This window comes from Ahaetulla prasina, chromosome 1, assembly GCF_028640845.1.
Source record: "Ahaetulla prasina isolate Xishuangbanna chromosome 1, ASM2864084v1, whole genome shotgun sequence".
In the NCBI taxonomy this organism is placed as follows: Eukaryota; Metazoa; Chordata; class Lepidosauria; order Squamata; family Colubridae; genus Ahaetulla; species Ahaetulla prasina.
The window spans coordinates 193,918,304-193,990,392 of NC_080539.1; positions in this window are offsets into that span (position 1 = coordinate 193,918,304).

The window sequence follows — 72,089 nt, forward strand, 5'->3', positions numbered from 1 at the left end:
ACTATTTACTGAATCTGCACTACTATTAATCGTTTCATAGTTCCCATCGCCAATCTCTTTCCACTTATGACTGTATGACTATAACTTGTTGCTGGCAATCCTTATGATTTATATTGATATATTGATCATCAATTGTGTTGTAAATGTTGTACCTTGATGAACGTATCTTTTCTTTTATGTACACTGAGAGCATATGCACCAAGACAAATTCCTTGTGTGTCCAATCACACTTGGCCAATAAAAATTCTATTCTATTCTATCTTCAATGACTTTTTAAAGGCTATAAAAAACCCAACTTTCAAAATAGGCTTTTCTGTGCTGGTTTGTTTTTGGGATTTACATTTTTATTTCATGTATTTTGTATTGGGGGACCTCAGTAGTCAGTGACACAGTAAGTGTACCAAAATAAATAAATTCTAAGCAATCATTTAATAAATATATTTCTAAAATAGTTTTTAATGCAAGTTTTTTTGACAATTACTTTTCTTTTTATTGTATCATACTTATATGTTTGGGTTTTTTTGTAGTTGTAGAGAGGAAATACATTTAAATTTTCAAATCTGTCAATACTTTGTGAAATTCTAGTTTCTGAATTACTGAAGCTACTACTTTCAACAGATTGTACATAAACCAATATTAACTAAAGCATGTTTAACTAGTCTGCCAAATGCCATATAATTTTCATCCCTCCCTAGCCTCAAATGTCACTATTTTACAGATCACTAGATACCTTTAAAGGCTGCAAAGATTGATATTTAGTGATGCAAAGAAAAGGTTGGAGTTTATTAATCCCAGTCCTTTATTTTTAATTTTGCCCCTTATCAAGAGCACCACAACATAAATGCTGATTCATCTTTCAACTAATTGAACAGATATAATCTTTTTTCCTCTTTTTATTAAGAGATACATATTATGTTTCTTAGCACAAAGCTGATATAACTGGTACAAGAACTGAGAAAATAATACTTTTTACAGAGTAGTAATACCTTATATTCATTATTTAAGCATGTTGTAAAAGTAGCTCAGTGAGGATTATTTGTACAGGGCTATTCAGAGATCAAACCAAGACCTGTGAAGGTATTCCTTAAGTTTCTAAAATAAACCTTTTAGATAATAAAAAAAGCTGAATAAAGCCAAAAATTAAATAGAAGAATTAAAGAATTTACTAATTATTTTGGCTAGTGATTACACTAGCCATATAATTTTCTCTGATTAACCTTTTCTGACATTAATTCAGTTTAAGAATGAGTTCTTAAGAATAATTTCACTAAATATGATTGTCTCTCAAATGATGAGCATTGGGGTTTTAATGATTCTAGACTGGAAAAACCATTCACTTTACTATACTGTGTCCTAGTCTTTCAAATTTAGCAGTTGCAGTACAATGTTTTGCAAGCTACTTTCAACAAGTGAATGACTTAACAAGTCTTTTCTGGTATGGAAAAGGCCAGTGAATTAATCTTTTAGATCTCCTCCTGATCTCAGTCCCACAGCATCGACTGTACCATATTTAAGAAGGTGCATTATTACATCTTGTTCCTATTCCCCCGTTTGCTCCAAACCAGAGGTGAAATGCTCCCGGTTCGGTCTGGATCACTCAATCCAGTAGTGATGGTGGTGGCTGGTTCGGAGAACAAGTAGCAAAAATCCCTGCCCTCCCCATGCCCAGCTGAGCTGCGCGATCATCAGAGGTGGTTTTTTTTAACTTTTAAAAGCATTTAGACAAAGTTGTGTGAGTGTATTTGCAAGTGGGTGAGATGGAGGGTTGGTTTGGTTTAGTATATGCTGTCCTTTAAAAATGTATAGCACCTCAGTAGCTCAGTGTTTAATTGCACCTGCTTTGTTATACTAATCATCTGCTGTTTCTTAATGATATGAATAATTAAAAGCTGCAAAATATTCATAATTAGAGGAGGTAGGGAAACAGCGCCTTTTTGCTTCCCTGTTGGTGGAAGGTATGACAGCAAACCTGATGAGAATAAATTCTACGGGAAGTAAAAGGGACCTCCTTTTAGAGAAGAACCGAGGGAGTCAGACTCAGGACCAGGGACAGCTCCTATGTTTCTTTAGCGATTTAGCTGGGCTACTATGACGATAGTTAATACAATTGAATGAAAAGGGTTTTGGTGGGACCACTTTAAATTTCAGCCTCTGGATTTTACTGTATGGCATATTCAGGAAAATCAAATGAGTATATTACTTTCCAGCAAATAAAAAAATACATCAGTGGAATGGCCTTCTGTTGAACTTTCTCTAAACACAATCCATTTCAAACTGAATTATTCTTATGGCATTTGAGCTCAAAATGTTGAGCTAAAATTAAGCACAAAAACCTTCATTCCTATAGATCAATTACTCTCTTTCAGCCCAACCTACTCAAATGGTTGTTGTGAGGAAAATAGGAGGAGGAAAAAGTATTAAGTTTGCCAACTTGAGTTATTTATAAAGTTATAAAGGTGGGATACAAATTTAATGAATAAATAACATATTTTTCGGAGTATAAGACGCACCTTTCCCCCCCCAAAAAAAGGGTGAAAATCTGGGTGTGTCTCATACTCCAAATGTAACCCCACCCAGGTTCTCAAAAGGAGGTTTCAGAGACTGAAAAAAGCATCAGAAACTAAGCTTCAGAAAAAAAGCCTCCAAACAGAGCTTCAGAGGCTTTTTCCTGAAGCTGTTTCGGAGGCTTTCAGAGGCTGAAAAAAGTTTTTTCTGAAACAGAGTTTCAGAAGTTTCAGAGGCAGAAAAAAAAGCAAAAAGGAGCAAGGCACAGAGCTCACAACCAAGGAACCTGTTGCTAAAATCCACCTCTGGGAAGAGCTGATTGGGGGTATTCCGGGAGGCCAATCCACCTGTCAATCAGCTTTTTTCTTATTTTTCTCCCCAAAAACTAAGGCGCATCTTATACTCTGGTGCGTCTTATATTCCGAAAAATACGGTAAGTATAATGAATAGAAAACCAAATTGCAATTATATGCTCATTTGCTCCAAATTTGTCTCATTAGTTTATGTGTGGCTTACTTCTGAATAGATATGCATAGTAATATGCACTATTACTATGGTAAAATATTGTACGATGTACTAAATTTTAAGATGATTACTTTGTCAAAATTTAGTTGAAACAATTGAAAAGTCTATTAAAAAGGATTGGTATTTGTGTATAAATAATTTTTCATTCCACAGAATGGCCAAAGATCCTGTATGGCGACTATTCTTGACATTAATTTTTAGTCAAGAGCATTGCCATGTTTTATGATACATAGAAATTCCTTAATTCTTGTGTAGTTACACATAATTCCTATCAGAGCCAACTCACCGAAATTTGTGTTTGGAAATGAATGTCTGTTTTGTGCATCTCCACAGCTTTCAGATCTTCCTCAGTGACAATTGGAGCGTATGTCCTTTGGGTATTACAGCGACCTCTAAACTAAAAATTGGGAACAAAATGGAAATAATTATTGCTCTCAATTGCCTGAAGGCAGCTCTGAAATCTGTGCTCAACTTCATATGTATGGACCTTCACTAGGTTTTAGGACCTAAAAGATTCAACCAAACCTAGTTAAAGCCTAGTTAAAGTTTAGGATGTCTTTCACTCTCAAGCTGTTATCATGGTCATCACATGGTCATCACATTACAAAAAAGATGTTGAGATTTTGGAAAAAGTGCAAAAAAGAACAATTAAGATGATTAAGGGCCTGGAGACAAAAACATATGAAGAATGGCTGCAAGAATTAGATCTGGCCAGTCTAGAGAAAAGAAGGACTAGGGGTGACCTGATAGCAGTATTCCAATATTTAAGGGGCTGCCACAAAGAGGAGGGGGTCAACTTATTTTTCAAAGCACCAGAAGGCAAGACAAGAAACAATGGATGGAACTACTCAAGGGGAGAAACAACCTGGAATTAAGGAGAAACTTCCTAATGAGAACAATTAACCAGTGGAACAGTTTCCCTTCAGAACTTGTGGGTGTTTCATCAGTGGAGGCTTTTAAGAAGAGACTGGACAGTCACTTGTCTCAAATAGTGTAGAGTTTCCTGCAGGGAATTGGACTAGAAGACCTCCAAGGTCCCTTCCAGCTCTATTCTGATAGATTGATTTCATGTACAACAGCAAAAGGTCAGATGATAGAGATCGAAAGAAGAAAAAGTGCAGAAGCCCTCTTTCTTTGTCTTCATCAACAAAATATTACTTTTCTTCTCAACAAGCCATCATAGCTTTGTACGGATTAATTTATGGCAGATGTTGGGTTCCAGAATTTTAGCAGTTGCCTACTTCTATTATAAGGCTCTATTCCTTTCACCTGTCAAATTGAAAACATTTCTCAAAGCACAGACGCAGAGATAAATGTTAGTTGCTTGCAACAATCCAGATCAAAGGAGAACAAAATTTCAAACTCACCAGCTTAATCAACCTTAAATCACTTTTCCCACCCCACCACCCAAAGTTCTCATATTAGTTCCCAGAGCCCTCTCCCTGTTTTTGGCAAGAAGAATTGACTTTTGATATCCTCTTTACATTTTGTAGCTCTGGTACACTGATTAAAAGCAAACTTCATTGTAAAAAAATGGTAGAAACTCAGATCTTGTCTTTGTTAATCTGTAGTGAGTTTGGGAGATTGCAGCAATCTCTAGGTACAATCAGATATCTGATGGAGTCATGCAGTACCAAGCTTTGGGAGGTTAAGGGATACGGCAGATGGCAAAACTATAGTCACGAAGCACCAAAATGAAAGTTTTCCATAACATAATGTCATTCGAACAAATATGGCCTTTTGATAAAGCTGAAACCAATTAAAGTTGCAGTTTCTCATCATTCTTCCCAGGGATATATGTGGTATGATACATGGAAAGCAATTGTTTTGCCATGGTATGTTTTTTGTTAAAAATTCATAATCCTCTCCTCTCCTCTCCTCTCCTCTCCTCTCCTCTCCTCTCCTCTCCTCTCCTCTCCTTCTTTTCCCTAAGGATTTAAGCTACCTGTATAGTTTTATATAACTGTGAATATCTTGCTATGAAGTTGTAAATCTAACTTTATTTACTTATTTGAGACACTTAGTTGAATGCCAACAATTGTAACAGTCTACATCAATCAGATTAATAGAGACGCATAGTCAATAAAACATCTCAGCTACAAACCAACAGTACATTATGGGAGGAAAAAACCTCAGATTTAATCTGCTGATAAATTATTCAGTGTAAGCAAGAGCCACATACTCTTAGATGTTTTTCTGGAGGTCAAATTAGTACGAGTAATTTTCTCTTGCATTATCGCACTGCTAATACATTAGAAACTTTTATTTCAATAGTAACCTCTGTTAACTCATTTTGTTGTATTAGCCAATAATACAAGTGTTATCGAGAGGCTCCAGTGACGTCACCCTCCTGCTGGGTGCTCTAACAGAGCACTCTGTGTTAGAAGATTGTAAAAGTCAGTGAAACAGAAAAAAAAATCACTGTTCACTGAGCTTAGCATACCCTCTGGGCGAAAGAGGTTATCAGAGTTGTGGAAGAGTGGCAGGTCTGACAGGGGGTTTGCTCTCAAGAGCGAATTTTCCTGGATTTATGACCCCATCGAATTCCACTCCCTCCAACTTCAACACGCTCCTGTTTTTATCAGGAAAAGGAGAGGAATGTCGCTTCTGCTCAAAGGACTTATTAAATTGTTTGATTTTCTAAGCAGACGGGAATTTCACAAGCGTCCGATCTTTGATGTGGAATCAGCACGGCAAGTACCGACTCCCTTTTTGAAACTTGAAACCTTTCTTTGTCTTTGATTAATTGACTTTTAAAATGGCGCCTGAAAGTGAAAGTAAAATTTTTAGTACGATGAAGTAGCGTTATTTGTGGATTGTTACAAACGGAGTTTTTTTATACTGAAAGGAGGGAAGGAAAGTTATTAAGTTTGAATTCCTGATTCTTTTGAAGACAGAATGGCAGCTAAACCTTTAAAGCCTTCTGGGAGAAGGGGATCTGAACCAAGTCTTGAGGAAATATTGAAAGAACAATTAAAACTTTCTGAAGATAGGCAAAAAGAGATGATGGAGAATTTTAATGCAAAAATAAGAGAAGATATTCTCATGGCAGTTCAAGGACTGAGTAAAAAAATTGAGGGATTGGAAGTGGAAATGCAACAGATCTCTCAGTCAAATATGACTTGTTATTTATTTTATGAAAAAAAAGTGGATAGGGCTTTTAAGAATCATGTGTTGAGAAGTGCTCTTTTGCGGGTCTGGAAAAAATATTCCTATAAATTAGAATACAAGATTCCTATATGGGCGAGCCCTAGACATGCAATAGAGAATATAAATATAGAACAGAAACAGGAAATGATTACTTATAAAGAACTTTTGTATGCTGAAGGAGGTAGATTGCAATTAAAATCATTACAGGTATTAAATGAAGAAGGGAGGAATTATACTTGGTTTCAATATGGGCAAATAAGTGCTAGATGGAAAGAAGATCAAAAAATTGGTATAATGCAAAGGGAGGAAAATTTAATAAAGCAAATTAGAAATCAGACCCAGGAGCATATAAAGAGATTGTATAATGTGTTGCTTGAAATAGATTCGGAAAAGGATTTGGTAAAGGATTGTATGATAAAATGGGCACAGAATATTCAGGAACCAATAATGTTGGAAACATGGGAGAAAATTTGGGTTAGAAATGTTAAGTTTACACAAGCACAGAATTTAAGGAAAATTTTATAAGATGTTTTATAGATGGCACTTAGATCCCAAAAAATTATCATGTATGTATCCTAATATCCAAGCGAAATGTTGGAGGTGTGATTGTGATGACGCTACATATTTTCATATTTGGTGGACTTGCAAGAAAATTAAGGTCTTTTGGATAAGAATTTGGTGGATTATTCAAAATGTACTGAAGAAGAAGATAAAGTTCCTGCCACAATTTTTCCTTTTGGGAATTATAACGGATTGTACAGGGATTGAGACTAAATTGATTCTGAATTTAATAACAGCAGCAAGACTGTTGATTGGACAATACTGGAAGAAAGAAGAGATACCTACAATAGAAGAATGGATACTGAAAGTTATTAATTTGGCTGAGATGGCTAAAATCTCAGCTTTTTTAAAAGACAATACGCAGGAAAGATATTTAATTGAATGGAAAAATGGATTGATTATCTACAAAACAGATATCAGATTAAGAAATATCAGATTGCCTTTGAATAATTAGAAAGTTATTTTATGTAATGGGAGGGGTTGGGAGATGAAAAGCTTTGGATGTGGTTATTTGGATTGGAAGGAAAATTTTATTCTATGTTTGGTTTATGTATAACAATACCTTGTGATTGACCCAGGAAGCCGGGGAGGAGGGGAAGGGTTTTTGGGAGGAGGGGAAAAAGGGGGAAAATGTTTTTGTTTTTTAAAACTCTTTCAATAAAATAATAATAATAATAATAATAATAATACAAGTGTTATCCTATACAAGGCCCATAAGCCAATCCATTCAGCAACCTTTCACTCATTTGAATATTGAATGATGACATTTTTCAATATGCTTAGGAAAAAAATTACTAAAATCTAATTAGAAATATATAATTAGAAAAAAAGGAAAAAGAGTTTGGTATAGTGGTTAAGACTAGAAACTGGAAGACTGTAGGTTTTAATTTCACTTTAGGCACAAAGCTGGCTGGGTAACCTTAGGTTAGTCACTTTCTGTCAGCCCTAGGAAGGAAGCAATGGCAAACCATTTCTGAAAATCTTGCCAAGACAACTTCAGGGCCTAGTCCAGGCAGCCATCAGGAACTGACATGGATCTAAAGGCACAAAAAAAAAAAAAAGTAAAAGGGGGGGGGCAGCATACAGTGCAAAAGAATGACATTATAAATTTGGGTTGCTAAGGGGAAAGACTAAGATGATTGACAGTGATATATATGCCCTCCTATATGATTTCTATCTTCTGTCATTCTACTAATGGAAATTTTTCATGATTTTCAAAAATTCTCTTGAGAATCCTACGTTGAAAAGAAGTGTGTCTATATTCTTTGCCACTCATCAAAACTGATAACTCTGAAGTTCTTGAAGTTATCCATGCTACTTATTGTCTTCTGGCTTCTGCAGGCCCTGAAAACTGACCCAAGAGGTGGACTTCTGAGTAGAAGGTGGAATATATCTGTGCCTTCCCTTTTATTCATAAAGTATAATCTTTGGGTTTTGATAAAAGCAATAAAAATCAGATAAATATTTTTCCTCAAGTTTCTGAATATATTCATTCAAGAGATACAAGTGCAAGAAGATAGATTCCTTCAAGTGAGACCTGATTGCATGGAAATATTCATATAGATTTTTTGACACCAATGCAAAAACTGATTTTCTTTTAAGATGTTGAATTTCTCTGCCTAGCCTAAATAATTGTGATTTCACTGCTGAATGCTAAACACATCCCATTAGCTTAGCTTTTCAGGGATCACCAAGGTCAGTTAAGTGCTACCACCATTGTAAATTTGAAAGCAATATTCAGAATAAATAGCTATCGTTGTAGTTGGGAGATTTTAATTATTCCTGAAACTGTAATATGATTTAGATGATGATCAGTGAGCGAAGAGTTGAAAGAGGGGGCAGCCAGTTAACCCAATTATTACTTCATATTATCCATTTGAATATTCATCATTCAGAAAAAGAAAGTTTGGTAAGTTATTAAGTATAAATAGCTACGTACAATAATGGTCTGGTCCAGTAGTGGGTTTCAAATTATTTTACTACAGGTTCTGTGGGCGTGGCTTGGTGGACGTGGCATGGCTTGGTGGGCGTGGCTTGGTGGGCGTGGCAGGGGAAGGATACTGTAAAATTTCCATTCCCTCCCCACTCCAGGGGAAGGATGCTGTAAAATCTCCATTCCCTCCAAATCAGCTGGGACTCAGGAGGCAGAGAATAGATGGGGCATGGCCAGACAGAGGTGGTATTTACCGGTTCTCTGAACTACTCAAAATTTCTGCTACCGGTTCTCCAGAACTGGTCAGAACCTGCTGAATACCACCTCTGGTCTGGTCTTATCCATTAGACTAGTTCTTTTCTGGCTATAATATATAGGATCAGACAAAGAGTCAAAGAGAATAAAAGGAGGCAGGGAAGAAACTAGAGGCACAAAGGAAATTCCCAATTTTCTATCCACACCCCTTTGTGATTAGGAGGTAATCACTGCAGCTGAAGTCACCTATGAGCATCAGACAAGTTTTGTGTTTCTGAAAACTTATTTTAAGAACTTTAAATATTGATCAGCATCCCTCAAAGCAGACCGAGCCTTATGTATTTATAAGTAGATGCAAATTGTTAAAATATGACTTAGCCCTCTACCCTTTTGACTATACATATTTCTTCATAGATAGCAGTTTCTTTGCAAGGTTACCAAAAATAAAATAACTTCAAGGCTCCAATATTCATTTTCTTTTCCATTTTTTAGCAGTGTTCAAACACCATTTAAAGAAAGGGAAAGAAAATCCCTTTGTTAAGACTGCGGAAATTTCCAGTAAGATGAAAACAAATTGCTCTAAGTAAACCATTTGTCACAGTCTGATTACTTTGCTGCCACACTGGGGATGCCAATTTGTCATGTTAGAGCAGGGTAGCACCAGCTAACTGTAAAAATGGCAGGCCACCTTCTGGCTCTTCGCATTAAACCAGGAAAAAGAGTCTTTGTTTCCTACACCTACACAGTCTATGGCTTGTTGGCTGTTTGCATGATAACTGCGATGGACGGACTGGCTCATGTAGCAAGGTAGAGCACGGTATTTTATTTTATTTTTTTTTACTTTGGTGAAGATACAATGGCACCTGGCAGACTGAATGTTCTGCTAACTCCTGGGCTTACCTCAAGAATGAGATCTCTTTCTCACTTGCATGAAAAGTCTCACTTGAGAGGACACCTCACGATTTTTCTCGCTGAACATGCTTGTCTTCTATGTGCTGGAACATAACGGATTCTCTGAAGGGAGAAATTGAGCCTACAAGCTTGTCCATTCTCTTCTGTTTGAATCCTTTCTATCTTCACTGTTATAGCCCAATTCATAGCCATCTGAACATTTCTTTTCTGTGTAATATGGCTAACTGTAGATATATTTATGATTTCAAAAGTTCATTTAGTTCATTTTTATCTCATGTTCCTGTGTCATGCTGATTATTATGTTTGATTAGGACCAGAGTGACCTACGCTTGCATCAACCGGAGAAGACGCCTAGAGAGCTCTTGGAGGTCTAGCCGTTCAGAGGCTGATCGGACACTAGTTAGGTCCTATACTAGAACCTACCTAGTGGCACTGAGGGATGCGAGGCGTTGCTACGCCTCTTCCCTCATTGCGTTGGCAGATAACCGCCCGGCCGCCCTGTTTCGGGTGGCCCGCTCCCTCCTTCACCAGGGGGAGCAGGATGACCCGTTGCAGGGACGTGCCGAGGAGTTTAACGGTTATCTATACGATAAAATCGTTCAGCTTCGAGACGGCCTGGACCAAAATTGCGGTGATTCAGACGGGGCGTCTGAGGGTGGTCTTGGTGATATTGTCTGGGATGAGTTTGACCCTGTGGCTCCCGAGGACATGGACAGGTTGTTGGGCAGGTTGAATGCCACCACGTGTTTACTGGACCCGTGCCCCTCCTGGTTGGTGCTGGCCACTCGGGAGGTGACACGAGGCTGGCTCCAGGCGATTACGAGTGCCTCTTTGTTGGAGGGAGTCTTTCCGGCCGCCTTGAAAGAGGCGGTGGTGAGGCCCCTCCTCAAGAAGCCCTCCCTGGACCCGGCTGTTTTAGGTAATTATCGTCCGGTCTCCAACCTTCGCTTTGTGGCGAAGGTTGTAGAGAGTATGGTGGCATATCAGTTTCCCCTGCACCTGGATGAAACTGTCTATCTAGACCCGTTCCAGTCCGGTTTCCGGCCCGGTTACAGCACTGAGACGGCTTTGGTCGCATTGGTGGATGATCTCTGGAGGGCCAGGGATAGGGGTTGTTCCTCTGCCCTGGTCCTATTAGACCTCTCAGCGGCTTTCGATACCATCGACCATGGTATCCTGCTGCGCCGGTTGGAGGGATTGGGAGTGGGAGGCACCGTTTATCGGTGGTTCTCCTCCTATCTCTCCGACCGGTCGCAGACGGTGTTGACAGGGGGGCAGAGGTCGGCTCCGAGGCGCCTCACGTGTGGGGTGCCGCAGGGGTCGATTCTCTCACCCCTTCTATTCAACATCTATATGAAGCCGCTGGGTGAGATCATCAGTGGTTTCGGTGTGAGGTACCAGCTGTACGCTGATGACACCCAGCTGTACTTTTCCACACCGGACCACCCCAATGAAGCTATCGAAGTGCTGTCCCGGTGTTTGGAAGCCGTACGGGTCTGGATGGGGAGAAACAGGCTCAAGCTCAATCCCTCCAAGACTGAGTGGCTGTGGATGCCGGCGTCCCGGTACAGTCAGCTGAGTCCACGGCTGACTGTTGGGGGCGAGTCATTGGCCCCGATGGAGAGGGTGCGCAACTTGGGCATTCTCCTGGATGAACGGCTGTCTCTTGAAGATCACTTGACGGCCGTCTCCAGGAGAGTTTCCACCAGGTTCGCCTGGTGCGCCAGTTGCGCCCCTTTCTAGACCGGGATGCCTTATGCACGGTCACTCACGCCCTCGTGACGTCTCGTCTGGACTACTGCAATGCTCTCTACATGGGGCTCCCATTGAGGGGCATCTGGAGGCTCCAGTTAGTCCAGAATGCGGCTGCGCGGGTGATAGAGGGAGCCCCTCGTGGCTCCCGCGTGACACCTATCCTGCGCAGACTGCACTGGCTACCTGTGGCCTTCCGGGTGCGCTTCAAGGTTTTGGTGACAATCTTTAAAGCGCTCCATGGCATAGGGCCGGGTTACTTACGGGACCGCCTGCTGCTACCGAATACCTCTCACCGACCCGTCCGCTCCCACAGAGAGGGACTCCTCAGGGTGCCGTCGGCTAGGCAGTGCCGTCTGGCGACGCCCAGGGGAAGGGCCTTCTCTGTGGGGGCTCCCACCCTCTGGAACGAACTCCCTCCAGGACTTCGTCAACTTCCGGACCTCCGAACCTTTCGTCGCGAGCTCAAAACACACCTATTTATTTGCGCGGGGCTGGGTTAGTTTTTTAAATTTATTGGTTTTAATGGGGTTTTTAGTATTTATATTGTTTTAATAATTTGGCTATTTAATAAGTTTTTTATGTGTTATTTTAAATTGTATTTATATGTTTGTTTTTAATTGCCTGTGAACCGCCCTGAGTCCTTAGGGAGATAGGGCGGTATATAAATTTAAATAATAAATAAATAAAATAAATAAATAAAACTAATTATCAATTATTTAGTTTATTTTAAGTTGCATATACAGCATGGATGTATGCTGGCACTGCAAGAGGATTGAGTGGATTCATCTGGAATCCAATGGGAAGGAGGTCTGTAGTGTTGGTGAATAGTGCCATTTTCTGCATTGCCTCAAGCTGGCCATTCTCAGCAGGATTCTGAACATTTTGATTGGATGTATTGTAGGCAAATGTATAATAAATGAAGTTCTTAACATCAATTCTCTAGCTGTATCAACAAATTTGAAACTTAAATTCATTTAAGCCCTAATACAGTATATTTATTTCTGAGTAGTTGTGATACCTGAAAAACTCCTATCTGGCAGCTTCCTTTTCACAGCAGAGTTATAAGACTGCATCCAGCTTACAAAATTATATATTCTTTTCATTAAAATAAATGTCTTTAAAATCATAATTAACACGTTCCGTTTACTTCAATGGAACCAAACTTAAGCTGCTTTTTCTTAATGAGACAAAGAATGTACTTTTGTCCTTCTCCATCCATCAGCTAGGAGCCATAACCTTGTCTAGATTTGTCAATTCAAGTTATTTATTCTGTTTTACCAGGCGATTGGCTGGTGTTGCAAAAGAAATGCAAAATGAAGAAGCCGATGGATGAACAGTTTCATGGTGTTCTTTCTTTCTGGAAGGGGAAGAACTAGTATTTTTCTATCTTTAATACAAAAAAGTGTTTCAGGGCTAGTAGGTTACGAGTCAATGCTTTTTTATTAGCTAAAAAAATTAATTAACTTTCCTATAACAGTAAACAAAATAAAACTTTGCACAGGGCTCAACAACACGGGGCTCCACCAGAGTCAACAACATACAAATAATAAGAATCTACCAGATTGATTTAAGTCTTTCAAACATCAGCAATAAGCTTCAAAGAAAAGGATGGAGAATAACAATTTAAGCTTTTAACTAAACAATGCAACCAAGGATCTGAACTCTACATTTAGCTTTTTTAAAAAAGTACCCTTCACTTTCAAACTTTGCAGAGACACTTAACAAATCACAGAATCATAGTGAAAAATGCCAAGAAACGGGTAGGTATTTCACCCTCTTTCCCTCTCTAATGAATCTATTCCAGGCCAATATCATCCATCAGGAGGGAGAAGGAGGCAAAACAAGAAGGAAAACAGAAGGTGAAACTTCCAATACATTTAAAATGTGCTGAATTATGGCCTTGGCTTTGTTATGTTGCAAAGCCAGCAATCTAGTGACACCATAGAGCAAAACGTTGATGGAATGTGAACTAAACTTTTACCCTCATATTTTTTAGAATTGCTTCAGCTATACAACAAACATCATAAAAACAAGCCATTTTGGATGTAGTCCAAGACTGAATTTAAGACTCAATGATGATCTATTTAAATATATGATGAAGATTTAATTTTCATTCTGTTTCCAGGCACTTCAAAAATATCTTATTAGTATTAGGTGGAAGACCAAAACTCTGCCTGAAGAGTTAATACTATCTATTGTTTAAAACTACTGTCCAGACCAAGCACCTGGAAAATATGGATATTTTTTTTAAAAAAAAGCTCTCTTACCACATGTTTTTGGGGATTCTTAGTCATCCAGGTCATAGTTGTGTCAAAGGTCCTTTTTCAAAAGGAAATGACTGTTTTTTTAGGAACAAGAAGAAGTTTTGCTTCTCATCCAAGAAGTTTCATCAATTGTGCCTGGATCCATGCACAACTGATGAAGCTTCTTGGATGAGAAGTGAAATGTCTTCTTCCTCCAAAAACCCAGTCCAGTTGTCTTTTTCCATGTTTTTTTAAATTAAAATTGAGATGAAAACTTATTTAATATAAATATTTATCATAAAAATTCTTTTTTCTTTATACACTGGGACCTCCCTTGAATGTCTGAATTTCAGTCTAAACTTGTATGAAAGTTGTAGTTAGAGCTCAGGTCCAGCCGAGGCCACCTGTTACCAGGTCATTCCTCTGCTTTGGAGCCACATTGCAGGGAATTCTTCAACTTGACTGATCAACTTGAGGAAAGCTCTCTACCTGCTTGGAGTAGGACAAGGTAGGAATTTGTCCTTAATCAGATAGGGTGATGAAGGGTCCCTAGAATATATATGTCTCTGTTTTAGTTCACTACATTTCATGAACTGATTGAAAAAAGTTACATCATTCTTATTGTCCAATTGTCAATCTTTGAAGAATTAGTATCCATAGCTTTTATGACTCAGCTATTTCTGTTCATGAAAGCCTCCTGCATAGAACATAACCTGAACCTCTTTTAGACAGGATTCTGTAGAAAGTAAAGGAGATGATAAAATGATTGGATATGTCATGCACAGGCCACACCCCTCCAGCTCTGCAAAGGCAAAAAATGTCATGATACGTCACGATCCAGCCTGTGACGTGATTGAGTTTGACACCTGTGATCTATAATATGGCTGCTGGTTGAGATCATATGAAAGGACAAGTATTGAGTAATTAAAAAGGTAAAGGTTCCCTCGCACATACGTGCTAATCATTGCCGACTCTAGGGGGCGGTGCTCATCTCCGTTTCAAAGCCAAAGAGCCAGCACTGTCCGAAGACGTCTCCGTGGTCATGTGGCCGGCATGACTCAACGCCAAAGGCGCACGGAACGCTGTTACCTTCCCACCAAAGGTGGTCCCTATTTTTTCTACTTGCATTTTTACGTGCTTTTGAAACTGCTAGGTTGGCAGAAGCTGGGACAAGTAACGGGAGCTCACCCCATTACACAGCAGCACTAGGGATTCGAACCGCTGAGCTGCCGACCTTTCGATCGACAAGCTCAACATCCTAGCCCCTGAGCCACCGCGTCCCTTTTAATTAATTTTAATTAATTGAGTAATTAGCACTATGTAAAAGGCAAAAGTCTTTCCCTGTCCAGTCATGTCCAATTTGAGGGGACAATGCTCATCTCCAATTCTTAGCCAAAGGAGCTAGCATTGTCTGAAGACATTTATGTGGTCATGTGGTCAGCATGACTATAAATTGACGTGCATGGAACACTTTACCTTTACAGCAAAGTGGCACCTATTTATCTAATTGCATTTACATACTTCCAAGCTGCTAGGGGTAGGAGCTGGGGCAAGTAATGGGAGCTTATTTCATCATGGAACACTCAAGTTTTGAACCCAGGCTGCCAGCTTTCCAGTTGACAAGCTCAGTGTCTTTAACTACTGAGCTATCGTGCCTTCTTCCAGCTCTATGTTAATGATATCTAATTATATATATGTACTCTGTGACAACTAAGAGATGTTATTAATATATTTTTACAGCATCTGGATATTACAGGGGCCTTGATTGGGGAGAAAAGACTAAGACTCAACAATAGCAAGACTGAGTTATTCTGGGGACTTTATATATTTGGTTTTAGATAGTTTAGCACTACTTCAGATAGGACTGGTATACATCTTGGGGATCCTCCTAGACTATCGGCTTCTGTTTGAGCAGCTAGCAGCTATAATTAGGAGAGTTCTTGCATAGATCCTTCTGATGTACAGATAACTCCTCCTCCAGGGGTGAAATGCTACCAATTCAGGGAGGGTCGCCTGAAGTGGTAGTGAAAATGCTACTGGTTCGCCGAAAAAAAGTTCTGACAAACGTGCGTCACAGCTGATCTTCAGAACTTTTTTTTAAAAAAAATGTAAAGCATTTTTTTACTACCAGTTCAGGCAATAGGTTGTAAAAAAATGCTTTAAAAAAGTAAAAAAAAGGTTCTGACAATCAGCTGTGCAGCGCAATCATCAGAACATTTATTTTTTTACTTTTTAAAGCATATTTTTACTACTTATTGCCCAAATCGGTATTTTTGTGTAAAGTGTGATAGTTGGTTTTTGAGCTCTCTGACTCTGTGAGGTTCCTGCTTGTTGCAGGGGCACATTTTGTGTGAAGTCCAGCTGCTTGTGTGTGTGTGAGTCAGTTGTGTAGCTTTTGTGTTATTTTTGTGTAAAGTGTGAGAGTTGGTTTTCCCAGTCACATGACCACCAAGCCACGCCCATAGAACCAGTATGGGAAATTTTTGAATTTAACCACTGCCGTCTTCCTAGACTGTGAAGTCCTACCCACTGTCACTCATGCATTGATCAAGTCCCATTTGAATTATTATAATGTACTTTACATGAGGCTGTCGTTGAAGACTATTCAGAATCTATAGCTGGCCAAATGGAACAGGTACTTTTTAGTAGTATGCTGGGCTGGGCATGAGCACATAGGCTCTTCAACAGCATATGTGAAAAAGTTTATTGTAGGCTTGCTGATTTAGAGAAAGTATTGATAAAATAAAGACTTCAGTTATGGATTTTTTTTGGTAGAAATATACTGTTGAAGTGTTGATTACTGAATGCAACAAGACTTGTATAAGATAGAAGTAAAATGTGTTATGAGAATAAATGGAATGCTTAGTAAAAGGTTCAGTATTGGGCAAGACAACACATAATGGTCCTTTTATTGTTTAATGTATTTATAGATAAATAAAGATGTTTGGGTACATGAATGTGTATAAAAACTCATTTGCAGTAAATATTAGGTAGATTGTATGGGCCTAAAAAGACTGTATAAATGATCAAACATGTGTTTGACAGGTGAAATGAAGTGAATGATTGAGATTTGAAGTTAATGACAACAATATAGAGCAAATAGATGAATTTGTGAAAAGCAGCAGAATATTTATTAAAGCTGAGGAAACATGGGAAAAATAAGACATGCAAATGCTGGTAGAAAAGTAGTAGGTAATGTAAAGTTCATTGTGAGGACTGTTTTGAAGGAAACAAAAATGGCTGTATGTAAGACTGTTCTTTCCCTTTCTCCAGACTCTAATAATATTATTAAATTTTATAAAGCATACACATAAAAACATAAACTAACAATCTAGGGAAGAGATAAAGTGTAAAATGAAAATAAGAAGAGAAGTGCAAAAAGCTATGAAGAAAAAGGAAAAGAATAACACAAAGAATTAATTCCAATTTCAGGGATATAAGAAACACATTGATTCTTAATTTAGGACTGTACTATAATGTCTATTTTCCTCCAAAAAAGGGGAAATTATTATTATTTTTCTTTTTAAATTTTTAATAATGCTCAAATCCATATGTCAAAATTTTATTTTTCTCCATCTCTTGAAAAAAGTCCACAAAAGGGCTTCCAATTATAGATGAATTTCTTCAGTGATTACTGTATTTTTCAGATTATAAAATGCACTTTTTCCCCTCTAAAAGAGGGTGGAAATGTTGGTGCATCTTATACACCGAATACAGTCATTTTTAGCCTCCCAAAAAACCCCTCTGCATGTCCCGTTTTTTGCAAAAACGGGGCACGCAGAGGCTTTGGGAGGCCTGCAGAGTGCTCCTGTGAGGTGGGGAAGGAAACACCCGTTTTTGCAAAAACTGGTGAAAAATGGGGTGCACAGAGGGTTTGGGAGTCCTGAAGAGTGCTCAAAGGGGCCAGGGAGGGGAAAAACTTTTTTTTCTTGCTTACCTCTTTGAAATCTTAGTGCATCTTATACACTAGTGCATCTTATAGTCTGAAAAATACGGTAATCATTTGTTAAATTTATATGCTGCCTCACTATCAATAACTCTGAGTGGCTTATAACAATCAAAGAAATGACAACCAAATTAATAAAAGATCAAAAATAAAGATAAAAGATGTCAAGCACAATGAAGCGAATGATCTTGTTCTCCCACATTGAAGTCCTGGATGAACAGCCAAGTCTTCATAGTTCATGGCCCTTCACAGCAGAATGAAGTACAGATACTCAGCTGTACATTTCCACCCCAAACCATCCCAACGATACCGCTGAAGTGATATCCTGGTGTCTGGAGGCTGTGGGGGTCTGGATGGGGAGAAATAGGCTCCAACTCAACCCTTCCAAGACTGAGTGGCTATGGATGCCGGCGTCCCGATATAGCCAGCTGACGCCATCGCTGGCTGTTGGGGGCGAGTCATTGGCACCCACAGAGAGGGCTCGCAATCTAGGCGTCCTCCTGGATGCATGACTGTCTTTAGAAGAGCATATGACAGCCGTTGCCAGGGGGGGGTTTTATCAGGTTCGCCTGATACGCCAGTTGCGTCCCTTTCTGGACCGGGATTCTTTATGCATGGTCACTCACGCTCTCGTCACTTCCCGCCTGGACTACTGTAACACTCTCTACATGGGGCTCCCCTTGAACAGCACCTGGAGGCTCCAACTGGTTCAGAATGCGGCCGTGCGGGTAATAATGGGAACAACCCGAGGCTCCCATGTAACACCTGTCCTGTGCAAGCTGCACTGGCTTCTGGTGGTCTTCTGGGTGCAATTCAAGGTGTTGGTTATCACCTTTAAAGCGCTCCATGGCATAGGACCGGGTTATCTATGAGACCCCATAGAGAGGGTCTCCTCAGGGTGCCGTCGGTCAAACAATGTAGACTGGCAACCCCCAGGGGGAGAGACTTCTCTGTGGGGGCTCCTGCCCTCTGGAATGAGCTGCCTCCGAGGATACGTCAACTTCCTGACCTCCGGACCTTCCGCCGCGAGCTAAAGACCTTTCTATTTCATCGTGCAGGGCTGGCTTAATGAAGTTTTTATTGGGGTTTTATTATAGTTTTATATTTCTTTAGCCTTTAATTTAAGTAGTTTTTAAATTTTTTTTTTTAACTTTTCTGAGTTGTGCTTTTACCCTGGCTGTAAACTGCCCTGAGTCCTTCGGGAGAAGGGCGGTATATAAATTAAATAAATAAATAAATAAATAAATCTGGATTTCAGGGAGAACCTTGTTCATGAGGGCAAAAGTTCATGTTTGAAAATCAATCTTTGATTAAGGGAACAATGACTATATTAATCCATGTTTCACTATGCCAGAAGAAAAGCTGTATTCACATGTATAGCTCAGAGCCAAATATATACAGTATATAGAGAGAACTGAATCAGTACAACAGAAAAGTTTTAAACAATAATGGACAAAAGCTGGTTACCACTGCTGGTATGTGACAACTCATCCCAAACAAGTACAAAGAAGACGTCTATAGCAAATAAACCACTCTGTTGGATTTAAAAGGTACTGTAAGTCCCAAGTGATTGAATAATTAATCCATTAGCAGTTTTTAATATACTCACAACCTTATGCCTCATGGATCTAAGTTTCATTAATAAACATAATAGCTATACTATTGAGATGGGACATTTTAGAGATATTATGCTACTTAATTTGATGCAGAACATCCCAAGGGGCTATATCTGTTTAGATAGTCTGTCCTTATCTTCTGCTCTCTCTCTTTCCTTTAACTGGAACACTGGAGTTCAAACTTTTGCCAACTTTTCTCGGCATAAACAAAAGCTTTGGGCATTAGGTCAAGTGTGAGAATTCCATAATACAAAATACAATTATTATTTTTTTGCTAGCACCAAGGCCATGCTCTTCCTTCTCTTATTTTTCCCTTGTCCTGAAAAACTGTTTAAAAACAAAGTTCAGAACACTGAGTAATTGGATGGCTTTCTTACAGATGAACAGACAAGAATGACAATATGTCTCCTTTTATCTTGGCTGTACACCGCCCTGAGTCCTTCGGGAGAAGGGCGGTATAAAAATTTAATAAAATAAATAAATAAATAAATAAATTAGAGGCAAATAAACTTCCACAGAAGGACTGTGTCAACTCGAGAGCAGATAGGAACCCTGACAGACTACAGGTTCTCCTACCAAATAACCCAATCCAGTCTATGGCTTTCCGTGACAGTTTGAAGACCAGGGAAGGAGCTGAGCAGATGATCAATGAAGTATAAAATTGTATAAAGATTTTATACAAAATGCATTCTGAAGCACATATGCCCTACCACAATATCCAGACTTCACAAAAACATTTGGAATCCCAATTTCCTTCTGGAATAGGAACTCTGGAAAGGGGAGGCAAACAGTAAGGTGGGGGGGAATCCATCTGGTCCAACTGGTCCATCAAACTAAAAGTAGGTGGTGAGACAGAGATTGATGAAGTCCATAATTCTGAGTATTTCAATCTTAGTACATTTGGCTAGGTTACGCATGTTGTATAGTACAGCGGCCATATAGAAATTATTTTGCTCAAGCACAATGTTGTTTGTGAAAGACAGACCTGATCCTAGGAAGACCATAGAGGTAAAGAAAATCAGTAACTAACAGAGTGTTTGAAACTGAAGTTCAAATGTTTAGGCTTATTACAGGACAATTCTCACATTTCTAGTTAAACAATGGTTTCATTGCACTCCTGAAATTATACATCCTGTCTATACATCCTAGATTAATATCTACTTTTCATTCATAAAGATATAAAAATACATTTTGAAGTCTGTCCTTTGATACAGAACATTTTGGAAATGTATATTTTATATAGTTTTTCTTACAAACCCCAGATAGACAGACATTACTGTGACAAAGGTGTCACAGACTAAATTATTCATGCATTTCTATTTTAAAATCATATGTAGTCTGGGTGCCTATTAATATATACTTATCACATGTCTCCTTTTAATAAGACTTCAAATGTCATATATACTAGAAAGTAATGAGAAAATAATGTTGATGAAATTTGAATTCACCTGTCACCTGTCTAGAGATAAGGAGCAAAGCTCATGAGTGCTCTGCTGGATCAGAGGATGTGGGCATAAGAATTTATTTACTGAACAGCCATTGGCTAACCTAGAATGCTAGAAAATGCCCAGTATATCCATAAAGGTAGTCAGAAATAAGAAGTGCTTTGTAATCATCTATCCTTGGGTGGTTGGGCATTTACGCCTAATAGGCACTTAGAATAGAGTAGAATAATAGAGTTGAAAGGGACCTTGCAGGTCTTCTAGTCCAGGGGTCTCCAACCTTGGTCCCTTTAAGACTTGTGGGCTTCACAAGGGACCAAGGTTGGAGATCCCTGTTCTAGTCCAAACCACCACTACCCCCCTGCTCAGGCAGGAGACCCTATATCATTTCAGGCAAATGGTTGTCCAATATCTTCTTAAAAACTTTCAGTGTTGAAGTATTCACAACTTCTGGAGGCAAGTTGTTTCACTGAATAGTTCTGTCAGGAAATTTTTTCTTAGTTCTGAGTTTCCATCCATTGCTTCTTGTCCTGCCCTCAGGTGCTTTGGAGAATAGCTTGACTCCCTCTTTGTGGCAACCCCTGAGATATTGGAACACTGCTATCATGTCACCTCTGGTTCTTATTTTCATTAAACTAGACATACCCAATTCCAGCAACTGGTCTTTATATGTTTTAGCCTCCAGGCTCTTAATCATCTTTGCTGCTCTTCTCTGCACTCTTTCGCTTCTATGCTCACTACTCACATGTGGTACAGGTGTTACCATGATCCAGTTTTCAGATTTTACAGGACTTATCCCACGAGCACTTTCTGAAAAGTTAGAAAAAAAGCGTACCATTAACTGTCACAGCTTCATTTTAGCAAATCTATCATGCAAAACCGAAAGAAATTATTCACATGCCCTGCTTCAAGAGAATGGGCAATGAAAATGACAACAAATGAATAGTGGATCTGAAGGCTCACATGAGCAAGTGCTTTTCTCTCTGAAAAAGAGGAGATGGGAGCTGCAGAAGGATGGCATTTCTAGAGACTGTCCTTATAACAACATTAAAAGATGGATCAGAATATTCTGATTGGAGGCAAATGGTTTATTTAAAAACCAGTTGAGGCAAAATGGTTTATTTAAAACTACATACAGTATTTAAACAGTACTGATATGCAAAGCAAGGATTTTTGATTTATTTCATTCTCTTAACCACAACACTACATTAACTAAGCAATTTCTCTATATAAAAGGGAAAAAGTAAATTCAACCCAGTCTATAAACAGTAATATATACAATGGTTAAAAGTATAAAACAATTATCTTGATTCTCCATATGAGTATTCTTAAATGGTTCTCATTACAAAGAACCTGCTTCTGTCACTTTGGCTACAATTCTAGAGACATTTACCTGGGAGAAAACCACACTTAATTCAATGGAACTTGGTTCCAGAGAGTCCTGTTGCCTTTATTTTAAGAAGCACAGTGGTGGTGGGAAAGAAGAAGAGTTGCTCTATAGAGTAAAATTGCTGAAAATATATTGGAAACTTCTAGAAGGTTGTGAAGGAGGATGAATAATTATAAACATGAAAATGAAAGCAATACTGAAATTGAGGACAATTGAAAGTAAATGGTTATTGACTACTGCAGAAATCAGCTGCTCTCTCTATAGTATCTCTGGGAATAGACTAGAGAATTAGAGAAAATAGAATAGAATAGAATAGAATAGAATAGAATGAGTTGGAAGGGATCTTGGAGGTCTTCTAGTTCAACCCACTGCTCAGACAGGAAACCCTATACCATTTCAGACAAATGGCTGCCAATCTCTCTTTAAAAACTTCCAGTCAGGAAATTTCTTCTTAGTTCTAAGTTGCTTCTCTCCTTGATTAGTTTCCATCCATTGCTTCTTGTCCTAACCTCAGATACTTTTGAGAATAGCTTGACTCCTGCTTCTTTTTGGCAACACATGAGATATTGGAACACTGCTATCATCTCACCTCTAGTCCTTCTTTTCATTAAACTAGACATATCCAGTTCCTGCAACCATTCTTTATATATTTTAGTCTCTAGGCCTTTAATCTTAGTTGGGGAAAAAAACAAAACACCAAGGTGCGCCTCTTTGCTTTATATCAGTCTCTTAAACGTTTTCTCTCCTTCTCACTTTTAAAAATTATGAGGGAACCCCAAAACATTTTTTATGGTTATAGTTATCAATGTTTACTGTATTAAAAATTAAAAATGATGCATGTACGGTCATTATTGCTTCTCATTATTGTTTGATAGCTTTTTAATATTTTTTAAATAGGCTGCAAATAATTTTGATTTGCCCTAAGGATATGTGTTATGTTATGTCATGTCATGTTACATCACATCACACTACGTTACGCTACATGGCATGCTCTTGCAGGAACATTAGAAAGAAGAAAATTCTTCAGCTAATCAGTCTAAGGTTAGAATTTTATTTCTGTTCCAAGTAATCATTGTATTAGAGATGTTATATGATGCTTTCATATTATATGCCAGGTCTAATATCAATGCAGTTTATGGCAAATGCCACACCAAATTTCTGTAGCTGCCAAACCTGCTGCAGTACTCAGTTCCTCTGAGCCGGTGAGGAAAAAGGAGGAATGAAAGATGATCTGTTGTAACATTTAAATATTTCTAATATGCTAACCAACAGAACAAATAACTAGACAGAATTTAGAAATATAAGAATTGTTTCCAATAAGGTTCCAAGCAATTTAGAACAATTTAGAAACTGCAAAGAGGCAATGCAAAATAACTACAGGTAATTTGCTAGCTTCCAGTATATTCAGAATCAGACTTGACATTGCCTAGCAGGAATGATTTATGGCTAATTAAATTACTTCTGGCATGGGAATGGACTGCCTGAGTCAATACAAGAACTAGCCCTTTGTCTCAAATAATGCTTCTAGAATTATAACCTGACATGTGTTCTTTTACAAGGATGGTGTCTTTTCCTCCTCTCTCAGCAGGATGCCATTCATTTTTTAATCCAGGAGGAACAACATTCTGCAAACATCAAGAGTTGGTCTTGGTGCAGATCAAGAATAAATAGTAGTAGTGATACGTCTATATTTGTTGTATAAATCAAAGTAATTTGGCACAGATCACATTAATGAATTTTGGAATGAAGAAACTGATTTCCCAAGGTATATTGTGGTATGGACATTTGGCAGTTACTGCACACACGAAGAAGTATAGTTGGATTTCTAATGGGGGAAAGTCCATTGGAGCAATCAATGAAAGGATAGGGAAGATTTGAAGAGAATGAGTATTCTGCTTTTACTACTCTAATAGATTTAACCCCATGAGAACAAAGGGATTGTTCTTTAGCATTCACCAAAGCAGTGGTAAAAATGCAGGACTGGTCTAGGGATGAAAGGATACTGTTAGTACTTGAGTTACAACCAGTGGCTGTTTGAAATTATGACAGTGCTGAATGACTGGTACTGTTGTTTGATCCTCAAAATTATAGCTGTTGCAGCATCCTCCTGTCTACCTGATCAAAAATCAAGTAGTTGGCAGTCTTGTTCCAGCTTGACCTTCACCATCTGCTTGCTCCTGCTGCTGAGCAACCATGCTTGGCCTGGCTCTTCAAGAGGCAGCTTCTGAGCTGAGGCATCTGGGGCTCCTGGGGGCAGTGAGGGATTTGTGGCACAGTGATGGGCTGAAGCTGCTATGGCTTTGTACGGTGGCTCAGGTGCTTCTGCAGCCCCAGAACTGTGGAATGCCAAAAAGCCCCTGACCTACAGCACACCAACAGCCTGAGCATCATATACCATATTTCCCTGAAAATAAGACCCAATCTTATATTTTTTGGGGTCCAAAATAAGCACTTGGGTTTATTTTCAGGAAAACATGATTTCAGGGTGATCAGCCTGGCTGAGCCCCCCGCCCCCCTGGTGTGTGCACAAGAGGCAGCAAGAGCACAGGGACCAATGGTATTTGGCAGCAGCTGCAGCCCACCGGTCCCTTGGTTGGTGCACTCTGGGGCTGCATAGCCTGCACAGTGCAAATAAGTTGATTCCTTGTCCAAGCAGCAGATTGAGGCAGAGGAATGGGGGAGGGCAGTCAATTCATATGCACTACATGGGACATGGGAAAGCTGAGAGTTGGTGGGCCAGAATGAGTGGGCTGCAGTCAGAGGCTCAGCTTCATGAGGTAGCAGACAGAGGCAGAGGCATGGGGTGGAAGGCAGGTGATCCCAACGTGCAGCACAGGCTGCAGGTAAGCTGAGAGACATGAAGATGAGCCTCCCTTGGCCACCAGCCCACTCCGACCCACCAACTCTCAGCTTTCCCATGGCCCAGATGGTGCGTCCGGATTGCTTGCCTCCTTCCTGCACCTCTGATTCCATCTGCTGCTTGGATAGGTAATTAACTCACCTATGCTGTGCAGGCTGCGGCTGTTGTAGGACACTGTAGGCCTGCATGTACTTACTGCATCCTGTGCTGACCACACCCAATCTCACTAGGACTTATTTTTGGGGTAGGGATTATATTAGATGCAAACTTTAAAAATCAGACTAGGATTTATTCTCGTCTTATTTTGGATGGTTCGGGGGCTGCTTTCTTCTCTGAAAAGCGGGGTGCAGGGCAACCAAAAAGATGGAGAAAGGGGAAGAACAGGCAATTGGGGGGAGTTGAAGGGGAGGCAGTCTATTATCTTGGAAGAACTGAGACTCAGGGCTGGGAGTGACCAAGCTGGGGGATGGCTTGGATCAGAGTGGGTCCTTGGCTAATGACCAATGGAATTTGGTTACTGATGGTGATGGAGAGTGCCAGAATTGCCATTACTAAGCAATTCAGTCACACGATGTCACCCTTTACAGCCACATTGCTTAGTCATGGAAAGTCTGGTCCCAATTGCTGCAGCAACTTGAGGACTATGTATACTTAGAAAGATTCAGCTTTGACTTTTGGACCAACCACCTTTTTAGCTTAGGAAAGTAATTAGTTGTTTCAAATCAAAATACTATCGTGACCAATTCATATTCAGAAGATGGAGTTATAGGAAAGTAATCGGCCTGAGGGGATTCAGCTGGAACAGTGGCAGGCAGGGAAAGCAGTTTTGCCTCCAATTTAAGCTGATTGAGTTTTTGTGGGTTGGGTATTTTGAATGTGAGGGACTACAGTTACTAGCTCAATCCTTTTTGCCATTAGAGTTCTGTTTGTAAACCTCTTTAGTAAACATATTAACATTCACCTATATGAGATTTCCATGGGCCAAAATAGGACAAATAGTTAATTTATCAAAGCAGGACACAAAGCTGACTAACACTAAGGTTGTTTTAGCCTTTGAATGAGATTAGGCTAATACACTATTCTAAAACTCACAGTCTCCAGCCAAGTATAGCTATAGTTGTTGGTTCACTTAGGAACAACAATTTACTCTGCAAAGTCACATGCTTAGTTCTGTTTTCTGGTTCTCAGCTTGGAGACAGAGATGGCAGTGTGGGATCTAAGTCAAAGGATCCATGCCTGCCAAGACTTCAAAGCTAGCTTTGGCTCCTTAAAAAGGGGTCTCATCAAACTTCATTCTTACAGAAGTATAATCCTCTTTGAGAGGGAATATATCTAAAGGGCTATACATCAGTGGTGAAATCCTATTTTTTTACTACTGGTTCTGTGGGCGTGGCTTGGTGGGTGTGGTGTGGCTTTGTGGATGTAGCTTGGTGGGCATGGCAGGGGAAGGATACTGCAAAATCTCCATTCCCACCCCACTCTGGGGCCAGCCAGAGGTGGCATTTGCTGGTTCTCTGAACTATTCAAAATTTCCGCTACTGGTTCTCCAGAACCTGCTGGAATTCACCCCTGCTATACATGGCTAAGCTAGAATATTTCCCCACTCTATTTTATCTACAAATATGCAAGTTTTCTACGGAGGAGCATTCAATATGTGAGGTTCAGTTGTATGAAGTAGGACTATTCACAATTTGAAAATTATTGGAAGAAGTGCTTTGATCTTGTAAAAGCACATCAGCCCCTTTTCAGGCTTCACAAGAAGCTGGGAAAGGATGCAACTACTTTAAAAGTCCCGTTATAATGTGCTGTCTGAGTAAAGTCATTAAAATAACAGTATTTTTTTTTTTCAGTTTAGACATTCATGTTCTATTAAGAGAAGAGAGCTGCTGTCCTTCTGTGAGATCCAAAACTTGGGTTCTGAATCATTTTTAAATTATGCACTGTAACATTATAATAGTGTTAAATGCAGACCAGATACAGACTTGCTATATAACAATGAAAACTAATTTTATTTTGCCTATTATAATTTCTAGGGTATGCTTCAATCAGATAACCTATATCCTTGAAGGGACAAACAGGGCACAAAGTAAGAAAGTTTCAAGCACTATTATGACATTTAGATGAGCAAAGGAAATGTTCCTCATCACAGCAGCAATATTCAGCAATATATTACCCATCATTATGATTTTTTTACATACTAGGTCTTCGACGAACTGGCTTTGGTTTTCTGAAAGGTATTGCCTGAAAATGAAAGCAAACACTTATATAACAGTCAATCTTTTCTTTGGTGTACTGCTTAAAAATGAAATTATCTTGTTTAAAACAATTTCTAGCATACAACTGGATACAACTGATATTAATTTTTGTGAATACTAACAAAAGGAGTATTTAATTATTAAAGATGTACTGCTTATCAGAACTTAGTAATGAATGAAATATTTCAGAAAGACTTCAGTAATCCTGAAGTTAACAGGCAGAGATATAAGCTCTGAGTACTTTTCCTATGAAGTTATCATTAAGAACCTACCAATTATTTTTACATTCCCAGCAGACTTTCATATCAATTTGTTGTGGCTTTTTCCCAGGCAGTCAATATGAATTGTGAGGAAATGGAAATAATATGGAAACCCACTTTCAGGACGTCATGGGAGTCTAACTAATCGGTGGTCATTTCTTCTCCTGCCCTGTATTTATTCCTTCCTATTTCTCAAAATGTAACAGATGAGCAGTAACACAGTTTTTATAGCCAACAATGTTGCCTTCCTGCATTGCTGCTTGCATCTTTGTCCTACAGAACATTGCTACCCTTAGATGTAGCAACGTTCTAAGGAGCCTCATTTCGCAGATCTGCAGGTTTTTAGATGCAGAGTTGGTTGGTTGGTTGGTTACAGGCACCACCAGACCTTTCATTATACAAAAATGATGTTGATGTTCTTAATTCAGAACAGCTGTCCTCTGAGAGCTGCTATGCTTATAGAAGCAGCATCAACCAATAGAAGGAGTTCATCATGAGCAGTGAGATGGTGAGAAGTAGACCTTTAATTCTCTTTTAAATATCACTTATAACTTCCACCTGTTGAAGTGACTAATAATCTTATGCCAACTAATCCTCATTGAAAAGCAAGCTACTATTATTCTTTAGGGGTTTGTCAACAATGTTCCATTTCCTCAAACTTGACATCAGTTTGATGTTGAAAACGACTGTGGGAACAATTCAAGATATGCTTCACAAAACAAAACAAAAGCAAACAACTTCAGCTCAAGATAGTTTCCTTGGGAGATTTCCATATGGTGAGTTTCCTATGTGCAACCTGTGGACCTGAAAGGAAAGAATGGCATTGGGCAACTCTTAACTTCCTTTCCTTGCCTGATGTAACGTTGGAATAGAACTGAGACTTATTTCTGGTGTGCTATGGAATTACTGAATCATGACTTTCAAACACAGCAGAGATTACTATGAATTCTCACAATTCCCCATTTTCCCGCTTGTAGTACCAAGTAAGGAACTGTGGTGGAAAAAACATGTGTTATCTTTTTATTTTCTATTTCCTTTACTCATTTAGCTTCTTCAGTTATGAAGCTGTTTGTTGATAATCTAGACAGATGAAAAATGAACCACAGGTGGATTTAAATAATTGCAGAAATGCGTAGAAAGTCTCTGACACTGAATGCCCATTGCAGTTGCTTGATAATACAACTGCCAGTTGCTGAAAAACAATAATAAGTGCTTGTGCAATATTACACAACATTTGTGAGACAAGAGGATTTGTATTATGAGTTAATCTTCCAATGCAACAATGCTTTCATATTCATTGAAAGGAACATGTGTTAAAGCATGACAGCCATGGGGTAGAGAGGAATTGTAGTATAATTGCTGATTTTCTCTTAAATATTCTAAGATATCTTTTATATTCTTTTCTTCTCACTTTGGTTTTCCATATAGAAATAGCTTCTCTTCCTGCCCTTAAATCCACTTTTATCAAAGTCTCACAAGGGACAATGGATATTCATTTGAAGCGCTGTCTCATTTTATTTATGCATATGCAGTTATGGATTAATTGTGGTAGTTAACAAGGTAGCTGAACACAAAAAGAATTTTCATTTGTTCCATTTCTGTCTGTGCGGAGAATGTCTTCTGAAACTCAACATTGAAATTAGCACTTCCAGTATTCGCATGTGTGATATGGTTATCTAGAGCATATTCCACTGATCTTACATTTGGGATAACTGAATGCAGGTTTGGATAGGAGAATTCATGTATGTTCTGGTTTGTAGCTGACTGGCATACAGTCCATCTTTCACCTGCCCACTCCCTCTTCCCATTTCCTCTTCTTAATATTAAACATGCTTATAAATGAGTCCCAATTCTGAATACCAAATGATTCATTATTCATGTGGTGTTGGCTGAAATATGGATTATAAATTTGGAACAATGTGTTTAGACAGTTCTTGGTATAAATGAAAGGCTGGAAAGTTATCACAAGATCAGTTCAGTCATCCGGATGTTAAGTTTAAAGTCATGCCAAAACAATTTGATCAGTGCTCTGTCTAGGGATGAGTTTAATGGTAATCTTGCAAATTGACTTGTGATGAATATTGATTTCTTCCCATTCTTCCAGACTTCTTTCTACTATCACCCCTCCCCCTGCCCTTTTTGTTACTGTGCGTTTTTTCTAGCTGAAAGCTGGGGACAGCAGCATAATAACCAGTTAGCTTGGTCCTGTTCTCTCTCTCTCTCTCCCTCTCCCTGATCCTTCCCAATCTTGCTAACTTCTTCTGAATCATCTTCCAGTTTCTCCACATTCTTTTAAAGTGTAGTACTCAGAACTGAACACGGTTATTCTAAATGCAATCTAAACAAGAGAGGATACAATAGAATTATTGTCTCCAGGAACATGGATTTAATACTTCAATACACAGTCTAAAACTGCCCTGGCCTTTTTAAGTGCTATATCATACAGCTTGCTCATATTAAACTGGTGGTCTACTAGTGCTCCTAGATCTTCTCACATGCAGTATCAACAAACTAGCTTTCCCCAATTCTAAATTTTTCCTTTACTTAATTTCTGTATTTTATTTTTCATACCCTGATACAGGACCTTATGCTTGTCACATCTGAAAACATCTTGCTTCAACTGGCCCAGTATTCAAGCTGTCAAAGTCATTTGCAGTAACACCCTCTACTATGGCATCCCAAAGATTCCAATGGACTCCATATAATTATGGATTTATAATATAACTCCATAATTATGTGTTATGTCCTGGCCTAACATTGTATACATTTGTGCCATGGCAATCACAAATATACACCGGATGAACACTTATGGGTTTCCATTTCAGTGCAAATTGTAGAAATTTTAGTTAATGTCCAATCATTTCTGGTTATTATTGAAAAGGAATAATAGGGAAAGCAAAGAGAAGAAAGCCTAATAAAGAATAAAAGAGAAAATATTAGTAAAGGAGAGATGAAAAAAGGGGTTTACACTGTGAGCCAAAAATGGTTTTAAAGTTTTTTTTAAAAAAAGACAGGTCACAACTCTTCAAAAATAGATTGTGCCAAGTTGTCTTGTGCATATGGAAGTCGTGGAAGCTTCATCACTGGAAGCTTTCAAGAAGAGACTGGACTGCCATCTGTCAGAAATAGTGTAGGGTCTCCTGCTTGGGCAGGGGGTTGGACTAGATGACCTACAAGGATCCTTCCAACTCCGTTAATCTGTTAATACATTGAATTGCCTTTGTTCACAACATCAAATTGACAAAATATTTGCTATAATCCTCAACATTATGCCATACCTCTGTGCAAAGTTTGCACGTGTTCTTATGCTTATATATTAAGATTTTCTGCCCTACATAATATATGCTTATGCTGGTTGGTTATTTTTATTCAATTACCTTGATAATCATTATTCAGCTTGTTCCTTATTCTAATGTGTATGCTTGCAGGAAATAATGAAGTGCACATTTAATAAGCAAACAAAGAAATCAAAAGTATACGCTTAAATCAATACGGTAAATAAATTGTAGGGTTCTTATGGAAAATATAATTGAATATCTTATGATTTGAGCTACTATTTTAGGTATAGCATAAAATAGTGTATCTCTTAACTAGATAACTTCTAAAAAGAGTAATATTGGTAATAAGATCTGTGGAAAGATTTTCAGAATGATAACTATGCTCAGCTGTTAAGAAGTCTTGAGGGCTGAAATTTGATGCCACTAGCTTAGCGTATCAATGATTTCTAATGACAGTTGCTAGGAATTTCACATAGTGTAATAGTCATAATTTGGGAAATTTAACATTCAGAAATATGGAGTGGAAAATTCAGCCATTCTCCCAGAAGCCCAGTGAACTACTGAATGCAGGTTCCAGAATTTGACCTCCAGGAATAACAGGACAACTATATCAGACACTGGAGAGGTTGAAGCAAAATCAAGTCTGAATGCAAAACCCAAATATTTATAAATTTAAAACAATGGCAGTTTGGCTCTTGTGGCTGAAAAAAGTGCTCCAGAATGGTGGCAGTTCCTGAAGAAGGAGATCCTAAAAGCAGAATTGCAAACAGTTTCAAGGAAAAGAAAAATAGAGGGCAACAGAGGAAGCCAATATCATTATAGAAAACAGTTATTAAAGATCTCAAAACAAAAAAGGACCCATAAAAGAAATGGAAAGAGGACTAGCTCAACAAGAAGTAGCAGTCCTGAAGTATACAGCTAGTTTCAGGAAAACAAAACCCAAAATAAGCTATGCTTATTGAAGTATATTAGTATGTAAAGTTTTCTTTAGATATGTTCAAAATGAATAACAGAAAAAAAATAAGTATACCTGAATAAAGCAAATTAAATGACAGAGCTATTTAACTGCTACTTGATTTTTTTCTATTAAAAAAAGATTCTTCATAGGTAAATTTTGAAGGGTAGGGTGAAGGAGCAGGATCAATTTTTGAGACTTTTATAACATGATCAGGGAACTCTCTCTTATACTGATTACATCTCAAAAAATCCAGACAGATTAATTGCCTCCTATGATACCAAAGTAATTAGATAATGGCCTGGTGGAACAAGAATATGTGAAGTACCAAATAACTGAAGCTACTCTGCCCCACTCTTCTCCATCTCCCTCTCTCCCCATATCTCTCTCCCTCCCTCTCTAAAAAGTGTTTTTAAAGAATTTACAGATCACTGTGGTAAGTACTGAAAGTCAACATGGATTTGTAATGGACTAAGAGTCATCATGGATAAAAGCCAGATTAATCTTATTTCGCAAGCTTAAATGGACTCCAGAGGATGGTAGAGGATAGGAAGGCCTCGAAGAACTTTGTCTATGGGGTCGCGATGGGTCGGACACGACTTTGTAACTAACAACAACAACAATCTTACCTCATTCTTTTATCTATAGCAGATTGTGGGAGTGCTACAGACATAATATATCTTAAATTCAGCAAACATTTGGCAAGGACCTTCATGACATGCTAATTAACAAGATAGTTAATGGTTGGCTGCATAATTGATAAGTACGTTTACATACTGTATATAGTTGAGTAAAAATTGTACTGAAAATGTAATCATCTATAATTTATTTTCAGAATTGAGAGATATCGAATAAAATGCCAGAAAGATCAGTCAAAGGCTGCTCTTATTCTTCAATATTTTTGTTATTCAGATGAAGAGACAGAGTGAATGCTCATCAAATTTGCAAATTAAAAATATATTGGGTGGATAATTGATACCCTAGAAAATTATTCTAAACTATCTTAAAAATTAGAGAAATGGTGTGAAACTAATAGAATAATTAACAGAAACAAATGCAATGTTCTTCATTTAGGGAAAAATATAGTCACGGGTATAAAATGGGCTACACCTGGCTTTGTAATAATACTGGGGAGGGGGGAAGAATAGCAGCGGACTCTAAATTAAATCTGATCCAGCAGTGTGATGTGGCTGGGGAAAAAAGTTTTAAGCTGCACCAAACAGAGTATAATTGCTAAGTCACAGGAAGCAATCAAATCATTCCATTTTGCATTGATTGGACGTAGCAATGTGTCCAGTCGTGGTACTGCACTCTAAAGAGGATTCAGAGAAATTCTGAGAAGGGCAACAAACATGATTAGGGAAGAGATACTGAAAAAGCTGTGCTTGCTTAGCCTAAAGAAAAGGTGATTGTGTGGAGTTTGATGCATCTTCAAATAACTAGAAGGATGTTACACAGAAGGAAAAGATCTGCTTTCTCTATTTACAGAGCGAAAGTCTTGCAATAGTAGATTTAAGTGATGATGCTATACTGATATTAAGGAAAAAAACTTCCAAGCAATAAAGCAGTGCAATACCATAAAGATTCCCTTTCCTTGTCTGGGATGTTTTAATTTGTATTTCTGAATGGACCAAGCGGCTTGAACTCCATGACCCCTTCTAACTTTATTATTCTATAGTTGTTCTCTCTCTTAATGTCTCTAGTGCTATGAATGTTAACTTACCATACCTCCTAGCTAAAGGATCCTCCATTATTGCTGGCAATGCTCATAGAGCGTTTCTGTTCTCTCAATGTGAAGAAATAAGCCAGGTTTTTCTTCTTTTGAATAAACCTTGAATTTTCTTTGCCATTTCCCCAAGAAAGCAATGCAAAGGCAAGCCAATTATGAAGTGGGTTACTTATCACCAATTACAGTAGAAGTCAGAGGCTTTGCAGTTTTATCTCTGATTATGATTTTGTAATGTATTCATGTTGCTTCACAGCTGGAATATCTGAATATCTCACAATTCCACATTATCAGTAGCATGTACTTCAGTTTGTGAGATGGGGAAAATCTAGAACTTACTATAGAAGCCATAAGACTTGCTCGCACATTGTCTGATAGTATGTATGCATATACAGTATGTAGACATAAGCAATGGTGAAAATTAAAAATATTTGAAATGTCCGTTAAAAGATCTATTTATCTTATGTAAATGCTGTAGACTAATAAAATATTGTTACATAACCTACATGTTGTCAAACTGCTACATGACATTCATTGATAGTTATCATTAAAATACTGAAAAATATGCCATCCATCAAATTCTCTTAATACTATGAAACATCAGTTATAAAAAATAAAATCCAGTTGCTGCAATTAACTGCAATTATTAATGACACAGTAGCAAAAACAAATTTGTTAATCAATTAACTTTATTTGCATGAAAACATTTAAAAATATTCAGGGTCAGAATTCATAATGAAAATAGAATAATTTTGAAGCACATTTTTTTCTCTTTTTATCAGCATACCTTCCTATTTAGCACTAATGCTTTTCTTTCCAACTAAAAATGTTGAGTATTAATATCACCCTCCCTCATTATTATAATGACCATTTTTGTTGTTGTTAGTTGCGAAGTTGCGACCCCCTGGACAACGTTCCTCTAGGCCTTCCTGTCCTCTACCTTGCCCTGGAATCCATTTAAGCTCATGCCTACTGCTTCAGTGATTCCATCCAGCCACCTCATTCTAAGCTGTCCCCTTGCCCTCAATCATTCCCAGCATTGGACTCTTCTCCAGTGAGTCCTTCCTTCTCATTAAGTGGCCAAAGTATTTCAGTTTCATCTTCATGATCTAGCCTTCTACAGAGCAGTCAGGGTTGATCTCCTCTAGGACTGACTGGTTTGATTACCTTGCAGTCCAAGGGACTTGCAAGAGTCTTCTCCAGCACCAGAGTTCAAAGGCCTCAATTTTTTGATGCTCAGCTTTCCTTATGGTCCAACTTTCACAACCATACATTGCAACTGGGAAACCATAGCCTTGAGTAGACACACTTTTGTTGGCAGGGTAATGTCTCTGCTTTTTAGTATGCTGTCTAACTTTGCCATAGCTTTCCTCCCCAGGAGCAAGTGTCTCCTAATTTCTTGGCTGTAGTCCCCATGTGCAGTGATCCTGTAGCCCAGGAAAATAAAATCTTTCACTACCCCCATTTCTTCCCCATCTATTTGGCAGGAATTGAAAGGGCCGGGAGCCATGATCTTAGTTTTCTTAATGTTGAGTTTCAAGCCAAGTTTTGCACTCTCCTCCTTCACCTGCATCAGAAGGCTGTCTAGTTCCTCTTCACTTTCTGCCATTAGAGTTGTATCATCTGCATATCTGAGGTTGTTGATATTTCTCCTGGCAATCTTAATTCCAATTTGTGATTAATCTTTCTCATGATGTGCTCTGCATATAAGTTAAATAGGCAGAGTGACAGTATACAGCCTTGCAGAATTCCTTTCTCAATTTTGAACCAGTCAATGGTTCCATGTCCAGTTCTCACTGCTGGTTCTTATAGGTTTCTCAAGAGACAAATAAGATGGTCTGGTACTCCCAACTCTTTGAGAACTTGCCACAATTTGTTGTGATCCACACAATCAAAGGCTTTAGCATAGTCAATGAAGCAGAAGTAGATGTTTTTCTGGAACTCCCTAGCTTTCTCCATGATCCTGCGTATGTTGGCAATTTGACCTCTAGTTCCTCTGCCTCTTCAAAATCCTGCCTACACTTCTGGTAGTTCTCGGTCCACATACTGCTGGAGCCTAGTTTGTAGAACTTTGAGCATAACTTTGCTAGCATGTGAAATGAGTGTAATGGTGTGGTAGTTTGAGCATTCTTTGGCATTGCCTTTCTTTGAAATTGGAATGTAAACTGACCTTTTCCAATCCTGTGGCCACTGTTGAGTTTTCCAAATTTGCTGGCATATTGAGTGTAGCACTTTTACTGCATCGTCTTTTAAGATTTTGAATAGCTCAGCTGGAATACAATCACCTCCACTACCTTTGTTATTGCTCAGAATTTCTAAGGCCCATTTGACTTTGGATTCCAGGTTGTCTGGTCCAAGGTCAGTGGGCATCCCATCATGGTTATCAGGGATGTTAAGCTCCTTCTTGTATAGTTTTGCATAATTTTGCCACCCCTTCTTATTCTCTTCTGCCTCTGTTAGGTCCCTGCCATTTTGGTCCTTTATTATGCCCATCTTTGCATGAAACGTTCCCTTCATATCTCCAATTTTCTTGAGATCTCTGGTCCTCCCTGTTCTATTGTTTCCTTCTATTTCTTTGCACTATTCATTTAAGAAGGCATTCTTATCTCTTCTAGCTATTCTCTGGAATTATACATTTAATTGGGTGTATCTTTCTTTTTCTCCCTTATCTTTCACTTCCCTTTGTTCCTCAGATATTTGTAAGGCTTCCTCAGACAGCCATTTTGCTTTCTTGCCTTTCTTTTTCTTTGGGATGGTTTTAGTTGCTACCTTTTCTAAACTGTTGCGAACCTCCATCCATAGTTCTTCAGGCACTCTATCAGATCTAATTCCTTAAATTGATTTGTCACCTCTACTGTATATTCAACAGGGATGCCTGTTATTCTGGTTATCTTTTGACTTCCTACTTTAGCATTCCAGTCCCCCATAATGATAAGGTCATCATTTTTTGGTGTTAATTCTAAAAGGTGTTATAGGTCTTCATAGAACCCATCAACTTCAAGCCTTTTCAGCATCAGTGGTTGGGGCATAGACTTGGACTACTGTGATGTTAAATGGTTTGCCTTGGATTCGAACTGAGATCATTCTGTCATTTTGGGGATTGTATCCCAGTACTGCTTTTCCTATTATTTTATTTACTATGACAGCTACTCCAATTCTTCTGAGAGATTCTTGCCCGCAGTAGTATACCTGATGGTCATCTGAATTAAATTCACCCATTCCTGTCTATTTTAGTTCGCTGATTCTTAAGATGTTGATGTTCAGTCTTGTCAACTATTGTTTGACCATGTCCAGCTTGCCTTGATTCATGGATCTTACATTCCAGGTTCCTATGGAGTATAAATCTTTAAAGCATCAGATTTTCCTTTCACTACCAGATGCATCCACAGCTGAGCATCCTTTTGGCTTTGGCCCAGTCGCTTCACCCTTTCTGGCGCTACTAGTACTAGCCCTCTGCTCTTCCCCAGTAGTATATTGAACACCTTCTGACCTGAGGGGCTCATCTTCTGGTGTCATATCTTTTTTTCTTTTTGGTACTGTCCATGTGGTTTTCATGGCAAAGATACTGGAGTGGGTTGCCATTTCCTTCTCCAGCGGATCACATTTTGTCAGAGCTCTCTGCTATGACTTGTCCATCTTGGGTAGCCTTGCATGGCATAGCTCATAGCTTCAATGAGCTACGCAAGCCCCTTTGCCATGACAAGGCAGCAATCCATGAAAGGGATAATGACCATACATCCTTTATTATAAAGGACAACCCTTTATTTCAATTCAATTCAATTTTTATTATAGTCACAAGCCAGCAATACAAATAAAAACATTAAAAACAACAATAATAAAAATAATAATACAAAAACTAATATATTACGATTAGTGGTGGATTGTCAGTGGGTAGTTGGAGTCTGCCTAATTTTGCATACAGTATAACAAAATTTGGCCACATTCAAAGAAACTACTTCATACTGATGTGATAATAGCAGTTGTACATAAAAGAGATCAATTTCTCCCATATATTTTAATAGGTAAGGCATTATAAAATGAGTCAGTGAGTCCTTATAGAACAGGGATCCTCAAACCTGGGTCTGTGGAGAACTACTGGACCACAGCCCATTGGCAACTGAGCTACCCAAGTGGCGGGTGAGGGCAGGAAGCTTCATTTGCACAAACAGCATGCCTGCATGCGAAACCATCCCTTCCCCCTCCCCATTGCCATTGCCACTGCTGCCAGTCCACAGAGCCGGACACCATTATTGACACCATTTTTGCTTTTTTATTATTCTTTTGTGTTATTTCTCTTCTGCTGTTTCTAGGTATTGCCATGTCCACTATCCAGACATTTTTGTCTTTCTTATCAGCAGTTGTTAAGCCGGGGATGTTATGTTGCAGGTGCTTGCTCTGTTTGAATTCTAAAGTCCTAAAGCACTTTAGCTTCTTCATTTTCGATTACATTGTCTATTTTGTGCTCACATCAGTTCTTGCCTGCAGTAAAGTGGTATTTCCTGGTTTTGGCCCTTTTGTTACGTCTGTCTTTATCAGGTAGGTTTTACCAGATGTTAACCAATCTTCAATTTCACCTCCTTGCAGTATGTTATTAAACTAGTTGGCAACAAGTAAACAAGTAAAACAAGTAAATGTAGACCCGTCAGGTGTTTCAACCAAAAATCAAATAGTTCATCTTCACCTGGTGCTAATTTATGAATCTCCCTTTCTCCACCATTTCTGCTGTTATTACATGCCTCTCATTTCTGCTTATCTTTTTTCTCCTTTGCCACCTCTTTTCTCCAGACCGCCTTCTTCTGGTATTTTTTTAGATTGTCCAATAGCCAGACCCAAAACTGCATGCTTGTTCTTTGTCAAGTGTTGACTGGTTCATTGCAGCCTCTCCATTGGTGGATTGGTAGGAACAATTCTGATTTGATTATTATTTATTAATGTTTGTTGATCATTATTACTTTTTGTTAATTAGTATTAATTGATGATTATGAGGATGCTGATTGATGCTGATGATGTTGATGCTGATGATTTCTTGCCTCTAAAGAAAATCACAGATCATGGTTTAAAGATGAGTTATGAATAATCCTGGTAGTGAAGATAAATCTTTTATAGATAAATCTTATTAGACAGCTTGCTGAAAAACCTTTCAATAATAGGATGTGTAGTAATATAATGGGAGACCTAAAAGGCTTCACTTTTATTTTAAGGAATCGAAATAGAGGTTAATTAGCATTGTTTGATTTCTTAATGAAACATGAAAACTTAATGAGGATTTGCTGGTGCCAAAGAACTTAAACCCAAACTGAAGGTTGCCTTAATCCTCAAGAAGGAATACAATCAAGAACCAAAGTATTTTAAAAACCCCACTTTTTTGTGTTCTCTTCTTCCCTTTACCATTCCTGTGAGCTTATTTTATAGTACTTACTCTGACAAAAACAGAGTAAAACCTTTTGTAAATAATAAATTTAAGGAAATACTGCTAATGGATTCTTTTTTAAAGTGGGAAATCATGAGGCATTTAAGGATTTTTTAAAAAGCAGCATCAGGACCAGGTATGAGTTGTCACAGTGCAGAAACATAATGTGTGTTATTTCATTGTAGAAGTCCAAAGAGTGCACTGAAAAGGCGTGTTTGTGACAGCAGTAGAGAGGTATGCACAAAATAGTGCAAATTTCAAACACTACTTTGATCCCACAATGTATTGTCAGGACATCAAAACAGCATTTCAAGTCAGAGCATTTTTCTGACCAGTCAGGTCAGAAAAACATTTCCAATGAGTTCTGAACAGTTTGTTTTGAGAATAAATAAGGGGTAATTTGTCTTAAATTGGCTAAATTGAAAGTTTTGCACAGTTACAAGGAAACAGATGATTTATTTCCCTCCACATTAAAGCATTTTAATCAACCTAAAGAAGCTATTACCGTAGATGCTTAATAACTTGTTCCATTTTTAAAAACCCAGTTCCATATTGAGATGTTGTACTAATAATAATGTATACTGTAGTTTTGCTGCTCTGTAAAATATGATGCTGCTGATAATGTTCTGCAGGAATACCAAAGCAATTATATGCCAGTTATAAGCTCAATACTATAAACTTGAAGGTGTTGAAGCTATAGGAATCTTGGGGGCAAGTGATCATGCAATATTGGAATTCAACATTATGCAAACACAAGTAGTAGAACACAAGTCAAACTAGAGTCTTGGACTTCAAGAGAGCTAATTACAATAAACTCAGAGAGAGCTTGAGAAGGATTCCATGGATGAGAATCTTCAAGGGGAAAACAACTCAAGAAGCTTGGGAAATTTTGAAAAGTGAGATTATAAAAGTCCAGTCTAGCACAATATCAATGAGGAAGAAAAATAATAGATCTCAAAAGAAACCAGCATGGATGCATAAAGAACTATCTGACAAATTGAAAGACAAAAAGGACACATATAAAAAGTGGAAAGAGGGGCAAATAACTAAGGCAGAATATCAGCAAATAGCCCAAGCCTGTAAAGATGAAGTGAGGAAAGTTAAGGCTCACAATGAACAAAGGCTAGCAACAAATGTAAAAAATAACAAAAAAAGCTTCTTTCAACATGTTAAAAACAAGAAAAAAGTCAAGGAAACAATTGGCCCATTGCTGGGAGAAAGTGGCAAGAAGGTGACAAGCAACAGGAAGAAAGTAGATCTACTTAACTCATATTTTGCATCTGTCTTTACACAAAAGGAAAAAACAATCCAACCTATCAAAAACAGCACTACAAAAAACAGATTAGAAACACAAGTTAAAATAGGGAAGAAAATGGTAAGTGAACACCTGTCTACCCTAGACGAGTTCAAATCACCAGGACCGGATGGATTACACCCCAAGGTTCTGAAGGAACTGGCAGACGCGATCTCAGAACCACTGAACTATATCTTTCAAAGATCCTGGAGCACAGGGGAGCTGCCAGAGGACTGGAAAAGAGCTGATGTAGTTCCCATCTTCAAAAAAGGAAAAAAAAACAGATCCAGGAAACTACAGACCTATCAGTCTGACCTCAATACCGGGGAAGATTCTGGAAAAGATAATCAAGAAATGAATCACTGAACACCTAGAAGCAACCAAAATAATAACCAAAAGCCAACATGGGTTTGTCAAAAACAGATCATGTCAGACTAATCTTATTGCATTCTTTGACAAAGTGACAAAATTAGTGGACCAGAGGAATGCTGTCGATATAATTAACTTGGACTTCAGTAAAGCATTTGATAAAGTAGACCATAACCTACTACTAGATAAAGTAGAAAAATGTGGGTTAGACAGCACCACCACCAGATGGATTCGTAACTGGCTGACCAACCGCACTCAACGTGTAGTCCTCAATGGAACTACATCCACATGGAGGGAAGTATGCAGTGGAGTACCCCAAGGCTCTGTTTTAGGCCCAGTACTCTTCAACATCTTCATCAATGACTTGGATGAGGGGATAGATGGGGAACTCATCAAATTTGCAGATGACACCAAGCTGGCAGGAATAACCAACACTCCAGAAGATAGGCTCAAGATACAGAAAGATCTTGACAGACTTGATCATTGGGCACTATCTAACAAAATGAAATTCAACAGTGAAAAAAGTAAGGTTCTACATTTAGGCCAAAAAAACAAAATGCACAGGTACCGTATATGTGGTACCTTGCTCAATAGTAGTACCTGTGAGAGGGATCTTGGAGTCCTAGTGGACAACCATTTAGATATGAGCCAGCAGTGTGCAGCAGCTGCCAAAAAAGCCAACACAGTTCTGGGCTGCATAAACAGAGGGATAGAATCAAGATCACGTGAAGTGTTAGTGCCACTTTATAATGCCTTGGTAAGGCCACACTTGGAATATTGCATTCAGTTTTGGTCGCCACGATGTAAAAAGGATGTTGAGACTCTGGAAAGAGTGCAGAGAAGAGCAACAAAGATGATTAGGGGACTGGAGGCTAAAGCATATGAAGAACGGTTGCAGGAACTCGGTATGCCTAGTTTGATGAAAAGAAGGACTAGGGGAGACATGATAGCAGTGTTCTCCAAGGCACCTGAGGGTAGAACAAGAAGCAATGGGTGGAAACTAATCAAGGAGAGAAGCAACCTAGAACTAAGGAGAAATTTCCTGACAGTTAGAACAATTAATCAGTGGAACAACTTGTCTGCAGAAGTTGTAAATGCTCCAAGACTGGAAATTTTTAAGAAAATGTTGGATAGCCATTTGTCTGAAATGGTGTAGGGTTTCCTGCCTGGACAGGGGGTTGGACGAGAAGACCTCCAAGGTCCCTTCCATCTCTGATATTATTATTATTATAACTTTAAACTTGAATGGTATAGATCAGGGGTGTCAAACTCACATCATCATCACGTGATGTATCGGGACTAAATGGGTGTGGACGTGGCCACCACGTGACACATTTGGCCAAGGGTGTCTTCTAATTTTTTTACTACCGGTTCTGTGGGTGTGGCTTATTTTGTGGGCATGGCTTGATGGTCATGTGACTGGGTGGGCATGGCCAACTCAATGTCACTCATGCCAAGCGATGCGTCTGGCCCCTTCCCTCCCAGCCATTCCTTTTCATACCCAGCCTCAACATATATATAGTTCTCTAAAAATGTTGTTCACAAGATTTTTCAACTTTATTATCTACATACTATAGATGTACTTTCATGGAACACTGAAAGGAGGAAATGGCTCACATGCTTTGCCCAAGAGTGTGATAGGCAACAGGCTTTTAAGGGGCTGCCAGAAAGAAAGGGGGCAATGTATTTTCCAAAGTACCAGAAGGCAAAACAAGAAGCAATGGATGGAAACTGAACAAAGAGAGAAGCAACCTAAATTGGATATCACCGTTCCTGTCAAACAGACAACAAGTGGTCAAAATAGGCAGTGCCCTATCAAATCCTATTCCTGTCAATAGCGGCATTCCCCAAGGCAGTGTTCTTGGACCAACACTCTTCATATTATACATTAATGATCTCTGTGACCATATTAAAAGTAATTGTGTTCTTTTTGCTGACGATGTCAAACTATTTAACACTACCAACAATACTTCTACCCTTCAAAAAGACCTTGACTTTGTGTCAGAATGGTCAAAAGCTTGGCAACTCCAAATCTCAACCAGCAAATGCTCTGTCTTACACATTGGAAAAAAGAATTTAAACACTAAATACAAACTCAATGGACATTACCTTACAGATGACCCCCACCCTGTTAAAGACCTTGGAGTTTTCATATCCAGTGATCTAAGTGCCAAAGCCCACTGCAACTACATCGCAAAAAAGGCTTTAAGAGTTGTAAACCTAATCTTACATAGCTTCTTCTCCAGAAACACTACACTACACTACCAACCAGAGCTTATAAAACATTTGCTAGACCAATTCTTGAATACAGCTCGCCTGTCTGGAACCCATACCACATTTCAGACATCAGTGCAATTGAACGTGTCCAGAAATATTTTACAAGAAGAGTTCTCCACTCCTCTGAATACAACAAAATAACTTATGCCACCAGACTTGAAATCCTAGGTTTAGAAAATTTAGAACTCTGTCGACTTCGACAGGATCTGAGTTTAACTCATAGAATCATCTATTGCAATATCCTTCCTGTTGAAGACTATTTCAGCTTCAATCACAACAGTACAAGAGCAAACAATAGATTTAAACTTAATGTTAACCGTTTCAATCTTGATTGCAGAAAATATGACTTCTGTAACAGAGTTATTAATACTTGGAACACACTACCTGACTCTGTGGTCTCTTCTCAAAATCCCCAAAGCTTCAACCAAAAACTCCATTCCTAAGAGATCTGTAAGGGGCGTGCATAAGAGCACAAATGTGCCTACCGTTCCTGTCCTATTGTTTTCTTTCATTATATCCAATTAATATAGTTATTACATACTTATGCTTATATATATGCTTATATATTATATAGTTATTTTCATGCTTATGCTTATATATACTGTTGTGACAAAATAAATAAATAAATAAATAAAAATAAATAAATAAATAAATAAATAAATAAATAAATAAATAAATAAATCTAAGGAGAAACTTCCTGACAGTGAGAACCAATATAAATGCAGAAATATTTAAGTCATAATTTCACATATAAAATAGCCATTCGTGTAATACAACCTGCATAGTGTTCAAAACAGGCATTAGTATTATGGTTGATGTTTGACAGCAAGCCTAAAAGTCAAAGATCACAAGAGTGCTTCTTTCTCTGTATGTATACAAAACATCACAAAGCAGGAACTGCATATTAAGATGGACTTATACAACCTGATGTACAAAATAAACACACACATATTTATGCTCTGGACTATAGACATTGAATGCATATAAATCCCTAAAAAATATGTGGTAGCCCTGGGCAAAAGAAAGGCAGTAAAATCACTCTAGGTGTACGGACAGTGTAAAATATTAACACATGATAAATAATGGAACAATTTAAAATAATAGCATAGAGTTTTCTTTCTCTCTCTCCCTTCCTTCCTTCCTTCCTTCCTTCCTTCCTTCCTTCCTTCCTTCCTTCCTTCCTTCCTTCCTTTCTTTTTCTTTTTCTTTCTCTGTCTCTTTCTTGTCTCTCTATCTCCCTTCCTCTTTCTTTCTTTCTTGTCTCTTTTTCCCTTCCTCTCTTTCTTTGTCTCCCTCTCTCTTCTCTCTCTCATGCACACACACTTCCTCTTTCTTTCTTTTTTCTTTTTCTTTGTCTCTTTCTTTCTTCTCTCTCTCTCTCTCACACACACACACAGTTCCTCTTTCTTTGTCTCTTTTTCTTTCTCTTCTCTTCTCTTCTCTCTGTCTCTGTCTCTGTCTCTCTCTGTCTCTCTCTCTCACACACACACACACACACACACACACATCCCTGGTCTCGTTCTTGCCCCCTTTCCCCACCCACTCACTTCCTTTTGCTTGAAACTCCTTTCAGGGTAGGAGGGAAAACCAAATAAAAACGGGAAGGAGGCAAGGACAGAAAATGGTTCTCTCCCTGCCCACTCTTCTCTCTCCCAGGAAGAAGGGAACTAACCTAAAAAAAAAAAAGCTCTGCTGCTGAGCAGAGAGAGTAGTAGCTGGGAAGGATGTTACTACGGAGTTTAAACAATGAAAAAATTGCCCTTGCCCTCTTCCTACCTCCCTCTTTTTCTCCCTGCCAGTTTCTTTTAGCTTTGGCTCCGATGCCAAAAGAGAGAATTCTCTTTTGTTTGTGAAGTCCCTCTCCTCCCCCCCTGCCCCCCGCCAGCTGAAGAAAGACAGGAGAGGGCTGCTGCTGCTCCTATCAGTCCCAACGCAGTGACTGCATGCAACGCTGGCAGCTTCTGGAGGTGCTGACCAGCAGGGAGAGGGGAGCCGGGCCGGCAACCTTTCTAATCATGCAGCTGCAAAGCTTGCCAAGCTCCCCCTCATCCCCTGCCCCACCTGCCACCCCAAATTGTGCCCTACTGTGAGATGTGCATTTTACTGGAGGGTGGCATCTCCGGGTCGTCTCTCAGCCGTTGTGTGTAAGAAAAACCTTGCAAAGTAAAGAAAAACTTCTCATGAGTGCGAGACAATTAACTTCTCGCACTCAGGAGTTTTTCTTTACTTTGCAACGTTTTTCCCTGCACACAACGGCTGAGAGATGACCCGGAGCTGCCAGTCTGCGCTCTGCTAGGCAAGCAAGTAAACCTGTTGTGCCTCGTCCTCCCACCTCTCCTCAGCCGGGCCCCTCCCATCTCCTGCCAGGCCTGCCTTGCCCTCCCTCCTCTCCTCAGCCGGGCCCCTCCCATCTCCTGCTGGGCCTGCTATCCGATTCAGAGTCTGATAATGAAGAGGAACGGCCTGGCATGCCTCCAGCCCCCAGCCCTGGCACCATGCCCGGACAGAATGTCAGGAATGAACAAACAAACCTCACTCCTACAGCGTGTGAGCACGAAGCCAGCCACGTGCTAGAATTAATTAATAAATAAATAAATAATAGAAATAATTAATTAACTAAGGGGCGTGCATAAGAGCACAAAAGTGCCTACCGTTCCTGTCCTATTGTTCCCTTTATTATATCAAGTTAATATAGCTAATGCATATTCTTTACTTATATATATATATATTTTCTTCATGATATGTTTTTTTACTTATGACAATGTTTATGTATACTGTTATGACAAAATTAAATTAAAAAAAAAAATTGCCGGCAGCAGATCAGGAGGAAGGGAATTCACAGTGGACGGATCCCCGCTTCCAGAGATCTGAGAGGCGACGTCACCAAAAGGAAGGGAGGGGCAGGTCTGGATAAGTGCTGAGTCATGGAACCACACCCCATGGCCTATATAAAGGATCTGCTTTTTGGCATTCCTTGAGTCAAGCAAAGTCTCATCTGGTTTGCTGAAGTCACACCTTGGATTCCTGCCTGCCCTGAAAAATCTGAAAGGAATTTGGCAAAGCTGCAGAGGCTTCGTGGCCACGCTTGATACAGACTTCCCAGATCTGGTCGTCGGAGGGGAAGTGGGACACGACAAAACCAGCGATCTGCTGGCTTCCTGTAATCTGCAGTTTAAAGGAAGTAAACACAGACACAGACACAAGCCCCTGTCACCTCTGCTGCCACTTCTCACCACTTTTAAAGTTGACTTTTAACAGCTGGAAGACATTTTCTTAGATTTCTGATGCTCCAACAATGACTTGGGGGAGATCTAAGGAAACATCTTCCAACTCTTCACAATAGACTTTAAGAATGGTGAGAAACAGGCAGCAAAAGAAGTGGCAGTGGGGGTGACAGGGGCTAGTGTGTGTGTGTGTGTGTGTGTGACATTTGGCTGCCCTCCCCCAGCACCACCACTGCCGCTGCCCCTCTCACCTCCAACACAGCAGCTCTGTCTCCCTGAAGGGCCGCCTGCCCACCCACTGGCGGGCCGGAAGGCAGGCAAGTATGGCAGAGCCAAGGGAAGGGAGCAAGCTAGCCGGGCGGCCCTGACATGGTTGCCTGCCTTCCCGGTGGTCCCCATGGCCAGGCCCGCTTGCCTGTCTTCCTCCCCCACACCACCTCTTTTTTTGGGTGCTTACTTTCCACGGCGGCTGGTCCAGAGTCAGGAAGGCAAGCTGATCTGGTTTTTCAGAGGTTCCCAGCTAGCCATCGCTGCTGGAAAAGGGCTGGCCAGGAAGCCTCCAAAAAGGCTTTTTTGCCAGCCACTTGCAAGGCAATGGGATGCACATGTGCAAAGAACATGGCAGTGATGAACATGGTGGCCGGGGAACCTGTTCGGGGGCATGGCCAGCCAGCCATTACCACCGGTTTTCCGAATGCCAGCAGATTTTTACTACCGGCTATCCCGAACTGGAGCGAACCGGGAGCAACCCACCACTGCATTTGGCCCATGGGCCATGAGTTTGACATCCCTGGGATAGATAATTCACGTATAGTAGATTAAAATATCCATAATTTTGGAGGATGTCTAGATTATTTTCCAAATAATACTCAAATACTGTTGGAGAGTCATATTTGATCCCATAAAGATTTGGATCATTATGTTTAAAGGTGCTGAAAAAACTTTATCAGAAATTGTATGTTTCTAGTGTTAGTTATATTGAAGATACTCCATTTTAAAATGCCTTTTGTATCATGATATGATGGGAAAGTTGGCAAAAATTGGAAAGTGCTTCCTTTTGAAGAATCTTAGACTAAAAAGTACCTTGCATAACTAATTTCATTAGTCATATATACAGTAAATATATTGATAGAATGTATGTGTTTTTTCCTTAAATTATTAATTTGTGTAATATATATATAATTTTCAATTATTTCAGAGATGGGCAGTGCAAAGTCCAGTGGCTATCTGCATTTCCATAGCCCCATTTTCAAATCTAATGACATCAGCAGTTGTTGGTAGCAAACTTTTTCAACTATTTTTTGCTCTTCTAAATATGTGCATTAAAGCTCTTTTGCAACCATTCCTGTACATAATAGCATTTTGAAAATTGTACCATTTGGCCTAAGTCTCTTGGTATCATCACCTCCTCAAAACCATGCCTATATGGACCTTTGCAGGAAAGGTCAGGAAAAATTCATTGTTGAATTCTGGTTGCAGCTGATGCAGCCAAGGTTAGAATATAAGGCTTGAACTGGATGGCAAATACTGCTTTGTCAAGTTTGGGAACTGGCTAATTCTTATAATTATTATTCAAGATCACAACTGTTTATTCTGATTACTAGATCTCATCGTGATATGCATTACAGTGACTAGGGCAAAGATAAACACTTATACAAATATACTTTTAACATGAGTAGGAGTCTAACTGCTATTCCAGAGAATACAGTAAGAATAAAAATGATTTTTATCTTATACTAGTTACAAAAGTAAATCCTTGTAGATTTTCCCAAAATTCTAACATGTATTTTCAAAAATAAATCATATACTGAAGGTCGCATTTTGAAGGACACAGTTAATTAAAATAACAGCCCCTGTACTAGAGGTGAGGTCTTTGCACTGTTAGATATATGCATATTTCACCTAATAAAATGATACATTAATTAACTCTTCCCCTGTAGCATTCACTAAACCATTAGTAAGAAGGGCAGATGGGAGGAGGGAGGACAAATCCATGAATAATCTGCCAGAACACAGAAACAATTATTGTTCTACAACCAAGACTTCAATATGCTTAACTGATATGGTTTGGGCCTCTCTAGCAATGTTTTAGTTCCAAATTGATTTTTAAAAATATTTGTTTAGGACAATAGGCTAAAAATAATAGTTATATTTAAATAGTTCATGTATTTATGTTAATGAATACTAAATTAAATAGTGATAACAAATCACTTATTTGTTAAATTAGCAACTATTTTATTTTTAATTAGTAAATTGTTAATCTATATTGCATGATTACTAGTTTAGATGTAATAATCTTCAGATTCAGATTCACCAGTCCATATATTTTTGCTTTTCCTGAAACTTCAGATGCAATTCCCAGTTCAAAACAAATCTATATGTACATTTTATCTGTTTTAAGTAGTTTTCTTTCAGTATAGCCGAATTCTGTTATATTGCTGAAAATTAATCACACCTTGACTGTACTACCAATTGTAACAGTTTTACCCACTTTTGGGTTTATTGTTATTTTTAGATCTCATCTTTGACTGTAATAAACTCTATGGCATATATTTAAATATCAGTTTCTGAGTTAATACAGATATAAGGAAAAAAGTGTAATAAATCTTGCCCTTAGTTTCAATATGTTAACATCCCATTGGATTAAAAAATGGACCTCACTGTGCCTATGAATATACATATTTTTCAAATAATTATAAATGAAAATTCAGCATCATTCCAATAGTTACTGAGTACAAAGAAAAATATGGGGACATCCCCTTCAGTCAGCAATATGTAATTAGAGGACTGAACAATTTCCTCTTTTTAACCTAGATGATTTTGCTATAAAAAATCTATGTTCTACTCCAAATCGTTTTAATCTATATTCTTAGGTGGCCAGCACATTTGTTAAATTAATTAGTTTATGCTTAATAAAGCAAATTCTTCCCAACAATTTTCTTAGGTTTGCATATGGAGTTTCAATACTACAATGTATCAACTACAATGTAAATTTACAATGTAAATTTGCTTAAAGGTTCAGAGAGTTGCCCTTAGTGTTGCCATTAGACAAATAATAATTTGTCAAGAGCTTGTGTATATTTAAAAAGGCCTACAATGTAATAATTTTCAGATTGCTTTCCTTAAATTGTCTAAAAGAGATATCAATGAACTGAAGAAACTTCTTGGATGAGAAGCAAAATGTCTTCAAGGAAAGTTCAGTTGCTTTTGAAAATGCACATTTGGGACAACCATGACCTGGATGACTGCAAACCTTCAAAGACAATGGGGAAAGAAAAGAGAGAAATAATGTTTAAAGTATTTAATAGTCTGCCTGATCTCTGCAACACCTACATCTAAAATATATCTTTATAAATCTTGGCTTAATGATAGTAGAATCCTGGGGTTGGAGAGGGTCATCTAGGCCATCAAGACAGTTCCCTATTCAATAGTGTTTGGTCAAAAGGTATTTGTCCTTTACAAAAGCCATATTTTTTCACATCTAACTCATATCTAGATTGTATTATGGCAATCTATTGCAATTGCAGCCGCCATGATAATGGAATGCCCTGTTTTTCCAGTTCTTGCTTCGATTTTAACTTCCCTTCATTGTCCAAAATGTCTTTATAAGTGACAATTTTTTCAAATTTCACCAACTTTGGATATGTAAAAGCTTCCGTCATTGAGAGCCATTCTGGGATTTTCAGATATATTTTAGGTTTTATTTTTTCTCATACAGATATTAGTGAATTTCTTATATGGTGATTTTGGAAATATTTATGGCTGAATTCTCATACCATAGGAAGGCATGCCATCCTAGTTGTAAATCATGCCCTTCTAAATATAACAATCATTTATCCATTCTTTTAACCATGTTATTACACAAGCTTGATAATATAAAAACCAATCTGGTAGTCCAAACCCTCCATTTTCTTTAGATTCCTGTAACATTTTCAGTTTGATTCTTGCTTTTTTCCTTGCCATAAAAATTTCAAAGTTAATTTATTCAAGTCATGAAAGAATTTCTTTTCAAATTTTATAGGTATGGTTTGGAACAGTAGAAGCAATTTTGGTAGGATATTCATTTTTATTGTGGCAATCCTTCCCAACATTGATAAGTATAGGTTTTTCCATTTTTCCAAATCTAATTTTATTTGCTTAAGTAGTTTATATAATTTTATCATTGCGCATCTCTGATGAAAAACTAATTAAGAAGGTACATAACTTAAAATTAAAGCTACAGGCATGTTTTGACTGCACTGATTGGAATATTTTTAAAGATACCTCTGCAGACCTGGATGAACTCACAGATACTGTAACATCGTATGTCAGCTTCTGTGAAGACCTATGTGTACCTACAAGGAACTTGCGAATATACAGTAACAACAAACCTTGGTTCACACCTAAACTTAAGCAGCTACGACATTCCAAAGAGGAAGCCTACAGAAAAGGTGATAAAATGCTGTACAATCAGGCCAGAAATGCACTAACAAGGGAGATCAGAGCAGCAAAAAGAAGCTACTCTGAAAAGCTAAAGAATCAGTTTTCAGCAAATGAACCAGCAAACATGTGGAAAACTCTTAAAAATATCACCGGCTATGGCAAACCTCCTTCCCAGGCTGAAGGTAATCAACATCTGGCAGATGACCTGAATGAGTTTTACTGCAGGTTTAAAAGGAAACTACAGCCACCTATCTCCACAACCCCCATCTCAGACACACCAACAACAGCCAAGCCTCCTACAACTGACCCCATTTCATTGGGTTCACAACCCCTAGTGATCACAGAAAAAGAAGCGCAGGACCTATTTCACAGACAAAAGCCAGGAAAAGCTCCAGGCCCAGACAAGATAACTCCTTCTTGCTTAAAAGTCTGTGCTGACCAATTGGCCCCCATCTTCACCCATATTTTCAATAAATCACAAGAGATGTGTTATGTTCCTTCTTGTCTCAAACGCTCTACTATCATCCCAGTGCCGAAGAAGCCCACCATCAAGGAACTGAATGACTACAGACCAGTTGCTCTAACATCTGTAGTCATGAAAACCTTTGAAAGGCTAGTGCTTTCCTACTTGAAAACCATCACGGATCCGCTGTTAGACCCCTTGCAATTTGCATACCGAGCAAACAGATCAACAGATGATGCTGTTAATATGGCTCTGCACTACATCCTACAGCATCTTGAGTCTCCAAAGACCTATGCAAGGGTCCTTTTTGTAGACTTTAGTTCAGCATTCAATACCATCATTCCAGACATTCTTCTAACTAAGCTAAACCAGCTACAGGTACCGGAACAGACTTGTAAGTGGATCACAAGCTTCCTAACAAACAGGAAGCAGCAGGTGAAGCTAAGCAAGATCACATCAAATACCTGTACATTTAACACAGGGCCCCCCCAAGGCTGTGTGCTCTCCCCACTTCTCTTCTCTCTGTATACCAATGACTGCATCTCCAATGATCCATCTGTTAAGCTACTGAAGTTCGCAGATGACACAACAGTGATTGGTCTCATTCGAGACAATGACGAATCCGCATATAGACGAGAGGTCGAACGACTAGCCTTGTGGTGCAACCAAAACAATCTGGAACTCAACACACTCAAAACCGTAGAAATGGTGGTAGACTTTAGGAGAAACCCTTCCATACTTCCACCTCTCACAATACTAGACAACACAGTATCAACAGTAGAAACCTTCAAATTTCTAGGTTCTATCATATTGCAAGATCTCAAATGGACAGCTAACATCAAAAACATCATTAAAAAAGGACAACAAAGAATGTTCTTTCTGCGCCAACTCAGTAAGCTCAAACTGCCCAAGGAGCTGCTGATTCAGTTCTACAGAGGAATTATTGAGTCTGTCATTTGCACCTCTATAACTGTCTGGTTCAGTTCTGCAACCCAACAAGAAAAACACAGACTTCAGAGGATAATTAGAACTGCAGAAAAAATAATTGCTACCAACCTGCCTTCCATTGAGGACCTGTATACTGCACGAATCAAGAAGAGGGCCGTGAAAATATTTACAGACCCCTCGCATCCTGGACAGAAACTGTTTCAACTACTACCCTCAAAATGACGCTATAGAGCACTGCACACCAGAACAACTAGACACAAGAACAGTTTTTTCCCGAGGGCCATCACTCTGCTAAACAAATAATTCCATCAACACTGTCAAACTATTTACTGAATCTGCACTACTATTAATCTTCTCATAGTTCCCATCACCAATCTCTTTCCATTTATGACTGCATGACTATAACTTGTTGCTGGCAATCCTTATGATTTATATTGATATATTGACCATCAATTGTGTTGTAAATGTTGTACCTTGATGAACGTATCTTTTCTTTTATGTACACTGAGAGCATATGCACCAAGACAAATTCCTTGTGTGTCCAATCACACTTGGCCAATAAAAATTCTATTCAATAAAAATTCTATTCTTACTGAATTTGAAAATGGAAAATGAACAAATAAAAGATACAATGGTACAATGGAATTTTTGTGTGTGTGCTATAACATAGAACTACAGAAATGGCAAAACCTATGGGAAAGAAACTATAAATTAACAATAGCAACCTCTTATAAAGAAAACTTGTATAAAATGTTTTATACAAATGGCACCTGCTAGGTTAGCTAAAAAGTTTAAAAACATGTCTAGCAAATCTTGGAAATGTAACCAAAAAATGGGCACATTTTATCATATTTGGTGGACTTGCCCATAAACGGGTTTTTTTTTATAGAAAAAAAGGTGTTAGGAAAACATGCAGATTTTAAACCTGAATTGTTTTTATTAGGTATAATATCAGAAAAAATTAATAAGTATGTACTTAATATTACATGTCTTAACAGCAGCGAGGATTATATTCGCACAATACTGGAAAAATGAAGATATACCGCGAGATGAAGAGATAGTCAGGAAGATACTAGATGGTGCAGAAACGGATAGACTGAAATTGAAAATTAAACAGAAAGAAGATGTAGAATATTATCAAACATGGAATCTATTTTACCAATGGTTGGAAAAAAAAGGAGTGGAGATTAAGAATGTAAATTTGTATTGTTAAGCAAATTAAATACCCAGATAACACAATCTTTATTAAGCACTAAGAAATGTATTTAATAGAAAATCAATTTTAAAAAAAGACAATCCACTGTTCAAGGCATCTAATTTAAAGGGTCTCCATCCAGGCTATCCAGCATGTGTTCCAGCACATTTAACAAAGGAGAGTTTTCACCCACTCCCTTAGTAACTGGTTCCATTCTCTAACTACTTTTACTATTTGGGATGTTTTCCAAAAATTCACCAGGAATCAGTGTCCTGGAATCTAAGACAATAGAAAATGATCTTCCTGTCTGCCCACACTTCTGCTTTCAAAAACACGCTGTAATGTTTAATGCCATCTTTCAACTGGTTCTCTTAAGTCTTCGTTTATGATCCCCCACATCATCGTTGCTGCTCTTCTGAGTTCTTAGTTATCTGAACATTTCAAACAATAGGGTGTCCAGAACCAAATACACTGCAAAACAGAGTAGAATTATTAATTTCCTGATTTGAAAAGCATTTATAGTGATGTGGTGAAGAAATGCATTTTTAGCAGAAATATCCCATTGCCGATTCATATTCGTTTTGTGTTACTATTCCATAAAATCTTTTAATAGACATTTATTTCCCTTTGTTGTCCAAGTCAGCAATAACAATGAGAAGAATGTGACATGCCTATTTATGATATGACAGAATTAGGGTTAGGATTAAAGTTAGACAGAGTTAGGGTTAGCTATAACATAATATAGGTTTCCAAAATCATTTTATTAGTTATGCCATGCTGATAGTTTGAAATGGATATAAAATAAAATTGACTCCCAAATTCCTTTATAGTTGTCATTCCAAGAAGCATTTTTAGAAGAGAAATGATACCTGCACAAACTTGGTTAACCAATGCTGATTTATTGACTTTCTCTGAAGGAGACCTAAATTAAAAAAACAGAGAAGAATTGGAAAGAAAAGACCGTATTTGTCAATGGTTTGCCTATGCTCAGTTAATAGAAGATTTAAACTGGATAAATCCAGTTTTGTGGATTGTTTTTACCAATGAGAAAACTGATTTTAGTTGCATTTATGTACTAATGTGATTGCTAAGACATATAAATTACTATTGAAAATGAATATGGAGTGAATATATAAAATATATAAATTAGTATTGAAAATGAATATGGAGGATGACTATATTAAAGATTATATGATCAAATGGGGAAGAACATTTGGTTACAACATAATGCTTGAACAATGGAAGAATATGTGGAGTAAAGGGTGTTGAAGTGTAACTTGAAAAAGAATCTTTATAACATTATGCACCATTGGCATTTAACACCAGATAAATTGTCAAAGCCATTAAGGGTTTTGTCAATTGTATGTTGGAAATGTAAAGGCACTTTTTATCACCGCTGATGGACATGTAAGAAAGTTAAGACTTATTGGAATGATATAGTTTAACTCAGAGAATTCTTAAATAGAACGTGACAACTGAAGCCAGAGGCTTTTTTTTTTAAGATTTGGTAGACAAACAGATTGGAAAAAAAGAAACTTTGTTCTTATATATGACAACAGTAGCAAGACATCTCTGTGCACAGAATGGAAGGATTCACATATACTCACAATGGAAGAATGGATGGTGAAATCAATGGAGTTGGATGACATGGTGGAATTGTCTGCTTTGATTAAAGAAAAGATTTTATCTAGTTTTGTTCTCCTTCTACTTGGAAACCTTTAAAACTGTAGGATTTTTTGTTCATTTGAAACGGAAAGAAATGAAAATTTTAACCTTGGGTTTAGATTTATTTATGATGATAAAAGTACTATTTATTATGGTTTATTCTAGTTCAAAGGATCTTTTTCTATAGCTTTTTTCCTTTTTGTTTTCACTTTCCAATTTTTGCTTTTTCCTTACCCCTTTCTCTTTCTTTTTAATTCTTTTTTCTTTCTTTGTTGTATTTTATACTTCTTTAATAAAGTTTTTTGGGGGGGGGGGAGAATGAAAACATTCTAAACTAAAAGTTAAAAAAGGAAATTTCTGTGACTTTATGGGGCTGCTAAATAACACACCAATTTTAAAACCTAATTTTAATAAATTTAAATTTAATAAATAATTTATTTAATAATAATAAATAAATTTAAATAAATTTAAATTTAATAATTTAATAAAACCTAATTTTGCGTAGCTTCTTTTCCAAAAACTCTACACTACGAACCAGAGCATACAAAACATTTGCTAGACCTATTGAATACAGCTCACCTGTCTGGAACCCATACCACATTTCTGACATCAACACAATTGAACGTGTCCAGAAATATTTTACAAGAAGAGTTCTCTGCTCCTTTGAAAACAACAAAATACCTTATACCACCAGACTTGAAATCCTGGGTTTAGAAAACTTAGAACTCCGCCGACTCCGACAAGACCTGTGCTTAACACATAGAATCATCTATTGCAATGTCCTTCCTGCTGAAGACTACTTCAGCTTCAATCGCAATAATACAAGAGCAAACAATAGATTTAAACTTAATGTTAACCACTTCAATCTTGATTGCAGAAACTATGACTTCTGCAACAGAGTTATTAACACTTGGAACACACTACCTGACTCTGTGGTCTCTTCTCAAAATCCCAAAAGCTTTAACCAAAAACTGTCTACTATTGACCTCACCCCATTCCTAAGAGGACTATAAGGGACGTGCATAAGAGCACAAAAGTGCCTACCGTTCCTCTCCTATTGTTTCCTTTTATTATATCAAATTAATATCGTTATTGCATACTTTTGCTCATATATATGCTTATATGATATGTAATTATTTTATGTTGATGCTTGTGTATACTGTTGTGACAAAATAAATAAATAAAAATAAAAATGCTACACCAACTTATCCTTCCCCATATCTGTAGTGAACATGGACAAATTATATGTCCTGCTATAAACAGTTTAGCATATTTATGACATAATTGCCTTTCACTAAGGAGTGAAGGTAAAAGACCATGGGATTTCTTGTATTCTGGCCCATGGTGAATTCCTAAATGGATCTCATCTGGAACTTCTATACCATCTATCAGATTCCTGTGATGTTAAACAGCATGACTATCTGGAGAATGCTTACATGGTATATTGCAAATTTCAGCCTGATTCCTGAGAATCATACAATATCTACAAAGTCCCATCAAATTGTGTGCCATTTTGGTAGTTGCTCAAGGCCTTTGGAACATCCTCCTACTGGAGAGCAGGGGACTCCTGCCCTTTTACCCTGTTTCAACAAAAATAAGACATCCCCTGATAATAAGCCCAATCGGGCTTTTGAGCACATGCGCTAAAATAAGCCTCCCCCAAAAATATTTAAATGCAGTGCTGAAAATCAGATAAGAGGGCAAGAGGAGCCCTATCTTGCTCCACATGCCTCAAAATAATAAGACCTCCCTGAAAATAAGGCCAAGCGCTTATTTTGGGGTTCAAAAAATATAAGACAGGGTCTTATTTTCGGGGAAACACGGTAGCTGTCTGGAGGGCTGTGAGACTAGGCTCTTTCTGCTTGGGATGAAATCAATTCATCAGACAGCACTTTTGTTCTCAAAGAGTCAGGGTAAAAAAGCCCTGCTTGGATTTCATGATGAACCTTTTTCAGGCAGCCCCCAGGGAATCGTCTGGCAATAACACTGGCATGCGACCTTCCCTATCAGCTTCCTTGTTGACTTTCTGGGGGAACCAGCAGAAAAGATTGTGCATGGTGATTGCATGATTGCAGAATACTTGGCAAACTGCTGTAAGTGTGAACTGGTTACCAAAAACCCAGATCACAATCATGTGACTGCCCAGGTGCTGCAACAACTGTAAATTAAGGCACAGGTTGTAAGTTCCTTCATTCAATGCCATCGTAATTTCAAATGGTTGCTGGATACATGATCATTAAGCAAGGGTTGTAAGTTTTAAACTATGTTTAATGGATTGTTGTAAACCACCAGAATCACTGTATTTGATAGGTGACCATATAAGTCAAAGGAAGGAAGGAAGGAAGGAAGGAAGGAGTTCTTTACTTTAATATGGTAAGGACCTTCTGGAGGTGTGCTGTTCTGGGAAACCACACTTGGTCTCCTTGTCCAATTGTACTATTTTTCAGATTTTTCTCCTTGGGGTATTTGACAGTTGCTATATAAATTGAAACAGTTTATTGTGGAGGACTTTCCTCTTCCTCACAATCAATTCCAGCAGCTTTCTGACATAACTCCCATATAAAACTTTGAAAGGAGAAAAAACATTCTTTTAAAAAATGCCTCTTTGTTTGGTTTTATTTCCCATTCCCATTCTTTCCTATTCATTCATTACATCATTAACATTTTTTAAAATCAGATAATGAATTTGAGTACACTAAGTTTTATTTTAAAAAAATGAATACCTCCATCTCTCTGAACTTGGTTGAACCATATTTAACTCAATTCAGTTTATTTCTGAACAGGTTGCATAAAACCTGAATTCATTCCAGATTACCTAATCAGCAGCAAACTTTGTTTTAAACAGCAGTGAAATCCGGCTGGATCTATCCGGCTCAGGCAAACCATTAGGCTCCGCCCACCCTCCGGGATGTCATTACAGAAGAAGAGGCGCGTGCACTCACATTCCCAAACCGGTAGTGAAGGTAAATGCATTTCACCGCTGATTTTAAGGGCAGTGTCTTATCAACAAAATAAAAAAGTAACCCACTTTTTGTTTTTGGTTTACTATTCCCATCATCCTTGAGGAATAGCTGATAGAAGCAATAATCAATACATCCAGATGTTATCAAAACAGGAAAGCTTGCTTGAAGTTCCTGCTTGTTATTTAGATTTCCTGAATATGTATTTTCTTGTGGATTTTACCTTGTACCTTGCTAGATAGAGCAACATTTTTTCCTCCATAATTGACTTTTCTTAGAGAAATTGGACAAATAATGCAGACAGAGTTTGTATAATATTTGATTCTAATATTATCAGATTTTCCCATCATAATTGATCTGAAATACCTTCTCCCCTATAGTTGCTGCTTTTCTGGTCAGCGTGAAAAGCAATCACTATAATCTGCAGAGCTAATTTCATGCACACATTTCCTTCATTAACACAAGTTTTTTTTTTACTTGATGCTGCTGCTCAAATTTCAGCAGTATCTAAACCCTGATGAGTCATGCATTGTATTCTGAGCTCTCATAGTCTTAAAAATGGACATAATAAAAATGAGCCTATAATTCTATTACCATGAGTATTATTATAAATATATATCATCTTCTGCAAATAGTGTTCTCCAAAGCAACAACCAGGAACATCACTGAAATCATAAACAACACATTATCTATCATAGAAATTGTCCCAAGACTAATTCAACTATTTTTTATTTCTAGAATAAATAGAACCTTCCAAGTAGTATGCATTTGCTACTTTCTTTTCCTCTCATTATAGTCAGGTTAGGATTCTTAAGAAATCTCTATTGAACACATAATTGAAAATATAAAAAATACTGGTAGAATATTATTCTTTTTTCAAGTAATTTTATTAAAGAGTATAATTGCAATTGTAAAAACTAATACAAACTAAAAGATTAAAAATGTGAAGGCACAGTATAAGCTGCAAAGGGAGAAAAATAGAAAAAACATAAAAAAGAAAAAGAAAAAAGAAAAGAAAATATAGTAAAGAATAAGTATAAATAATTGTAGTAACTTTTCACTTCCTCTTAAATTATAACAAAAGTTCTCTTCATCTATGTTCCATCTCTTAACTATAAAGAAATCCATAAAGCTGCAAAATTCCATTAAGTTATCAGAAATAACAAAATACCTATTTTATCCCTGATCAAATAAAACCAACTTATATTCCTTCCTTTTAATTCTAATTATCTTTTAGTCCATTCAAATAATGTCATATAATTTGATTTATATCATTTATTCTTTGTCCCTTTTCATAAAATTCTTCAAAATTTTAACAATCCTCTTTGTAAATCCAATATAGAAAAATTATCCAAGTCTCTCTCTTGGCTTGTTGTTTATATATCCCTTTTAACTATTAATTATTAATAGCTGGTTTTTCTTGTATGCTCATCCATTATAACATTTTTTTCTATGTCATTCTTATAGCATTTGCAAATTCACTTTCAATTCAGTCTCTGTCTTGTCAAATAAAATTTATTTCTGCTCCATATCTTTTAGACCCAGTCTACCATAGAGGCAGACATGATTACTATTAATTTCTTAATCTGTTTTTCAAAAAAATATCCTTCAATATTTCCAGTGTTAGAATATTTTGTTCCATTCTTTATCTCTTAGTCAAATTTATGGTTCTTTGTTTTTAATTAAAATTTTTAGTTTCCTCTAGTGTCCAATTCTTAAAATCTTATTTTAGTATTTAAAAAAAAACAAAAAACAAAAACATTTGCTCATGGGAAGGATTCTTTATAATTAATTCCAAAACTCTTATTTCAAATTTATCTAAATTCACCTTATACCTTACTTCATTTGGAGCTTTCTAATATAAATGTATTAATCAAACTGGCTGGGGTTTTTTTATGTTCTTAAACTTATAATTAAAATTTTCTTTGATTAAGGAACAAAGGCAGATTCATCCAGTGTTTTCAGATTTGTCATGTCAAAGGTGTCTGGTAGTTGAAAAATAATTAATAAGCAATTTCCAATTAGAAAAGGAAGTTTGCAAACTTAACATCTTTTTAAAGATGCTGACCATGGTTTAAGCAAAATGGTTATTCCCTCATCTCCCAATGCTCAAAAAACACCAGAGGCAATCTTGCAGTCTTCTTGAGAGGAGCAATTGTTTGGAGCATTTATGGGTGATCTGCCAGCCTCTCCTTTGTCCAGAGAGGTTTGAAGAGCTGGTCTATTCACTGACTCTTTTGAAACAATTATTGACTTTATCTTCAGTCCTCCATTCTTTGTCTGGAAGTTTGGATATTATCAAATGCAAATGAAAAAATTCAGTTCCAAATTACTTAATCTCTATGTGCAGGTCCAAAGAAACCTCTGTTTGCATGAAGAGAGGGCCACGTGTAACTGAGATGGGCTGAATATCATCAGTCTTCTCCCTCAGTTGCACTATTTCATATAACATCAGATGCCCCTTGCGAGGGTCTGGGATGACTTTTCAGAAAACAACAGGAAGAAAAAAGGGAAGTAAACCCTCTAATGAATGGACTGTGCATGAAGCCATTTAGCTCTGACATTGTATGTCTTTTTAAAAAAATTAAAAGTAGAAGAATTAGATGTAGAACTGCTTTCAAAGGAGGATTCACTCAATTTCATTTGCATACTGAATAAGGAATTAACAGGAATTCCATTCTACATGCTAGTTTAAAGGCCTTTGAAGAAATCAAAACAAGGGAAGTTATGTTTTGCTATAATTAATTCATGGCATTCAAATTTGCTAGCAACTATGAAAAGTATATTTAATAATTAGCATGTTTTAATGCTAGGGTTTTTTCCCCACTGGAATGAGGACCTGGAGACCTTTAGAGAACTAGCAGTCCTCCTTTTCTTCAACATCAATTTTTCAGATTTTATCTTTGTAGATAAATTGTTCTTGTTCCCATTCCAAAGTTTATTTTTTTTGAACAGATCATAACACAGATTTATTGGCATCACTCAACTGGTACTAAGATTGCACTCTATAAGAATAATATTTACAATACAATGTTGATCCAGTGAAGACATATATTATTAGTGGAAAATACATTCCATTTCACCTAATTTTGCGACACCAGGATTGTATGAATTTTTTAAACTCCCATGCCTCCTTCATATAACATCTTTGCACTTCTTTTTTTTTTTTAAGGCAAAATTTTTATTTTCCATAATAATTCCCACAATTTGACCAGTATACAATACAATCACTCATCCAACAATCAATCCTATACTCAAATTATACTCAATCAGGGCTGCTCGACTGCCACTCCCTCCCTTAATCCTTTCTTCCCTTCTCATCCTTCTTCAACTTTCCCCACCATCCTTCTCCTCGCTTTCCTACTTCCCCTCCTCTTTCCCACTTCTCACTACCATCCTTTCTAACCCTCTATCTTCTCCTTCTCCTCCTCCTCCTATCCTTTCTTCTCCCTCCCTTCTTTCCTACCTACCCACCTGCCTACCTACTTTCTTCCTTCTTTACTCCTCTTTCCTTACCCTTTCCCTTCAGGAGTGGTTATCGAGCAGTCCCGACTTTACACCATTCCAACTTGTTTAATTCTACCATTATTCCTGTACAATGGCAACCAATCAATTTATAGTCTTCCCCTCCCCCCCCATTTCCCCCCTCCCCCCCGAGACTTCCCAGAACAGAATACAGGATATTGTAACTAACAAACATAATCTAAAATATAACATAAAACATATTCCATTTCACACCATCACACTATCAATTCCCTTCTTTCTTAAACTAATACATAGCAATTCCTAACTTCACTCAAAAACTAATTGATATTTTTTAATCTGATACTTATTTTGAATATAATCAATCCACTTCCTCCATTCCAAAATATATTTTTCTTGTGTACAGTCTTTCAAGTAGGCAGAAATTTTTGCCCTTTCTGCTAAATTTGATACTTTACTAATCCATTCTCCAATTGTAGGTAAGTCTTCTTTCTTCCAATATTGTGCAATCAATAGTCTTGCAGCAGTTATTAAATTCAAAATCAGTTTTGTCTCTATAACAGTGCAATCTGGAATTGTTCCTAATAAAAAGAACTGTGGAACAAACTTGATCTTCTTTTTCAAAATGTTCTGCATAATCCACCATATTTTAATCCAAAAGGCTTTAACTTTTTTGCAAGTCCACCATATATGATAATAGGTAGCATCCTCACAATCACATCTCCAACATTTTGCTTTCACATTTGGATACATACATGACAGTTTTTTAGGATCTAAATGCCATCTATAAAACATTTTATAAAAATTTTCTCTTAAATTTTGTGCTTGCGTGAATTTAACATTCCTCACCCAAATTTTTTCCCATGTTTCTAACATTATAGGTTGTTGAAAATTTTGTGCCCATTTTACCATACAATCTTTAACCAACTCCATTTCTGAATCAATTTCAACCAATACATTATATAATCTCTTTATATGCTGTTGGCCTTGATCTTTTATTTGTTTTACCAAATTATCATCACTTTGCCTTATACCAATTTTCTGATCTATTTTCCATCTAGATTGCACTTGTCCATACTGGAACCATGTATAATTTCTCCCTTCATCCCTCAATTTCTCCCTAGATTTTAACTGTAATTCCCCTTTTTCCATAGTCAAAAGCTCTTTGTAAGTGATAACTTCCATTTTTTGTAATATATTTATATTCTCTATCATATGTCTGGGGAACATCTTTGCACTTCTGATGTGCAAAAGCTTGAATCCAAGAGACAATGCCATTAAGAAATATAGGAAGGAGGATTGACCACGCTTGTAGTTGTCAACATCTTGCCACCTTGTCTTACTATGCTTAGCCTTACTTTGCCTGGTTTCAACGTGCTTTACTTTGCCTGGCCTGGCTGTGAGCAAGTACTCAGTGACACAGCTCTGCTTCAGGTTATACTGCAGCTCCTGTGACCCCTCCGTGTGACAGGGGCTTCCTGGAACCAAGTTTCTTGAACTGTGTTTGCCCTCAGAACTGGCTGTTTCTCTGGACTCACAGCAGTCAGGAACTAGGGGAGATGCATGTGTGTGTTTGGAGCTTTGCTCTTGGTCTTACAGTGAACTGTGGGAACTTTTGGGGGGAAAGTTGGAGCAATAAAAGGGAATTAAGCCTTCACTCCAAATGTATTGCTTTTGTGCCCAGCCCCAGATCTTGCACTTGCATAGCAAAAGGCATAAGCCCCAAGATCCATAAAGTGTTATCTGATCAGTCCCAGGGGAAGATGAGCAGTCTGGGGATCTTGTAATTTAGGTAGCAAACAATAATGTTGCTTATTTTAGTGGCTCCAGTTGTTGTTTGTGCCTGATATTAGTCTACTAATCATCTGCATTGCCCTTTCCTGAACCTCTTCTAGTTTTTCTGATTGGCGCACCAAATGTCATGGCCACAACTGCTCTCAATATCAAAGTGTGAGGTCTGTCCAAAGCCAAATAAATTACTTCCTGTGATTTACTTTAGATAATGAAATGGAGGCATAGAAATTTAATAAATAAATTTGAAGCTAGTTTGGTATGGTGGTTAAGGCTCCAAAATAGAATCTAAGGGTTTGAGTTCTGCTTTAGACATGAAAGGGAACTGGGTGATTTTGGGTCACTCTCTCTCAGGCTAACCCACTTCACAGGCTTGTTGTGGGGAAAAACAGGATGAGGGAAAGAGTATTAGATATATTCACCTCCTTGAGTTATTTATTAAAAAATAAACATAGGATATAAATAAATAAAAATATTTTGATGAGAAGTAAACTAAGCTAGTACTTGCCTTTTTTGGCAGCCACTGTTGATTCATTTCATCAATTACAGTTCATGAATGTTGTCACAGATACTTTTGCTAAACAAAATCTCTTCCTGATATTTTACTTTCTATTTTTCAATTGTGGAACTTTGTATATTTGTTTTTTATTTTTTTATTTTCAACCCATTTATCAGGATTGTTCTGAACTTTTTTCTGTCTTCTACAAAACCCAATTTTGTATCACATTTTAGTCTCATTGACCTTCATTGAATATGAACAATTGTAATTAATGAATTGTGGCTTCAACTGAGTTATGCAATAGACATTAATTAGAACATAAGGGAGTTGCAGAAAACCAAATTTGTGTATGGAAAGGAAAGTACAGTGATACTAATGTGTTTATCAAATTCTAGAATATCAAAAGGAACATTATTGTGTCATATATTAAATATGATAGATTTCAAAGAAATAGTTATTCTTATAACAAAGAAATATTCTTAAATGCAGGAAAAATTAGTTATATCAATGCAGTTATTTGTCTATATCTCAGCCTCAAAGTTTTAAGTAATATAAATGCCCATGTAAAGTAGAAATATAAGGTACTTTGCATATGGTAGCTATTTCAGCCAAAATATTATTTTAATTTTCAGTACAAATTGTTTGGAAAAAAGATGGTCTTTTAAAGGAAGATACATTGCCTGTTATTTCAAAGTGAGCCTATATCATTATTTGCAAAAAGAAAAAAAACTAGCTAACAATTACCAATAAAATATAAAGATGTTTCATTTGAAAATGTAGAACAATTTTTCATATGTTGCTGAAAGAAAATGAAGGTTTTTAAAAACAGAGGGTTAATTTTAATAACAATAATATATTAAATTGGATAACCAATGAGTTGTTTTTTGTTGGTGTGTGTTACACCAGCCAGAAAAAAGCAATATATGTGAAAGGCTGGTTCTAAATAAATTATTTGTCCTCCTCACACTAGCTGACCATGGGATGAATTTCTTTTCTGTGCAGAGATGCTTTTTGGCATTCAGAGAGGCATATAGTTATTTTTCCTATCAAAATGCTGCCTTGGACCTGGCTCTCTGCATTTAGATTCTCCGTTACCTATTTCCTAAAATTGTGTTACGGTTCTTCCAATCACGCTTGCTTTTTCATCAAACTTCTACAACCCTAATCTAAAACCAAGAGCACCAAGCAAAGTCCTGTATGTGGTAAAACTAGCAGTACTGGAACTGGGATGAAAAATGTCAAATGACCATTAGATAGTAGTAAGAATTGGAGGTCTTTGGACCTCTTTGCAGCCATCTAGTGAGTGCCTGGATTTTTGCAGCCCATAATTGGTGAATTCTCTTGCAATGAAATTTGTGTCAAGTATTTCAAACAGCAACTACAAAATCCTTGAGGCTAGTCCACATCTTATATTAAATGTGAATGCAGCTCTTGATATCAGTTATGCTGCATATAATTACTATCATACAAGGAGGGCTTTAAAAATATTTATGTGTTATTTGGAAGAAAAGGGATAGGAATCAAGAGAAGATTGCTTTGAGTTCACTGATTTTCTGATTCCTCATTCAAAAAGGCAAGACTAAATAATTTACAAATATGATACCTATTCCCTTCCCCCTCTCCATTTTCAGCAAACACAAAGCCCATAGCAACCACATTACCTGAAGGAATACCCTTCAGAACTTCTTTACACATAGCCAATAAAAATTCATCCTCCATTCTGACATCTAGTTCATTATCCTTCTTTACCATTTACCACTTCTCACAAGGCACAAAGGAGAGAAAGGAGCTGAGTAAACATCTTAAGAATTAAACCTGGTGATTAAATAAACGGAAAACAATTAAAATTCAGTTTAGAAGAAGCTACAGCAGTTATAAAGGAACTAAGAACTCTCCCGTGTAAACCCACTTACTAATGCATATTCTGGCCAGGTCATCTCCTTTCAGAGCTTTGGAATTGGTCATACAACATGGGGGTAATTACCTCCCATTTAAGGATGTTGAATGGTTCTTTTTAATTGTGGATTTTAAGGGCTCTTTGTGGCTTAAAAAGAAATAGCCCATATATGTGAAGAGGTTTGTATTCAATTTAATATGTATATATTAAATATGTATGCATCAGTACAAGGATACTTTAACAAGCATGAGAGATGTGCACAAAAATCCTGCATTTAATATAGATCCATATCTCTCTCTCTCTCTCTCTCTCTCTCTCTCTCTCTCTCAACCACATTTACACATCCTTCAAAAGAGATGATTAAAAATATCCATGAAGGAAACGAAAAGACTAGAACAGTGGCCAACATGATGATAGACAAATAATGAGGCACAAAACATTACTCTAATCAAGAAACCACCAAGGAAGAAACTCTTTGCTGCACTACAGGTAAGCTAGTATTATATATAAAAAGGGAGCAAACCCCACATTCACTTACACTGAAGCTGTTACTTAGTGAGGTAATAACATGTCTGCAACCAAGCAACCAAGCTCATAGAGCACCAACAATGCCATAAAAATATATTTAATTCTGTTCCCCTAGAAAGTAGCCTGATTAAAAGTAGGGCTGCACAAAGTTGTATTTCAAAGTACAAATATTCTAGAAACCAAAATAGATAATTTTGTCAACTCTTCTTAATGTGCAGGCATTGAAATATCTGCTTGAACTTCACTATCCTTAACATTCACCATTGTTTTGAAATTATTGTGACTCATTTGGAAACTAATAAAGTAATGCTCTCCTTGAAGAAGTAACAATCTCCCTATGCTAGAAATGACCATCACAGTTTAAGGACAAATTTTACCACAATTTTTCCATTGCCATGTTGTTTATGCCAAAGATGACTACTAATGCTCATAACTATCAGCCACATTAGTTGCAACATCAGTTCCACAGGAATCTTTGCATAAACCTTTGCCGCTTAAGTTTTTCCATATACTCATCTATTTCTAAAAGCACCATTAGTAAATATTGAGCGTTCATATTCAACATTAGAGAATGACAGAAACAATTTGATAACATTCTCTACTGTGATAGGTAATTAGCAATGGTGGCACAGTGGTTAGAGTGCAGTACTGCAGGCTACTTCTGCTGCCTGCCGGCTGCCTGCAATTTGGCAGTTCAAATCTCACCAGGCTCAAGGTTGACTTCCATCCTTCTCAGGTGAATAAAATGAGGACCCAAATTGTTGGTGGCAACAGGCTGACTCTGTAAACCGCTTAGAGAGGGCTGTAAAAGCACTGTAAAGTGGTATATAAATCTAAGTGCTATTGCTATATCTCTTGGATTTTTTGAGATAAGTTTTTGAGATAAGTTATAGACCTTCTGGCTAATTATTATTTATTTCTACATATACTTTCTAATTCATAAATTTTGAACTGTATCCTATGAAAACTAATTGGAATTTTTAATCCTATTAAATCATGGATGCTAACATTCCAAGGATTGATATTTTGCAACACTTTTCTTCTTATAAATATTATTTTGATTAAAAAGAGAAAGAAGAACAGATACAGTAGAAAAAAAGAAGAAAACATAATCTGCCCCGAACAAAATTCCATGAATGAGATTCTGAGATTATAAAATAAATATATAAAAGTCTGGAAACCCTAAATTAATGGATTTCAAATATTTGATTATTATAATAGAGATAGATTATTTCAATCTATTACAAATATAATCAAGAATTACTGTACCATAAATATATATCTGATTTCCCTTTTTTTCATTGCAATGAGATTGAAGAATTGGGATATGAACTGTTAGCCTTTTAAAATTTGTCTTTCCATGTAAACAATTCATATAGTATAGGAGATGGTTTCACTTTGTCAGTATTCTACTCATTGTGAGAAGTATGAAATGAAATGAAATAGATTTTTAGTTTTTCCAACTTCATGGATCCCATGAATCCCCTAGTATATCTATTTATTCCACATTGGCTCAAAAGCTCAAGTTATGCATAAAAGAACAAGGAAAACAGGCTATATGTCTCTGAAATAAAGCTTAGAAACATCTGAAGAGCTGTGCACAATATCCTAAAATACAATACCCATGATAAAAAAAAAACCCCTAAGAAGCCTGTTTTATAACATATTTTCTTTACTATTTGAGAAATATTTTAAGTGTTTTTTGGTTTCAGAGAAATGACTTTCTACCAGCAAATTAATAATGAATCTCAACAAGACTAGCATTCTTAATCTTTCAATGTGTAGTTATGATTCATTTTTAAAATAAAATTTATTAACAAATGCATTTTAATGTTAGGGACATTTTAATGGAAGGAAATGAAACCAATGGATATGCCCACACCTAACCACGTGTTGTGTCTTTCATGCAGAACACAATGGAATGTTTTCCTGCTGAAATAGCCCAGCTGAAAATTCTTAGCTGTCATCTGAATTCATTATATTTCAACCCACACTGAAACAATTTTCCAGAAAGGTATATATTATGCACAGATCTTGACTCAAATAACCATCTTATGATTAATTAATATGCTGGGATCATTCCACAATAGCAAATACAAGAAAGGGAGGGAGGGATGAAGAGAGAGTGGGTGGATTACCTCTAAAGACTGCAAAACATGTTTAACTCTAAACAACCATTTTTTATATTTTGAGTTCAAACCAATATATTCAGCCTTGGATCAAAATGTGGTTGTTTTGAGTGACATGGTAAAGATAAAGAAACACAAATATAAATATTTAGGGGGCCCATTAAAGACCAATTCTCAATATTTTCTTATTGTCAATTGCTTTGTATTTAAGTATTCATATTTTCCTTCTCTGCCTATCTACCTTTGGCACCAGTACCTGAAGTTTTTGATATTCAAAGTTTTTCATAATTAGGCTGGGATAACTTTAAAATTTAGAATTAACCATCCATCTTTTAATAAAGGGTTCCCCAACACCTGGGCCATGGCCCAGTGCCAGGTCGCTGCCGGTTGGGAAGCTGCATTTGCACAAGCAGCATGTATCTATGCAAAACCATCCCCTCTCCCCCCTCACTGCTGCTGCTGCCATTGCTCCACAGACTTTGAAAGGTTGGGGACCACTGCTTTAATAGATGACATTAATTTAGTTTCAGCTCAGCCATATGGTTGATTCGTCAACCATATACCAGTCCCAAACCTGGATAAATGGGAAGGGTTAGGGAAAGCAATGGTGAACTGAAAAATATCTCACCAAAACACTTCATGGCAATAACTTAACATGGCTCAGATATGGATACCAACAGTGGACCCTCCAGGCTGGATGATATCCTGCAAGCTTCTGGAGAAAAATAAGGGCTAGCTTTTAGTAGTCAGGGATTTTATGATGTTGTTGGAGGAAAACCATGGAAAAGTCCAACAATTGATGGTGCCCATGACAAAAGAGATCATCTATGCTGTACAAAGTAACATCAAATTGGAACATTTTAAGGCCATGTTTGCTGCAATAAAATGATGCGATCAGCACAGAAAGGAACTGTTAAAAACCTCAGTGGGAATGTGGTAAGGCAGCAGCCCCCAACCTTTTGGGCACCAGGGACAGGTTCCATGGAGAGAGGATTTTCCGTGGACTGGAGGGGCATAGGTGCATATGCTGTCTGCATCCCATGGATGGGGCTTCGCTTGTTTGCATGGCCTGGTTTCTGGCATGCTGCAGTCGCTGCTGAACGGATTGGGGGTTGGGGATGAAGGGATCAGCAGAAGACCAAGAACAGGTGGATATAGTAGAATGGGCCATAGAGAAATTGCCCGAGGTATTAATGCAATACCTGCAGAATTACTAAGACCAGTGCCAGTTAACATCATCAGTGCCCTGTGTCAAGAGATACAGACTGCATGTCAATGGCCTTAGGGCTGGAAAAGATCTGTTTTTATCCTGCTACGGTAGTAAATAAAAGCAACGCCAGACACTGTTCCAGTTATCGCATGATTACATTGATTTCTCATGCAAGCAAGATTCTGTTAAAAATCATTGAACAGAGGCTACAGAATGTCATTGATCAAGATTTATTTTGGGCCTCTGGTGGCTCAACAGGCTAATGCAGCCTGTTATTAACAGAAACTGCTTGCAATATTGCAGGTTCTAGTCCCACCAGGCCCAAGGTTGACTCAGCCTTCCATCCTTTATAAGGTAGGTAAAATGAGGACCCAGATTGTTGGGGGCAATAAGTTGACTTTGTATATAATATACAAACGGATGAAGACTATTGCTTAACACAGTGTAAGCTGCCCTGAGTCTTCGGAAAAGGGCGGGATATAAATGCAAATTTAAAAAAAATTTGGTCTAAAGCTGGTTTTAGAAAGGAGTGCAGCACTTGAGATCACATTGCCAGTATTAGATGAATTGTGGAAAAGGCAAATGAATATCAAAAGGATTTATATATGTGTTTTGTGGCACAACAGCTCAACAGTTAAAGACACTAGGCTTGTCAGCTGGAAAGTTGACAGCCTGGGTTCAAGACCCAAATGCCATGTGTTGGGGTGAACTCCCATTCCTGCCCCAGCTCCTTGCCCACCTAGCAGTTAGAAAGCATGCAAATGTGAGTAGATAAAAAGGTACCACTTTGGTGGGAAGTAACAGCATTCCATGTTACATAACATAACATAACATCAGAGTTGGAAGGGACCTTGGAGGCCTTCTAGTCCAACCCCCTGCCCAGGCAGGAAACCCTATACCATCTCAGTCAGATGGTTATCCAACATTTTCTTAAAAATTTCCAGTGTTGGAGCATTCACAACTTCTGAAGGCAAGTCGTTCCACTTATTAATTGTTCTAACTGTCAGGAAGTTTCTCCTTAGTTCTAAGTTGCTTCTTTCTTTGACCAGTTTCCACCCATTGCTTCTTGTTCTACCCTCAGGTGCTTTGGTGAACAGCCTGACTCCCTCTTCTTTGTGGCAGCCCCTAAGATATTGGAACACAGCTATCATGTCTCCCCTAGTCCTTCTTTTTGTTAAACTAGACATACCCAGTTCCTGCAACCGTTCTTCATATGTTTTATCCTCCAGTCCCTAATCATCTTTGTTGCTCTTCTCTGCACTCTTTCTAGAGTCACAACATCTTTTTACATCGTGGCGACCAAAACTGGATGCAATATTCCAAGTGTGGCCTTACCAAGGCATTATAAAGTGGCACTAACACTTCACGTGATCTTGATTCTATCCCTCTGTTTATGCAGCCCAGAACTGTGTTGGCTTTTTTAACAGCTGCTGCACACTGCTGGCTCATATCTAAATGGTTATCCACTAGGACTCCAAGATCCCTCTCACAGGTACTACTATTGAGCAAGGTACCACATATACGGTACTGGTGCATTTTGTTTTTTTGGCCTAAATGTAGAACCTTACTTTTTTCACTGTTGAATTTCATTTTGTTAGATAGCGCCCAATGTTCAAGTCTGTCAAGATCTTTCTGTAACTTGAGCCTATCTTCTGGAGTGTTGGCTATTCCTGCCAGCTTGGTGTCATCTGCAAATTTGATGAGTTCCCATCTATCCCCTCGTCCAAGTCATTGATGAAGATGTTGAAGAGTACTGGGCCTAAAACAGAGCCTTGGGGTACTCCACTGCATACTTCCCTCCATGTGGATGTAGTTCCGTTGAGGACTACACGTTGAGTGCGGTTGGTCAGCCAATTACGAATCCATCTGGTGGTGGTGCTGTCTAACCCACATTTTTCTACTTTATCTAGTAGTAGGTTATGGTCTACTTTATCAAATGCTTTACTGAAGTCCAAGTAAATTATATCGACAGCATTCCTCTGGTCTACTAATTTTGTCATTTTGTCAAAGAATGCGATAAGATTAGTCTGGCATGATCTGTTTTTGACAAACCCATGTTGGCTTTTGGTTATTACTTTGTTTGCTTCTAGGTGTTCGGTGATTCGTTGCTTGATTATCTTTTCCAGAATCTTCCCCGGTATTGAGGTCAGACTGATAGGTCTGTAGTTTCCTGGATCTGTTTTTTTTCCTTTTTTGAAGATGGGAACTACATCAGCTCTTTTCCAGTCCTCTGGCAGCTCCCCTGTGCTCCAGGATCTTTGAAAGATATAGTTCAGTGGTTCTGAGATCACGTCTGCCAGTTCCTTCAGAACCTTGGGGTGTAATCCATCCGGTCCTGTTCCTTGGTTTATAGTCATGCTGACCACATGACCATGAAAAATGTCTTTGGACAACGCTGGCTCCCTTGGCTATAAAATGGAGATGAGCACTGCCCCCAGAGTCAGAAGCAATTGGACCGAGGAAAACTTTACCTTTACCTTATATGTATGTTTTATCAATTACAGGAAAGTTTTTGACTATGAATATGATCTTCGTGATCTAGCCCACCTGATCAGACTTATCAGATCACTTACACTGATCAAAAGGCAACAGTGAGAACACTCTATGGAGATACAGCTTGGTTCAGGATCAGTAAAAGAGTTAGACAGGGATGTATTTTATCACCATTTTTCCTCAATCTGTATGCTGAAGTGACAATGTGGAAATTAAATCTTGAACTGCTTGATGGAGTGAAGATTGGGGGAAGAACCATAAATAA